Below are 72,089 nucleotides of genomic sequence, written 5' to 3'. Positions count from 1 at the left end.
ATTTTAAGTAGCTCACTATAAGGCAGGTTTTCCAGACCTCTTTTCATTCTTCTTTTTTTCTGAACCCTTTCCAGTTTTTTAACTTCCTTTTCAATGTGTGGACACCTCCCTACTCCTGCTTGATATTCCCCTGCTTATGCATCCAAAGACTGAGTTTGTCCTCTTAGATACAGCACTGCACTGGAAAGTCATGTTCAGTTGGTTATCTACCATTAGTTAGTGAGACCCAGTGGTGCTGGAACAATTTTTATAGTGGAGGTGCTGACGGTGGAAACCATGTGTAACCCTTCTGCCAGGCCAAGTTGATAGCAGCAAGGGCCGGGTTCAGTACACACGGGTTCCCTCTCATCAAAGTAAATACAAAACTGGCTCGAGCCCCCACCCAGTGACCTGGGAAAATCTTACACACCCCCTGGGCGCCTCAAAGAGGCAATACTTCCCCTCTCGCAAGCACAGAGTCTCGGTGTAGTAGAGAATCTTTAATAACATGAGGTAAACGACATCAGCGTTAAATTGGGGAAACACCACAACTAGTGTTCATTAACCAAACCATGAGCAAAGACCCACCCCAGAAAACTGGGCCACATCCTTTCCCTCAGGTTCTTGAGTCCCAGAACCCAAACGTCTCTTGAGTCCAGCAATCCTCAAATCACCCAAAATCCAAAAAGTCCAGCCCCAGAGTTCAAAAGTTCATCTGCAGAGTGTTACTCCCCAGTCTGGCTAAAATATGCCTGTGTGTGGGGGAAAGAGGTAAGGGGTACCTTACGTGTCCTGAAGCTGACTGCCCCACAGGGCTCTGCTCTGCTACGCTGTCTCACGACCGGCTCCGCTCTGCACAGCTCGCCGTCTCACGAACAGCTCTGCTCAGCTCGCCGTCTCACGAACAGCTCTGCACAGCTCGCCGTCTCACGAACAGCTCCGCTCTGCTCTGCACAGCTCGCCGTCTCACGAACAGCTCTGCTCAGCTCGCCGTCTCACGAACAGCTCTGCACAGCTCGCCGTCTCACGAACAGCTCCGCTCTGCTCTGCACAGCTCGCCGTCTCACGAACAGCTCTGCTCAGCTCGCCGTCTCACGAACAGCTCTGCTCAGCTCGCCGTCTCCCGAACACGCCGCTGTCTCACGAACGGCTCCACTCCACACCTCGCCGTCTCACGAACAGCACCACTGCACTCTAGATCTTCTGGCTCCCCACTACTTGACACAGTGCTCTTAGTGATTTCAGCTCTCAGTGATTTCAGCTCATAGTAGTGGGGGCCTTAGTGCTGGTGCACCATAAGGCCAAAGTGAATGCAGCACAGTACCTGCAGCAAGACTCTTAATAGACCCAAAATTAGCTCTGACATTCCACAGTGGAGAGAGACAGAGGTGCAATTGGTGCTTCAGGCCCTCACAAAGGGGGCCACACCACCAGGTACTAATACCTGTCTCAAGTCTCTCTCAATTCACAGAGTTTTGGAACCCATGTCCCTTGCCTAGCAAGTGCTACTCAGTTGATGGTGAGTCCCTCCATCATAACAAAAGGCCAAGTACAGTTCCAAGCACAGTTCCCATAATCAGGGTAATAACAATTTACTCTTCCCGCCCCAATAACAAAGACACTGGGGATCCCACAACAGCCAAAGTGACCATTTGGACAGTTATGGCCTCATTCTAGGCGGGGTGGGTGTGCCTATGCAAATTGAGATCAGCCCCTGAAGTTCTTTTCCACTACTTGCCACACCTCACCACCAGATGTCAGGGTGGAGCCCATCCTGACTCTGCTTACACATGTATTTGGGTTGTGATTACTACTTCAAGCCAGGGAGTGCAGCAGCATCCCCGCACCAATGGTGCTGGAACAATTTGTACAGTGGGGGTGCTGAGAGCCACTGAACCAAACCCTGTATATGATGGACACCACTTCAAGCCAGTTTCAGCACCTAAATGTATGAGCTTGTATTCAACTCTGTTAAAATATACGTTGTTCAAATGAGCCCACTGTACCAAGTGATCCATGTTGGTCTGTATAACTGTCTTGGCTCCATTGTTATTTACTACACCAATTTTTGTGCCATCAGCAAAGTTCACCAGGATTTTTTTTATTTTTTCATTCACATCATTGTTGAAGTTATTGAATAGCACTGAGCTGATAAGTTATAAATGATAGGTTAATCCGACCCTGACCATGGCGGCCCATCTAGAACTTTCCCATGACCCGCTGGTGCGCCGGGACCCACCCTTTAGGAAACACTGAGTTAACCAGTTTTTAATCCATTTATTATGGGCTTTACTGATTTTTCATAGTGCTAATTTTTTTTTAAATCAAAATGTCATGAAGGACCAAATCAAATATGATATGAAAGGGGCACTTTTCTCAGTCATTTCAGTGCCTTTATATCTTTGGTGGACACTTACACTCATGCAGAACTCCTTTCACGTCAAAGGGACTCCATGCTGGTGCAATAGACCAGGCATGTGGAGCTGATTGCAGGAACAGGATCTCAGTTCTTAGGCTTTGGTCCTGCTCTCATTGAAGTCAATGGCAAACACCCAGTTGCCCTAATGGTGCAGTACCAGGTTCTCAAACACAGTTCTTGAGCAAAAACTTCTTCATATTGTTATTATTGCCAGTACTAATAAGTGCTGGTATGTGTCACTTTGGTACCAATTGATCAAAAGCAATTTCCTCGGAGAGACCCACTGAAATGACTTGAAGTGACAGGATACATATGCTTGATACAATGATAGCACCCAAGGTGTGTGTTTTCCTGAGTGTACATGGTTCAGGACAGAAGAGGCTGAAGGCAGCATTAAAAGGATGAATAGAAACCAACAAAGCAAAGAAATGCAAAGTCGAGGCTGACATACTGGCTTTACCCCTCAGCACCTCCATTGCAGGCTGCCCGACCTGCGGTGGGCATTGCAGCACCCAGTTTACAGCGTATATCTTAGACCCTTGCAATTCCTGTACAAGACAAGGGTAGAGAAAGAAGGAACTCAATGAATTAAAGACGGCGTTCCAACTGCACAGGAAAGCTGACAAATTTTAGGGCCTGATTTAAAAAAGCCCACTGAAAACAGTGGAAAGACTCAGCCATTGATGCCAGTGGGCTTTAGGTTACACTTTAGCAGACACCATATTTGACCTGTTTATTTTTTAAGTTTCTTAAAAGCACGCAGTTCATCATCTCTGGGAACAAGTAGAATAGTTAACACATATTGTGACTTCTAAAATCAAAAGTCAATAGCAATCTGCCCTAAGCCTGCTCTTGTAACAATACTGCTACTAGATTCCACTGTCCCAAGCTGTGGTAATGTTTTGGGCCATGACTACATATGCGGGCTGGTCCTAAATTTCATGGGGCCTTGCATAAGTCAAAATGTGAGGCCCCAGGCAGAGTTTCATAACCTACACATCTGGGTTAAAATAGCAGTGAAGACACAGCAACTTGGCATTTAACTCAGGTTCACACCTCAAATTCAACCTCAGGTTACCATATAGTTTTAACTCGAACTGCTAACCTGTGCTAAAAGGTGAGTTGCCATCTCTTTTTCCTTTCTGATATAAAATTATTCAAGATAGTTAAGTCCCAGGCAGACTGCGCGGAGCTACAAAAGGATCTCTCAAAACTGTATGACTCGGCAACAAAATGGCAGCTGAAATTCAATGTTGATAAATGCAAAGTAATGCACATTGGAAAACATAATCCCAACTATACATATAAAATGATGGGGTCTAAATTAGCTGTTACCACTCAAGAAAGAGACTTGGGAGTCTTTGTGGATCATTCTCTGAAAACTTCCACTCAATGTACAACGGCAGACAAAAAAGCGAACTGAATGTTGGGAATAATTAAGAAATGGATAGATAATGAGACAGAAAATATCATATTGCCCCTATATAAATCCATGGTACACCCACACCTTGAATACTATGTGCAGATGTGGTTGCCCCATATCCAAAAAGATATTTTGGAATTGGAAAAAGTTGAGAAAAGGACAACACAAATGACTAGGGGTATGGAAGAGCTGCAATATTAGGAGAGATTAATAAGATTGGGACTTTTCAAGTTGGAAAAGTGACCACTAAAGAGGGGGGGGGATATAACGATCTATAAAATCATGACTGGTGTGGAGACAGTGAGTAAGGAAGTGTTATTTACTCCTTCTCATAACACAAGAACTAGGGGTCACCCAATGATATTAATAGGCAGCAGGTTTAAAACAAACAAAAGGAAGTATTTTTTCACACAATGCACTGTCAACCTGTGGAATTCTTTGTCAGAGGATGTTGTGAAGGCCAAGACTATAACAGGGTTCAAAAAAGAACTAGATAAGTTCACGGGGGATAGGTCCATCAATGGCTATTAGCCAGGATGGGCAGGGATGGTGTCCCTCGCCTCTGTTTGCCAGAAGCTGGGAGTGGGCAACAGTGGATTGATCACTTGATGATGACCTGTTCTGTTCATTCCCTCTGGGGCACCTGGCATTGGCCACTGTCAGAAGACACGATACTGGGCTAGATGGATCTTGGGTCTGACCAGATATGGCCGTTCTTATATTCTTCACTGTTATTTTTACCCAAGTTAGCTAACCTGAGTTAAGAACACACTGTTTTTGCAGTGTAAACATACCCACAGACTCCTAAGTGACTTTGGTGCTTTTGAAAATGGGACAGAGATGCTTTAGAACATCTTACCATTAAACTCTGGCTCAGCATCCCCTTCTCTAAAATGGGATTAATGCTTACCCATCTACCTAATTCACAGGGGTACTGGAAAGCATTGTCTAGCTATCATTGTTATTCAGAAAGGGCCTGTCATTAATATTAATAATCAGCTGCCTAAAGTCCAAGTCATTTACCTTTTCCCCAGCATGCTGTGTACATTCACAAGATTGCCAGGTTTTTTTCCATCTTCTTCAGGGGTTCTCAAACTGTGGGTTGGGACGCCAAAGTGGGTCATGACTCTGTTTTAATGAGGCTGACAGGGCTGGCATTAGACTTGCTGGGGCTCGGGACTCGGGTGGGCTCAGGCTTTGGTCCCCGCTCCTTGGGTTGGCTAGTAATTTTTGTTGTCAGAAAGGGGTCGCGGCACAATGAAGTTTGAGAACCACTTTAATCTAGCTCCTCAGCTTGTCCCGTTGCTACTTGAGGAGCTGTGCAGGAGAGGGACTATGTGTGGCCAGCTAAGGAGGTAAAAAAATGGGAGGAATTCAGCAACATGGCCAGGGGAGAGGTTAGCTCAGGGGGCTAAGACACTATATTCAGAAGATAGTATCAGAGGGGTGGCCGTGTTAGTCTGGATCTGTAAAAGCGGCAAAGAGTCCTGTGGCACCTTATAGACAACAGACGAATTGGAGCATGAGGTTTCGTGGGTGAATACCCACTTCGTCGGATGCATGTTGTGGAAATTTCCAGAGGCAGGTATAAACATGCAGGCAAGAATCATGCTAGGGATAACGAGGTTCGTTCAATCAGGGAGGATGAGGCCCTCTTCTAGCAGTTGAGGTGTGAAAGCCAAGGGAGGAGAAACTGCTTTTGTAGTTGGCTAGCCATTCACAGTCTTTGTTTAATCCTGAGCTGATGGTGTTGAATTTGCAAATGAACTGAAGCTCAGCAGTTTCTGTTTGAAGTCTGGTCCTGAAGTTTTTTTGCTGCAGGATGGCTACCTTTAAATCTGCTATTGTGTGTCCAGCGAGACTGAAGTGTTCTCCTACAGGTTTTTGTATATTGCCATTCCTAATATCTGATTTGTGTCCATTTATCCTTTTACGTAGGGACTGACCAGTTTGGCCGATGTACATAGCAGAGGGGCATTGCTGGCACATGATGGCATATATTACATTGGTGGACGTGCAGGTGAATGAACCGGTGATGGTGCGGCTGATCTGGGTAGGTCCTGTGATGGTGTCGCTGGTGTAGATATGTGGGCAGAGTTGGCATCAAGGTTTGTTGCATGGATTGGTTCCTGAGTTAGAGTTACTATGGTGCGGTGTGTAGTTGCTGATGAGAATATGCTTCAGGTTGGCAGGTTGTCTGTGGGCGAGGACTGGCCTGCCTCCCAAGGCCTGTGAAAGTGACGGATCGTTGTCCAGGATGGGTTGTAGATCACTGATGATGCGTTCGAGAGGTTTTAGCTGAGGACTGTATGTGATGGAGTTCTGTTGGTTTCTTTCTTGGGTTTGTCTCGCAGCAGGAGGCTTCTGGGTACATGTCTGGCTCGGTTGATCTGTTTCCTTATTTCCTCATGCGGGTATCGTAGTTTTGAGACTGCTTGGTGAAGGTCTTGTAGGTGTTGGTCTCTGTCTGAGGGGTTGGAGCAAATGAGGTTGTACCTCAATGCTTGGCTGTAGACAATGGATCATGGGGTGTGTCCGGGGTGGAAGCTGGAGGCATGAAGGTAGGCATAGCGGTTGGTGGGTTTTCGGTATTGGGTGGTGTTAATGTCACCATCACTTATTTGCACCGTCGTGTCTAGGAAGTGGACCTCCCGTGTAGATTGGTCCAGGCTGAGGTGGATGGTGGGGTGGAAGCTGTTGAAATCGTGGTGGAAGTCTTCCTGGGTTTCCTTCCCATGGGTCCAGATGATGAAGATGTCATCAATGTAGCTTAGGTAGAGAAGGGGCGTGAGTGGACGAGAGCTGAGGAAGCGTTGTTCCACATCAGTCATAAAAATGTTGGCATATTGTGGGGCCATGCAGGTGCCCATAGCAGTGCCACTGGTCTGGAGGTATATATTGTCACCAAATTTGAAATAATTGTGCGTGAGGATAAAGTCACAGAGCTCAGCAACCAGTTGTGCTGTGGCATCATCAGGGATACTGTTCCTGACAGCTTGTATTCCATCTGTGTGTGGGATGTTTGTGTAGAGAGCCTCTACATCCATGGTGGCTAGGATGGTGTTTTCTGGAAGATCACCAATACGTTGTAGTTTTCTCAGGAAATCAGTGGTGTCACGGAGATAGCTGGGAGTGCTGGTGGCATAAAGTCTGAGTAGAGAGTCCACATATCCGGACAGTCCTTCACTGAGAGTGCCAATGCCCAAGATGATGGGGCGTCCAGGATTTCCGGGTTTGTGGATGTTGGGTAGTAGATAGAATAACCCCGGTCGGGGCTCTAAGGGTATGTTGATTTGTTCCTGTGTTAGTGTAGGGAGTGTCCTGAGTAGATGATGCAGTTTCTTAGTGTATTCCTCAGTGGGATCTGAGGAAAATGGCCTGTAGAATTTGGTATTGGAGAGTTGTCTGGCAGCCTCCTTTTGGTAGTCAGACCTGTTCAAGATGACAACAGCACCTCCTTTATCAGCCTCTTTGATTGTAATCACAAAAAGAAAAGGAGTACTTGTGGCACCCTAGAGACTAACAAATTTATCTGAGCATAAGCTTTTGTGAGCTACAGCTCAAATGAAGTGAGCTGTAGCTCACAAAAGCTTATGCTCAGATAAATTTGTTAGTCTCTAGGGTGCCACAAGTACTCCTTTTCTTTTTGATTGTAATGTCAGGGTTGTTTCTGAGGCTGTGGATGGCATTGTGTTCTGCACGACTTAGGTTATGAGGCAAGCGATGTTGTTTTTCCACAATTCCTGCCTGTGAACGTTGGCAGAAGCATCCTATGTATAGGTCCAGACTGTCATTTTTCAACCCTCAGGAGGAGTCCATGTGGAGTTCTTCTTCTTGTGCTGTTGGTGGGAGGGTATCTGTGTATCAGTGCGCTGTTCAGTGTTATCTTGAAAGTATTCTTTGAGTCGGAGATGGCAAAAGTAGGCTTCCAGATCACCGCAGAACTGTATCATGTTTGTGAGGGTGATGGGTCAAACAGAGAGTCCCCGAGATAGGACAGACTCCTCTGCCGGGCTGTGTGTGTAGCTGGATAGATTGACGATATTGCTGGGTGAGTTATGAGTACCACTGTTGTGGCCCCATGTGGCAGGTAGGATTTTAGACAGCTTACAGTCCTTTTTCCTTTGTAGAGAGGTGAAGTGTGTAATGTAGATCTCCTGTCTTATTTTACATTCAGAAGAGAATTCAGTTCTTCCTTGGCTAAGGAGCCCTGCGGAGCAAGGGCTGCCTCCTGCCCTGCAGCACCTAACTCATGCAGGACTCAGAGAAGAGCTCTGCTCTGACAGGGCTGAGGTGTCTCAGATGGCAGCTGCTGCCCTCCTCTCCCCCAGGGGAGTGCGTCATGCAGCCCTTTCTGCCTCCCAGGCTCCCAGTTTAGGAGACACGTATTAACAACTGATTTCAGAATCGACTGCCACTGGAGCACAGGGCCACGGCGGCACCCACACTGCGCTAGGTGCTGCTCACTGCACAGAACGGCACTGTCCCCGGGCTGCAGGGGCTTCGTACAGAATTCTGAGCTTTACAGTGAGATAAGCGAGGAGGGCAAAAGAGACAGGAAGAAGGAGGTTGGGGGTGGGGGGGGAGAAACAGAGGAGAAGAGAAGAAAACAGGAAACCCAAATCCTTCCCATTTCTGCTTTTCCAAGTCCACGCACACCCGGAGTGGCTTTGTGCCTGCACCTGCAGGTGGGATTGATTCTCTCCTTATTGATTATTCAGAGGAGATTGCTCCAGGCAGGCTAGCAATGCCCAGCCACTGTCTCCTCTCCTCCCTCCCCCGCCCTTTCTTACAATCAGTGAGGAGCTGACATTTGCCAGGCTGCTCCTGGCGTCATGGTGAGAGCTTGTTAAGGGGAGCACTGACGCAGGGAGAATAAGAGCTGCAGCCTGCAATCTCCTGCTTTTAAGCAACTGCTCATGCGGCACTGCCTTTGGGGGTTGGATTCCCCCCCCACCATGTCCTTTGTCTTCTCTTTATTTAAAAAAAAAGAATCCAAAGCAGCATCCCCCTGGGCTGGAATTGTTCAGGGTAAGATGCTGAAAAGCCCAGGACAATGGGCTGGATGATGAAGGAGTTATCAGTGTTTCCCCTCCTTCGCTGCCCTGTCCAATGCTGTGTCCGCATTCTCTGAGTCTAGGCTTAATCTTGTAAACGTATTAAGTGCTGTTCTCAAGCATATGTTGTCTCAAGTAGCTGCTAAATCACTGAACTCTCTCTCTCTGGACATCCCCAATCAAATGCGTAGCCAACCTCTAGACAAAGGGACTGAAGATGAAAAATCCAGCCATGGCTAATGTGTTTGTGACTGAACACATTGCTTGACCTCTGTTTTCAAGATGCACTGGGCTGCTGTTACATAGATAAGGTGGCTGAACAGAAACGTATCAGGTAAACATTTTGACCTGACCAGGAAAAGCAGATAGTGATTGAGTGGAGGAGTTCCAGAAAACCATGGACAGTGGGTGGGGAGTGGAGACAAACAAAGTATAAAGGATGATTGTAAGGGACATGCTTTCCCAGCAGCTCAATCAAATACATTAATCAAGTTAAACAAAATACCTGAGTGGACTGAAGTGGGAATGTTTCCTGTTACCCCCCCCCCCCCGCCCCCGCTCACACAGTGCAGTGCCTGGTACTGAGAGTGGGAGTCTAATCCTGAAGATAACCCTTCTAATTGTTAATAAAAATAATGATACCTGGCATTTCTAAACCACTGCTGGTCCCACAGTGAACTTTTTGAACCTAACCTCTGTAATCTTTAAGTCTCTGAGGCTAGGGACACTCACACAGGATTGAATTTACGGACATGAGTAGTCTGACTTCAGTGGGACTCCCTGTGTGAGGAAAGTTAAGCCTGTGTGTGTTTGCAACCGTGGGGCTTTCACAGTCTGGGAGTTTGGATTCTCCTAAAGATTTGTAGGTAACATTTGTGGAAGGCCCCTATTCCAAATTCATATAAACAATGGACCATCTTTAGGATGGTGCAAACGATGGCTTTGATCCTGCCAGAGCTCTGCCTAAGCACAGGGGGGCACTCCACATGGAGCTCCCTGCAGGATTGGGGTCTTTGCCAAGTAAAGGAAAGCACAGGGGTGGAAGACAGTGTAGCAATATAATCTATTGTTATTGCTTTGTTTACAAATGGAATTACCTGCCCTTGTCTCCCACACAGGTATTGTAAGTCTCAAGTAATTCACAAGCATCATATACTCTACTTTCAGAGCATTAGCAACATTCAATTATTACTGTGGTAGACCTTCATGAGTGTTCTTCATACCACCTCATTTTGGGGGCAGAGGTCATAATGGATCTTCCAGGCCTCCGACAGTGAGATGAAGCTATATTCCCACTCTTCCCAAGCTCTCATTGCCTCATCTCATGGCCACTCTATCTGTCCAACAAAGAAAGATGGACTAGCCTTATCTACGCTAGCATTTTTGGGGAAGTCTCCCACTGTTTGTTGCATGATCATTGTTGCAGCTCCACCAGTGACAGCAATGATGGGAGTGCAAGCGTAGGTGGGCTGCCAATGTTTTAACTGTGGTGCCATCTAGCCCTGATCTGAGAAGATCTAGAAGACGTGGTGCCTATGCCCTGTCTATCCTAGCAATGCACTGGAGCTGTGCCAGTGATGGTAGGAGAATTCCCCCCAAAATTCTAGTGTCGATTCAGTTTATAGGATTCCCTTCCGTACATGTCATTGCTGCTCCTTTATCAGCAAGAGGATTTGCTGCAGAATGATATGGAATGCTCTCTTCTCCCTGAGCTCCTTTCTTCTTTCCACAACCCTCCTGTGAGGTCCCCGCTGATCTAAGACAGCCAATAGTAAAAAGCCAGGTCCAAGAAATGACCCTAGGCTGCAATATGAAAACAATTCATATCACTTTATGTTTCTTTGGTTCAGTGAGGGAAAGTCATGACCCCTTCCCCAGCTAAATGTCAAATGCTCTTAAATCCCTTTTTCCACTGAAACAGAGGAACAGTCTTCCAGTCAAGTGACTGCTTTCCCCCTCTCCACCTGTGTGTTGCAGGGACAGATTATTTTAAAGTTCAAATTTTATTCTGAGTCATTATTGTTCCAGAAGAGAGGCTACAGGGGTCTGATTTTCTGTTGTTTCTCAAATGATCATTTGGCTTAATTTTGCGATTATTGGGGCTGCTGGGTTGCTTTGCAAGCAGTATGAGTAGAGCCTTTTGCAGCTTGGCGTCCTTGGGATGTATATAAGAGAGATTCTCATAGGACTGGTGCTTTATAAACAAACAATCTAGGGGCTAGAGTCTGTCTGCTATAATACTTTAAATTCATCCGCCTACGCATAAGGCAAAAAATAAGCTCCTCTGAAGTGACCAAGGTACAGGAATTTGCCTGTATCTTTTCAGTGAAGGTCATCAGTTTCTTTTCAACTGTTAACAGATACAGTACTGTATGTACCTAGATTCTCAGGCAACCGATTTTTCATTGCCTGCAGATTAGGAATTATATTAGATAGTGAGAATGAGAGCTTAAAATATTCATAAAATCTGCCTGTATTATCTGTCTGACGTGAATCTGCCTTCTTATTGCAGTGAATCAGAGAAGTGAAATTACTTCCAGGGCCTGTAGATTTTAAAGTGGTGGCTTCACCTCTTCAGGAAGTGCCTTCCACCACAAAAGGGATGGCAAGAATGGGAAACAATGAGTGTAGAATCTAGTCTAACACTAACATTTAGTGCCCTGTTCTAAAGTCCATTGAAGTCAATGGAAGTCATTCTTTGATGTCAATGGGCATTGGACCAGGCCCTCTGAGACTTAAAAAAAAAAAAAAAAAAAAAAAGATTGGAATAACTACAGTATGACCCGTGTTTACTTGTAAGAGCCTGTTACATGAGTAAGCAGCTGCACACGATACAATCCCATTTTCTGAACTGCATTACTCAAGATGCCCTAAGAAGCAGACACGAGTCACATGGGACAGCATTTCATACTTGCATTCTTTTTTCAGAGCATTAAGTGTCAAAGCCTCATCGAGGGACATATAAACAGTGCAGTCACATGTGGCATCCTCCTTAACCGTGGAACCCAAAGCACTGAGACTGGGAGTAGTGATAAAGTATGAACTGTCTCATCTGGGTAGATTACAAGCCTTTTGGGGCAGGCACCATTTCCTCTTAAGTGTATGTACAGCACCCAGTACTTATGGGGCCATGATCTGGGTTGGGATCTGTAGGTTCTACCATAATGCAATGGATAAATAAATATATGATAATAATGGGACATTTCTTTTTTACATAGGACGAAGGTGATAGCGGTGAGCAGCTGGAACCTCAGTGGGGAGACACTGAGCAGTTGGAGCCTCTGGGTAGGGGATGAGAGAACTGAAGAAACAGGTACTCCTCTAGATCAGTGGTTCTCAACCAGGGGTATGCGTAGCCCTGGGGGTATATCAACTCAGCTAGATAACAGCCTAGTTTTACAACAGGCTACCTAAAAAGCACTAGCAACATCAGTCCAAACTAAAATGTCATACAGACAATGAGTTGTTTATACTGCTTTATATAGGCTATACACTGAAATGTTCGTACAATATTTATATTCCAGTCAATTTATTTTATAAATCTATGGTATAAAGGAGAAAGTAAGCAATTTGTCAGTACTAGTGTGCTGTGACACGTCTGTATTTTTATGTCTGATTTTGCAAGCAAGTAGTTTTTAAGTGAGGTGAAACTTTGGGGTACACAAGACAAATCAGGCTCCTGAAAGGGGCACGGTAATCTGGAAAGGTTGAGAGCCACTGCTCTAGATAACTTTTAAACTCCCTCTACAAATGTTAGCTGGCACTGCTAACTGGAAATCCTTTACTTATGTCTTAGGACTGCTCCTACTCTTCATTTTCCTTTATAAACAGAACTAGCCGACCTTCTGGTGCCCCAAACAAAACTAGATCCTGCTGCTTCCATAGGAGATGGATGGAAGATTTTTCAGTGAGTCCCTTTTACTTTTGTGCTCTTCTGTGTAACCCTCAGACCAGCCTCACTTATACCAACATAGCAATAGAACAGTGCACATATTCCATACCAAAAAATGAGAGAAAAGTATAGTCAGGTTGCAAAGTGCAGCACTCCAAAGTCAGGAAATGCCTATGTTAAGGCTGTCTGTCCAACCTCATTCCCGGTCATGTAATCTCCCTGTGGAAACTACTGCAAGGGCTTCTATGGAAGAGTAACATTGGGAAAGTATTTCATGTATTTGTAGCTGCCCTTTAATGTAACTTAGCACCTGCATAAAAAAGAAGGAGCCAGCACCATGTGACCAGACAGCTCTCGACAGACTACAGTTTGGGAACCATGGAACTTCTTGATCATTTTGTTCATAATTCTTACGCTATATCTTTCATTCTGGTTCACAGTATCTGTATAGTGAAAGAAAGAGAGAGAGAGAGTGTGGGACTGGGAGAGATGCACCCTTTCCTGTGCCTCAGGGCTCAACCCAGGTTGTTCAGCTGTTCTCTCATCTGACTGCTCTGTTTATCCTGCTTTCAGCACAGAGCTCTGGTTGGTGCTGAGACCAGGTCATATGGAAGCATCAGACCACAGAACTCCTATCCCGTCGCCTAGCTCCCTCTACTTGGATGGGCAAGAATGAACTCTGAGCCACCTCCCTTCCAGTCTGCTGGATGCTACTGTGGAGAGAGAAACATCTCTGCTGGTACTTCCTCAGGAGAACACCCTCTTGGTGCCTCCCTATGGGGGCAAATCGTCCCTACTTGATACACTCCTTTATGGGGAGTGAGGAACCCCTCTGGGAAGTGGGGAGAGGGATTTGAGAACTGGAGCTCTGGTCACATTCTCCCAGCAGCTGGTCTGTCTGTGATCCTGGCAATGGGATGTTCCTGGTGTGTCCATGCTGGGGGCTGGTATGAGGCTGATTCTGATAAGTGGCTGTGTGGAAGTTGGTGGTGGGTAGCTGTGTGGCTCCAATACACTGGCAGTACAGCTATGGTGCAGGCACTGGGGTGTCTTCACACGGGTGTTTACAGGTAAGCATGAGGGTACAGGGCAGAGAGAGAATATAATGGTGGTTGGGGGGTGACATGGGAAGAGAATAGATGGCCTTTGGAAATGGGGACAGAAATTATGTGGTGGAATTACCACTCCTCTAAGGTCGAAGGACTATTTATTCCAATTCAGCTTCTAGTTCCTCCCTGCCAGGGTGCTGGAACAATTTTTATAGTGGGGGTGCTGAGAGTTATTGAGCCAAACTGTAAACCATGTATATAAGGGAACTCACTTCAAGCCAAGGGGTGCAGCAGCACCCACTGCATCCCTAGTTCCAGCATGTATGTTCCCTGTACTTGTAATTCCTTTTTTATTCTTTTGTAGGGTAATGTGCACTCATTTCATAGCAGTATCAAAATAATTCAGTAGAATAGCACATTGATATCCTGTAGTGAGAGAGAGAAAAACACTCCCCAGGCAAAAGGTTCCTCCTAGAATACAACACTTTACCAGTTTGCAATTACTCCCATTTTTCTTAGCCTTCTGATTATCATGTGGGATTTGTGTAAACAACATCACACAGTCAGTGCAGGACCAATTCAAACTTCCAGCTTTGTCTGAAACCATAAAACCTCCTGTAGCTGTTGACATTGATGCAGCTGAACATGTCGGGTTTTAGAAAATCTGGTGTCAGACATAGCTCTGAAAGATTGACTTGTGCCATGGAAGAGGTCATGCTGCCTCCACCCCCCACGAGAAGTCACAGAGTTTCTCCTCTGTAGACTGCAGTTATCAGATTGTGTTTGTCCTTTGGGCCGTACCATTTAGATCCCTGCTTCGGATGTCCTTGGAAAAGGCGGTGATGGAAACTTGAGGAAAGAAAATATATCAAGAAAGCCCGGCGATGACCGTATCTCACCCCCACCGCTGCCAGTGCCACGGAGAAGCTGTGTCAGAGGCATATGACGAGTCTTTCTAAGGCAAACAAGAGGACCGTGAGGGGGCACGTGCCACCGGGTGTTACTGCTGTAGCAGTGCTTGTGAAGGGACGTTGCGATGGGAGCTGGATTTTCTGAGTCTAGCGGCAGCACGCTGATACACAAGAATGAAGGATGCTTCCTCCTCTCAGAAGGAAGAGACCCTCTCCACAATTTGAGGTGACACAGATACCCACAGAAAGCAGATCCCCTAATTTGGGCCATTGAGACCCCACCGTTCAGACAAATCCCCCTTACTGCTCATCTCCCTCTTTACACTCCCTCTTTTAGTAGCTCATGTCTTTCTTCCTTCCCAAGCTGTCTGACCAGAGATGGACCAGCGTAGGATCCTGGGGATGCTGAAAGCATCCTGGCCTGTCTGGTAAATGGTCTGTATTTTCACCTGGCCTGACTCAAGAGATCAGTGATCACTTGAAGGGACGCTATCTCATGAACCACCATTGATAGTACAGTACTAATTCTATACAACAGAATATTAAAGGATTGTTTTATGTTACACCTATTAGCTGCTTTCCCTGATACAAACCCACTTCCCCTTCCCCTGGCTGTGTAAATTACACCAGCCTAAACTAATTTACACAGAATTACTAATGATGAATAGAGCTGGTCAAAATATGGGACAATTTTGCGCCCTCTCATTTTGGGGTATGTGAGTCAAAATTTTGATGGAAAAGGTAGTCACCATTTTGGATTTATATATTTTTCCATCAGTTCCAATGATGAATAACTTACACTAGCGTTTAAATCCCCTTTGAATTTGGTCCACATTGAAAAATATAGCATTCGGGTAATTTCCTGTCACTGTTCCATTTAGATGTAACAAACCTTGTGACTGGAGGGGCCAGACTCTTGGTTGCAGTTCAGCTCCTTTCGTGCTGCTGAAGTGGTACAAAGAGACAGATCCGACCAGCTGAGAATTCCCCCAGCTCAGAGGAGCTCTAAGCTCTGCCTATGTTCATCTGGCATATGGGTCCCTAAAGGCCTGTAAACCAGCTGGCATATGTAAGAGCAGTACTTCTGCTGCTCTAAACTATACTGGGGATCAGGGCAGCACAGTTCCACCTTGATATTCAAGAGAGCCATTTTAATGCAGGGATTCGTCTATCCTTAAAGGGCTTTTCTCTCCCTTTTCTTGTGTTGCTCTGGAAACAATGGACTCCGGATTTTACTTAGGGTATGTCTACACTATGGAATTAGGTCGAATTTATAGAAGTCGGTTTTTTAGAAATCGGTTTTACATATTCAAGTGTGTGTGTCCCCATAGAAAATGCTCTAAGTGCATTAACTCGGCCGAGCGCTTCCACAGTACCGAGGCAAGCGTCGACTTCCGGAGCGTGGCACTGTGGGTAGCTATCCCACAGTTCCCGCAGTCTCCGCTGCCCATTGGAATTCTGGGTTGAGATCCCAATGCCTGATGGGGCTAAAACATTGTCGCGGGTGGTTCTGGGTACATATCGTCAGGCCCCCGTTCCCTCCCTCCCCCCATGAAAGAAAGGGCAGACAATCGTTTCGCGCCTTTTTTCCTGAGTTACCTGTGCAGACGCCATACCACGGTAAGCATGGAGCCCGCTCAGGTAACCGTCACCGTATGTCTCCTGGGTGCTGGCAGACGTGGTACTGCATTGCTACACAGTAGCAGCAACCCCTTGCCTTGTGGCAGCAGACGGTGCAATACGACGGGTAGCCGTCATCGTCATGTCCGCGGTGCTCCTGGCCACGTCAGCCAGGAGCACCTGGACAGACATGGGCGCAGGGACTAAATTTGGAGTGACTTGACCATGTCATTCTCTTTAGTCCTGCAGTCAGTCCTATTGAACCGTCTTATGGTGAGCAGGCAGGTGATACGGATTGCTAGCAGTCGTACTGTACCATCTTCTGCCGGGCAGGCAAGAGATGAGGATGGCTAGCAGTTGTATTGCATCATCTTCTGCCGAGCAGCCATGAGATGTGGATGGCATGCAGTCCTTCTGCACCGTCTGCTGCCAGCCAAAGTTGTAAAAGATAGATGGAGTGGATCAAAACAAGAAATAGACCAGATTTGTTTTGTACTCATTTGCTTCCCCTCCCCCCCCCCCCCCCCCCCATCTAGGGGACTCATTCCTCTAGGTCACACTGCAGTCACTCACAGAGAAGGTGCAGCGAGGTAAATCTAGCCATGTATCAATCAGAGGCCAGACTAACCTCCTTGTTCCAATAAGAACAATAACTTAGGTACACCATTTCTTATTGGAACCCTCCGTGAAGTCCTGCCTGAAATACTCCTTGATGTAAAGCCACCCCCTTTGTTGATTTTAGCTCCCTGAAGCCAACCCTATAAGCCGTGTCGTCAGTCTCCCCTCCCTCCATCAGAGCAACAGCAGACAATCATTCCGCGCCTTTTTTCTGTGCGGACGCCATACCAAGGCAAGCATGGAGGCCGCTCAGCTCACTTTGGCAATTAGGAGCACATTAAACACCACACACATTATCCAGCAGTATATGCAGCACCAGAACCTGGCAGAGCGATACCGGGCGAGGAGGCGACGTCAGCGCGGTTGCATGAGTGATCAGGACATGGACACAGATTTCTCTGAAAGCATGGGCCCTGCCAATGCATGCATCATGGTGCTAATGGGGCAGGTTCATGCTGTGGAACGCCGATTCTGGGCTCGGGAAACAAGCACAGACTGGTGGGACCGCATAGTGTTGCAGGTCTGGGACGATTCCCAGTGGCTGTGAAACTTTCGCATGCGTAAGGGCACTTTCATGGAACTTTGTAACTTGCTTTCCCCTGCCCTGAAGCGCATGAATACCAAGATGAGAGCAGCCCTCACAGTTGAGAAGCGAGTGGCGATAGCCCTGTGGAAGCTTGCAACGCCAGACAGCTACTGGTCAGTTGGGAATCAATTTGGAGTGGGCAAATCTACTGTGGGGGCTGCTGTGATGCAAGTAGCCCACGCAATCAAAGATCTGCTGATATCAAGGGTAGTGACCCTGGGAAATTTGCAGGTCATAGTGGATGGCTTTGCTGCAATGGGATTCCCTAACTGTGGTGGGGCCATAGACGGAACCCATATCCCTATCTTGGCACCGGAGCACCAAGCCGGCGAGTACATAAACCGCAAGGGGTACTTTTCAATAGTGCTGCAAGCTCTGGTGGATCACAAGGGACGTTTCACCAACATCAACGTGGGATGGCCAGGAAATATACATGACGCTCACACCTTCAGGAACTCTGGTCTGTTTCAAAAGCTGCAGGAAGGGACTTTATTCCCAGACCAGAAAATAACTGTTGGGGACGTTGAAATGCCTATATGTATCCTTGGGGACCCAGCCTACCCCTTACTGCCATGGCTCATGAAGCCGTACACAGGCAGCCTGGACAGTAGTCAAGAGCTGTTCAACTACAGGCTGAGCAAGTGCAGAATGGTGGTAGAATGTGCATTTGGACGTTTAAAGGTGCGCTGGCGCAGTTTACTGACTAGCTTAGACCTCAGCGAAACCAATATTCCCACTGTTATTACTGCTTGCTGTGTGCTCCACAATATCTGTGAGAGTAAGGGGGAGACGTTTATGGTGGGGTGGGAGGTTGAGGCAAATCGCCTGGCTGCTGGTTACACGCAGCCAGACACCAGGGTGGTTAGAAGAGCACAGGAGGGCGCGGCACGCATCAGAGAAGCTTTGAAAACCAGTTTCATGACTGGCCAGGCTACGGTGTGAAAGTTCTCTTTGTTTCTCCTTGATGAAACCCACCGGACCTTGGTTCACTCTACTTCCCTGTAAGCTAACCACCCTCCCCTCCTCCCTTCGATCATTGCTTGCAGAGGCAATAAAGTCATTGTTGCTTCACATTCATGCATTCTTTATTCATTCATCACACAAATAGGGGGATGAATACCAAGATAGCCCAGGAGGGGTGTTGGAGGAGGGAAGGAAAATGCCACACAGCAATTTAAAAGTTTACAACTTTAAAATTTATTGAATGCCAGCCTTCTTTTTTTTGGGCAATCCTCTGTGGTGGAGTGGCTGGTTGGCCGGTGGCCCCCCCACCGCGTTCTTGGGCGTCTGGGTGTGGAGGCTATGGAACTTGGGGAGGAGGGCGGTTGGTTACACAGGGGCTGTAGTGGCGGTCTGTGCTCCAGCTGCCTTTGCTGCAGCTCAACCATACACTGGAGCATACTGGTTTGGTCCTCCAGCAGCCTCAGCATTGAATCCTGCCTCCTCTCATCATGCTGCCGCCACATTTGAGCTTCAGCCCTGTCTTCAGCCCGCCACTTACTCTCTTCAGCCCGCCACTTACTCTCTTCAGCCTGCCACCTCTCCTCCCGGTCATTTTGTGCTTTCCTGCACTCTGACATTATTTGCCTCCACGCATTCGTCTGTGCTCTGTCAGTGTGGGAGGACAGCATGAGCTCAGAGAACATTTCATCACGAGTGCATTTTTTTTTCTTTCTAATCTTCACTAGCCTCTGGGAAGGAGAAGATCCTGTGATCATTGAAACATATGCAGCTGGTGGAGAAAAAAAAAGGGACAGCGGTATTTAAAAAGACACATTTTATAAAACAGTGGCTACACTCTTTCAGGGTAAACCTTGCTGTTAACATTACATACATAGCACATGTGCTTTCGTTACAAGGTCGCATTTTGCCTCCCCCCACCGCGTGGCTACCCCCTCAATCCTCCCCCCTCCCCGTGGCTAACAGCGGGGAACATTTCTGTTCAGCCGCAGGCAAACAGCCCAGCAGGAACGGGCTCCTCTGAGTGTCCCCTGAAGAAAAGCACCCTATTTCAACCAGGTGACCATGGATTATATCTCACTCTCCTGAGGGTAACACAGAGAGATAAAGAACGGATGTTGTTTGAACGCCAGCAAACATACACTGCAATGCTTTGTTGTACAATGATTCCCGAGTACGTGTTACTGGCCTGGAGTGGTAAAATGGCCTACCATGAAGGACGCAATAAGGCTGCCCTTTTGCAAAGGCTTTGGGAGTACATCCAGGAGAGCCGCGAATGCCAGGGCAAAGTAATCCTTTCACATGATTGCTTTTAAACCATGTATAGTATTTTAAAAGGTACACTCACGGAGGTCCCTTCTCCACCTGCCGGATCCAGGAGGCAGCCTTGGGTGGGTTCGGGGGGTACTGGCTCCAGGTCCAGGGTGAGAAACAGTTCCTGGCTGTCGGGAAAAGCGGTTTCTCTGCTTGCTTGCTGTGAGCTATCTACAACCTCCTCCTCATCATCATCTTCTTCTTCGTCCCCAAAACCTGCTTCCGTGTTGCCTCCATCTCCATTGAAGGAGTCAAACAATACGGCTGGGGTAGTGGTGGCTGAACCCCCTAAAATGGCATGCAGCTCATCATAGAAGTGGCATGTTTGGGGCTCTGACCCGGAGCAGCCATTCGCCTCTCTGGTTTTCTGGTAGGCTTGCCTCAGCTCCTTAAGTTTCACGCGGCACTGCTTCGGGTCCCTGTTATGGCCTCTGTCCTTCATGCCCTGGGAGATTTTGACAAAGGTTTTGGCATTTTGAAAACTGGAACGGAGTTCTGATAGCACGGATTCCTCTCCCTATACAGCGATCAGATCCCGTACCTCCCGTTCAGTCCATGCTGGAGCTCTTTTGCGATTCTGGGACTCCATCATGGTCACCTCTGCTGATGAGCTCTGCATGGTCACCTGCAGCTTGCCACGCTGGCCAAACAGGAAATGAGATTCAAAAGTTCGCAGTTCTTTTCCTGTCTACCTGGCCAGTGCATCTGAGTTGAGAGTGCTGTCCAGAGCGGTCACAATGGAGCACTCTGGGATAGCTCCCAGAGGCCAATACCGTCGAATTGTGTCCACAGTACCCCAAATTCGACCCGGCAAGGCCGATTTAAGCGCTAATCCATTTGTCAGGGGTGGAGTAAGGAAATCGATTTTAAGAGCCCTTTAAGTCGAAATAAAGGGCTTCATCGTGTGGATGGGTGCAGGTTTACATCGATTTAACCCTGCTAAATTCGACCTAAAGTCCTAGTGTAGACCAGGGCTTAGTGTGTGGAGTAGAGCTCTCAGAGGATCCCCTGAAATCCATCTTCTCCTCTTCCTTACCTAAAACATAAACCCTGATTCATGAAAAAAGACTTGCACCCATGCTTAACTTTCTGCACTGTGAGCAATCTGACTGATTTCAACAGGACTACTCACAGGCTACGTCTACACTGCAGCTGGAAGCATGCTTCCCAGATGCAGCTGGGGTGGACAGACATGTGCTAGTTCCACTCTCGAGCTAGCACACTAAAAATAGCAGCGTGCGGCAGCTCAAGCTAGCTGTCCAAGTACAAACCTGCCCAATCCTCTGGTACGTACCCGGGAGGCTAGTCCAAGCCACACCCACACCCCCATGGCCACTCTGCTATTTTTAGCGTGCTGGCTCAAGCAGAGCTAGCATGTGTCTGTCTACCCATGGTCCCAGATGCAGTGGGAACATACCCACAGTGTGTAAGGTCAAGCATGGATGAATGTCTTTGCAGGTTTGGAGCTGTATTTTTCTCCGGAAGGTATTTTTAGTATGACTACTGCAGGTTCTTGTTTGTCACCCTCCCTTCTTCCTTTTGTTCTAAGTTGCTCCGTCTCTGCATTTTTGTTATTATTGCTATTTAAAGTTTTATAAAGGCTGGTTTATGTTTTATCAGTATAATGTTCTTATATTTTAGAATGTTTTCATAATATTTTGCTTGTATAATACTTGAAGCCTGTTAGCACAGCAGTGGTGGGTTTAAAACCAAAAAGAGTTTTTAAAACTCTAAACAAGGGAAAAAATGTTTCCCTTTTTCCTCTTTGTAGCCCAAATACTTTTCATGCTAGTGTGTGCTTGTGCACCAGAGTGTAAAGAAAATTGGGGGTGGGGGGGAGAGCAAGAGAGAGAGAGAGAGAAAGAGATGGTAACATTGCAGGGAAATGACCTCAAAGTGGTACCCTGCTGTTCAGGTCTCAGCTGGCCCTTCTGATGTTGTTTAGTAGCTAATTAAAGTCAATTACTAATCCATTATTAGTTTGTGTGAAGCAGCTTGGGAGACAGAACTGCTTTTTCAATCTGTGAGCGAGATCCCCCTATAAAACACCAGGACTGTCATCATATGCACTTCTGAAAATCAGCCACACCACATGCGTGCACAAATTCAAAGAATAACAAAGGGCTGGGGTGGTTTGTAGAAATAAGTCAGCTTAAGGATATAATGAAAAGGAGTACTTGTGGCACCTTAGAGACTAACCAATTTATTTGAGCATAAGCTTTCGTGAGCTACAGCTCACTTCATCGGATGCATACTGTGGAAAGTATAGAAGATCTTTTTATACACACAAAGCATGAAAAAATGGGTGTTTACCACTACAAAAGGTTTTCTCTCCCCCCACCCCACTCTCCTGCTGGTAAGGAGAGTGGGGTGCGGGGAGAGAAAACCTTTTGTAGTGGTAAACACCCATTTTTTCATGCTTTGTGTGTATAAAAAGATCTTCTATACTTTCCACAGTATGCATCCGATGAAGTGAGCTGTAGCTCACGAAAGCTTATGCGCAAATAAATTGGTTAGTCTCTAAGGTGCCACAAGTACTCCTTTTCTTTTTGCGAATACAGACTAACACGGCTGTTACTCTCAAACCTAAGGATATAATAAAATTCATCTATCTGATGCCTAAGCATGAGCTAATCTTTCCTCCCACAGGCTGAGGCCAGCTACCTTTAGAATCTGTCCATGCTTCTATGAAACATCAAGTCTGTGCTTCTTTCCACGTGTGTGCATTCCTATACAGCATATGGGCCAAACTCTTCTCTCAAGTACAATACAGGAACTCTGTCGGAGAGTTTAACTGTATATATTCATCATAACATGAACTTTTATGATCTTAGTTACAAATTTGGATCAAGACTAAAGATCTGCTTGCTTTCACCGAGAAGACAAATGTGCGAAAATACTTCAGCCATGTCAATTTTCATTTGAAAGCACAACAAACATCACAGTAATAATTAGCAATGGTCGCAGAGGCATCCATTGTTTGTGCCAGTGAACATTTCTTTGTGCAAGTTCTATGGTATGTAAAGGAAAATAAAATTCTGTAGTGAGTCTGCTTAGAGGACAAAGGTTCAAAAGTTGATTCTTTCATCCTGCAATTTACACAGCTTCTGTGCCACCCCATTATAATGTCCATTGCCTCCCTTAGATAAAGGGCAGATTAAATCTATGCTTAGTTTCTGTAATTGATACTCCCACCGTCCTGATCCATAGTTTTTAAAATGTATCCTTCTGTATTCTATGAACAATGGGACATCTTCACAATAATTGTGTTCTTACAGAAGGTACAATGTAGACTTGGGCATTTCCCCTGGGTATTAGTAAGAAACTAATGACTGGAGAAGAGATTTGTAGATGTCTGCTCTTGCCTTATATGACAATTTAGTATATGTCTATATGTATCTATATCAAACTACTAACTTCATTTTTTGAGTGAGCACCGTTTTGGTTGTAAGAGTGTACTGCCTTCCCTTTTGTCTTTTTGCCTCCATTTTAGACTGGAATTCCAAGAGGTGTTGACACAGTTTGAACATTGCAGAGTGATCATTAGCAATGAATGATTTTGTCCTGGCACTACAGTGGATATGCTAAAGAGGGTGGACAAGCTGCAAGAAACCAGTTTTTCCAGTCTCGACTTCAGATAGGTGGCAATTAAGTAATGGATGACCTGATAGGGAAACAGGTCCGCTTGTAATGGCTCTCTGTCATCAACCAGAACAAGGTGGCAGGAGGAGGAATGGAGGGTCTTGAGACCCTGAAAGGACTGACCAAAACCCAAGGGGCTCTCCAAGTGGCAAGGACTCTGGAGGGAAGGTTTTTGTGTTAAGCTCTTTATTATTTTTGTGCGGATCTGTATTTCTCTTGTGCTCACTCTATGAGTAAAATGTGTGTATTTATAGAAAATCCTTCACAGACTCTCAGTCCCTGACGATGGAAATAGTAGACCAAAGGATCCACAGCTTTGGTTGAACTCTGAGAGCTTGTAGCAGCTACTGGAGAAGCTTGGGAGAACTGGCACTAGTCTCAGGACTGGGAGATTGCACCATGGATGTCCCCACCACCAGGAGGGGTGTCAAACACAGGGTTAGCACATGGAGTGTGTGCCTAGAGGTCCAGAGCCAGAGAGATACTGCCTAATCTCTGCCCAGCCCCAGCAAGCCAAGAGCATGTGGGACCAAGATTTATGGGTATCCAGTAGTGGGGAAACTCATCAGGATTGTAACACCTTCCCTGTTGTCTTTGCATTGAGAGAATTTCTGAGGATCTGACCCAATATTCCTTCTTACTTTTTCATCCTCTGAATCCTGCCTTATCATTAGTGAGAATGAGCAAGGTTGTTTTGCCTGATTTTGAACCCAATAAAACATTTTTGCTTTCACTTCTACCTAGAAGAGCACAAAATAGCTTTTTTGTTAAAATTCCTGTGTATTAAACACAACATTACACATTGTTAACATGTAACAAAAACAAAATAAACAAAAAAACCCAACTTCAGTGTAGTTTCATTGCAGCATTAAATGCTACTTGCGCATTGTTTTGTAGTAGATGTGACTAGTAAAGTTAATGTGAATATGTAGGTGGTGAAAAGTCAATGCTGGTGTCTTTAACAGAGACTGAGTGAAGCTGTAATTGTTGAGTTAATTTTGTAGTATGAGATCTATATATGAAGTCTACATTAATGAGAGTTAGGGTTCAGAGACACTAACTGAATCACATTTATATTTTACATTTTAAACTATAATTTCTACTATTGGGTCAGACTCTGCCAAGTTTACACAAGTTGAGGTAGAAGCTTCTCCACGAGTGGTCCCATCAATTTCAATGGAAAAGGAGTTCCAAGATCAATGGCTCCAGGACAGCGCACCATACAGACTATCCCTGGGCAGGGGCCCCCAAGACTTTCATACTCTGTGGCTCTGGAAACATCAAGGCTTTCAGGGTCAGGGGCTCCAGGTCAGCCCTTCAGGCTTACTGCCTCTGAACTAGGAACCCCAGTGCTTCCAGGGTCTCTGTGTGCCTGGCAGATTGCTGGAGTTGGGGCCCAGGGTTTTCAGGGTCCCTTGCTCTGGGGCAGCCTACCTGATGTGCTGAAGGGGAGCTGGGAACCTAGAACCCCTGGGAGTGCTGGCTCACAAGGCCCAAGACTCCTAGCTAAGCCAGGATTTCCAGGCTCCTGGCTCTTCTTCAGCCTGCCAGGCCAAATTTCACTTCAAAATTACCAGAACAAAACTCTGATTTTTTTCTAAACAGTTTTTTTCCAGACGCCTATTTCATGGAGAATTTCACATTGTTTTGGTTTTGTTCCAAAGCAGAACAATCTTATTCCTCCATTAAATGAAATTACAGTATCATTCTCTGCCCAGTGCTAATTTAATGTACACACAATGTTCAATTAGCATTATTAAGTACATTCAAGGGGTTTTTTTATATACATTGTAACTGCAATGTAAGTACAGTGTAGTTAACATACAGGATCTGGTGGAAAATTTGTGTATTAATAAGTATAACCTACAGTGTAATTAATGTTTGTGCATAAGGTTTAGAAATTTGAAGTAGCTTGTTGGATCTTTTAGAACCTTTGAAATAGTTCAAAAACTCCCCGGGTTTGCCCATCCCTAACAAGTATATAAAATACTAGAAGTTTTAGGGGGCATGTGGGTGATATGGCAAATCAATGCCCGTTACCTTTAGAGAGCCAGATTTACATCTGGCCAGGGTGACAACTTGGTTGTTTTTCTTAGGGTATGGTGTGATTGTAGCACAGACAGGAATAACCATGTTAGCTTTAATCTAGCAAGCATGAGTAATGATAGTAGTGAGGACATGGCCGCATGGGCTTCAGCGTGAGTTAGGTACAAGCCTACTGGGGATCCTGGATACATAGAATCATAGAAGTGTAGGACTGGAAGGGACCTCAGTAGGTCATCTAGTTCAATCCCCTGCACTCATGGCAGGACTAAGTAATAACTAGACCATTCCTGACAGGTGTTTGTCTAACCTGCTCTTAAAAACCTCTGTAGATTCCACAACCTCCCTCAGCAATTTATTTTAGTGCTTAACCATCCTGACAGTTAGAAATTTTTTCCAACCTAAACTGCCCTTGCTGCAATTTAAGCCCATTGCTTCTTGTCCTATCCTCAGACGTTAGAGAGAACAATTTTTCACCCTCCTCTTTGTAACAACCTTTTATGTACTTGAAACCTGTTATCATGTCCCCTCTCAGTCTTCTCTTCTCCAGACTAAACAAACCCAGTGTTTTCAATATTCCCTCATAGGTCATGTTTTCTAGACCTTTAATCATTTTTGTTACTTTCCTCTGGACTTTCATATTTGGGTTACTCACCCATACCGCTGCACATTCATTGCTACTGTTACCTAGATTACAGCTAATGTGGGTCTGCCTACACCCACTAAAATTACACCTTCATTTGTGGTATAGATGTACCCAGAGACTCTTCCTTGACGTTTATTTGTCCCCATCAGAATATCACTACACACACTTGTTCTTTGCACTGGAGAGTCTCAGGGGTGGTACAGAGAATTATTGATGATCAGAACTGTTCATACAATGTAGAGTTGTGGAGAAAATCCTGCACAATGCCCACTCATGCCTGAAAGTAGCAAGTACTGTCATTTCTTAACTTGATTAAGCACTAAAATGTACCAAAAGAGTTCCCCGAGGAAACAGATATTACAGGATAAGATGTCTGCAATGACCTGTAGTCAGTTATGAGTCAGTAGAGTTGAGATCAAGGGTAAGTCCTATACCAGGAATCATTCTAACCTTTGAAGCCAGAATATCCTCCTAGAATGGTGATTCCCCAAGGAACTCTTCTACAATAGTTAGATTTACTGTTACAAGAACAAACAAGTGCAGCAAAGTCTACAAAGGGCTGCTGTAACCTAGTGACTGTATCAAAACCTTCTGGAAAATGTAAAGATGTCTTGAGCTGTTTATTTTTTTCCAGCTAGGTCAATGGTCATACCCTGGCCATCATGGGATGATTCCTCTCTCTACAGGAAAGATAGTTTACTTTGAGATAGTAGCTGTCATACTCAACACATCAACTTACTTTCAAAAAAGTTGGCCCAATTCTGCAAACGCTACCACACATAGGGCTTATAGCCATGATGAGATTCTCTCTGTGCAACATGCTTGTAGGGTGTCTGAAGATGTTCTTGCAAGCTCCAGGAACCACAGGGCTCTCTGGCCACCTGCAGTCATCACATGCTGTCCCGTCTTTACGTGCAGTAAGAGGCTCCAAAGCATATTGACAGTCGAGGCATCTGATGCAGCACCTGCTCCTATAGTGCAACTATCTGGGTTTCACAATTCAGTGTTGGGCATTTCCTCTATCGCTTAAAGGGATTGTTCTGAATGGCTCCTTCCCCTTCTGTGTGTCCACAGCCAGGATCCCCCACACATAGGGGATGAGGCCATGAGATTTTTGTTGAGTCAGAACCTGGATAATATTTTATGAGGTTTCCTCTTTTGCAATGCTTGGCATGGGAGAAGATGACTAAGCCCATGCAACCTAGAGACAATGTGGATCAGGCATTGGACTAGGAGATCAGAGACCTGGGTTCTATTCCAGACTCTACCACTGCCCTGTGGGGATGACTTTTGTGAGTCATTTCCCCTCTCTGTGCCTTTGCCTGATATGCGGTAGCTCAAACAGAAATTACAGACCTGATGCACAAGCTACTGGGTGAATTTATATGGCCTGTGTTATATAGGAGGTCAGATGAATTGATAATGGTCCCTTCTGGACTTAAAAATCTAGGACTACAGGGCCAGATTCTTAGCTGGTGTAAAACAGGGGCATTCCACTGATTGCAACAGAGCTAAGATGATTTACCTCAGCAGAGGATTAGGCCCACAGGCTTTTTTTTTTCTTTTTTTTTAAGTAACAATTCAACTCAGCCTCAGTCTTAAATAAAATCCAAGTTCCCTGCTAAAGGCCTTGTGTAGTAGGGCTTCCCAGGCTGGGAAGGACCAAGCTTTGCTCACAAATAGCATGGGCTTTTCCTGTTTCTGTAACTTGGCTTGGAGCTGGCCTTTGGGCGTCACCTTTGCCTATCCACATTCAGATGTCACTTGCGTTCTGAAATAAGGGTCTTTTAGTAAAATCCTATGGGGTGGATCTTTGAACTCCATCTGGACTGCAGCACAATAATAGGGCTGAAGAGAGTTCATCTGTACCTGATTACAAATTACTTTATACTTTAAGAGCAAGATTGTAGCATTTGCCACAAACCTGAAGCAGTGGGTGATGCAGAGTTGGGAGGTAGAAACCATACATCAGGTAGGCAAACAGTCCCTGACACTGCTCCGTGCACATGGCAAGCACCAGTATTCAGGCTGATGCAGAATGTCTCCTTTGGCAGGCCAGCCATACTCCACAGGCTGGGGCAGAGGGACTGTAGGGCCAAGGCCCCATCTCCTGCCCACCTTCTTCCAGCAACATTGGTACCTGAGAGGAGCTGGGGTGAGCTGTCCCAGCACACAGGGAGTGCAGGATTACTATTACTGCTACCGTTGAGCAGCCATGTAAGCTTGGGGCCGCTTCTTACTGTCCCCTCCACTGCCAGTCAAGGCCCGCTCACAGTCTGGCCCTAAAAACAATGGTTATTTATGTAACAGTGTTAAGAAAATACATACATCACATTATCTGTGTAACAAAGGGCCTGATTCTGCACTCTTGCTACTGGCCAAACTCCCCCCTGATTTCACTGGGTAATTTCCCTGAGCAAGAGTCCGGGTCAGGCCCGGCCCAGAGCTACTGCTAACTACAAAATTATTTTATTATGCAACACCAGTGGAACAGTTTATTGGAAGCCTAAAACTGTCTTGTTAAATATGATCTCATTATTTGGATTTCAGTTATGCTTTGCTGAAAACCAGAATTTGCTGCAAGAATTCCAGTATCACTTAGATTTTCTGAAAGAAAATGGCTGAGTGATGATCAGAAATCCATGAATTACAGGCTTGACAGCTTTTGACTTAAAACACTTACAAAAATTATCAGTAGGATCTCTTTTAACAGCACTCTGATCCTCTAGAGGACTGTACTGCTAGTCCTACAGTCTCATTACAACAAGAACTGAAAAGAACATACAGTGTTCTCAGGGAATCATCTGGTTAGGTTACGTCTGTGCTTCCAGAGTACTGCGAAGCTTTAGGAAGAGGCTGTTTTGGACTGATAAATACTAGGAAAAGGATTCCAATTACAGCCTGTCTGCTTCATTTTTATTTTTATAAAGGCATACACAAAACCTGTGACCAGGCTGCAAGGAGTTCTCCTTTTTAAAAAAAAATCTGGCATTCATGTCTAGCTTTTCTCCAGGTCTATTTTAACCCAAGGCCTCAGCAGCAGCTCCTTCAGGAGCTAAGACTTGGCTGATGAGAGTGAAGTCAGTTCTGGCCCTCAGCAGGTGCCTGCGTAATTTTCTCCTGCCAGTTACGTCAGTAAGGCCCTGCAAAGGCAGGGCTCTTGAATCATTCAGGCTACATTAGCAATGCGGGTTTTTAAAAACCTTTATCTTGCCGTTCATTGCAATGAGCACCAAAAAGAAAAAGGTGCTTGCCGATAAAACCGAATACTGTAATACACTGAAAAATAGGACAATGGTATTACTGAAACATGGAACATTTTTGAATAGACCTGATTTGGGAGGCAAAATGGAAATTGAAACAAAGAAGAAAACCCCAGTCTAGAAGGACTGTCACATCTCTCACAGTGCTTGTTATTTGTTTGAAAAGGAAGGATGCATTTTTCTAGTTCTAGGGGGCAGAAAGACAAGACAGAAAAATTTATTTTGGTTTATTATTTAGCAGCCAAATAGTTTACAGCAATGGATTTTGCAAGACTGATTCATGGGAAGTCCCAGAGCTCATCATTTACAGATGGTGCAAGAGCTTTGTGGGGCACAGACATGGAAACTTTGTCCATGTTTTTAGGGTTATGCTTGTTTTATTTAGATAAAAAGAGAAACGGGGACAGGATTTGAACTGGGAAGGCAGAGTGGCCTACAGCATGGGAGTGGAATTCAGGAGGCCTGGGCTCTATTCCCAGCTCTGCTACTGCTGCATGAGCCTGGGCAAGTCACTGTGCCTCAGTTTCCCCATAAGTAAAATGGGGATAGTGATACTGAAATCCTTTGCAAAGTGCTTTGAGATCTACTGGTGAAAAGCACTTATAAGACCTATGTATTATTTTATTGTAAATGTCCTGATCTGTTCCAGCAAACTATAAAGTAATTTAATTGTTCCATTTTCTTTCATTGTTGGTCACTTTCCCCATGCACAGCCATCTGTCTCCCAGTCAAAAGCCCCCATCACAGGCAGGATGAAGCTAGGACTCCACTCAGGCACATCTGTGGTGGTTTCTAATGTGGAATTTTCCCATTTAATTCCTGTGGTTGCCAAGCCCTGTGCATGAGACGTGGATGTGGCGTGCCCAAGACTCCATTATGTGTCAAGACACCAGACAATCCACTGGGAAGGGCTGCAGTGGGGCCCAGCACAGATTTATTTAGAGCCATTTCTACAGAGCTCATCAACATCTTATCTGGATGCCAGATCCAGCTGAGCTCCAAGTTTAAGACCGGGAGAACGTTGCAATGGGCAGGGCAAGAAAGAGTCAAGGTCCTAAGGAGGCGGGGCTAGTGGGGTAGGGGAAAGGTGAGAGCAGACACACCCACAAGTGACCAGTGCTCTCAACCTGATCCTACTTCTCTATTACCAAAATTGTTACTCACCCACCAACTCCAAGCGGCACACCCTTCCAATCAGAATTCCTCTCCCTGCTGTCCCAGCTCTACTTCTCTCACAAGCCTCAGACTGCCCACCCCACTTCCCCAAATCCTCCCCCCCGGCACCCTCGTGAGAAGAGGGTAATGGATTGGGAGGCACTTCACTGCCAAAGTCTCCTGCGCTCCCTCGTGACAAAGCTCCTGCCAGCTGTCAAAGCACCCTCAACTTGAGCCACTCTCAGCAGCCACACTCTGCTCTCCCAGCCCTCTCACTCCCATGCAAACACTCCCTGTGAACCCAACAAATTCTACAAAGCTTCCCATCCAGGATGTTTCAGATACTTGTTTTGTAAGGTGTGTGTGGGGGGGGGAAGGAATAACACAATCAGAACACTAGGTGGAGAGAGTTGCCATGTACCCAGCTGTAGTTCCATGTAAAGTCCAATTTGATTTAATAGACTTATACTGTTTGATTCTGTGCCACTGCTGGCCATCTGATTCTGAGCCTGGTAATAAACCTGATTGTAGCTAGAAACAATTGACTGCACTGGATTTTCTCAGTGCATCAAGTAACTATAGACACTCCCTGCCAATTAGGGCAAGGGCACACCAGACTAGAGATTTTAAGTGATGTTTGGCCAATAGTGGTTGGAAGACATAGGTTATTCTGCAGGAATGCCTTCAACGAGAGCTCAATGCAACATCTTGAGTGCTCGTGTTTTGCACAATGGATACCATAATCGCTAGGGAACGGCGTTTCAAAAATAACCCATCACATTCTCTAGTTCTCATTGAAACAGATGTAAAAGTTAATATCTGTGAACCCCACGCTCAGAGCTGCCTCCTGAATGATGTCACTCCCACTGAAAGTCTTTAGGAGCAGGGGATCTGAACACCTTGCAGAACTGAACCCCATATTAGGAAGATTGATTCCATATATACCTTACATTATGGTGCTGAGGATACATTATCTGAATGAGAGTTCTCCTTTTGGGTTATTAAAGAAAGACTGTTGGTGAGGCTGTACAGTGTTATGACCTTTCTATTGTATTTCAGCTTTGCTGCTTTATGCAAGTGACAGCCAGGCTGTGGTATGTGTCAGAACTGCAGGGAAAGAAAACAGTGTGGGAGGGGATTGGAGGGGATGGGAAGAAGTGAAACAAAGCAGAAGAAAAGAAACTTCATGCTAGAAAGGTTAAGAAATATTTGCTGTCTCCATTATACCCTACATCTTAGCCTCTCTGCACACTACAAATATATTCACAAACCGAACAGTCACACACCAGACCCAAATGCTATTCTCAGGGCTGGATGTTTACTAGAGCTACTCGTTCAGACTTAAGAGCAATGGAGTAAGTAAACAGCTTGATTGGCAACCATGAAGCTAGGTCTGTACAAACAGCTGCACAACAGACCCATAATTTCAAAACCCATTGCATAAAACTGAGCCACAAATGGGAATTTTAAAAAATTATTTTCTTCTCCATTTCGCCTTTGTGTCCCACACCTCTCCCCTGCCCTTCCTGCCCAACAAGAGCACCGACACCTTCTCCCCACTCCACAGAGTAGCCAGGACTTCAAACTGCAGATGTTGGTGCCACTCCACTCATTATCCAGCAGAGTGTATTACAAAACTGGAATAACCTCGCAATTATGCTCAGCCTTTGCTAAACCAGTGAGTGAGAGTTGCACAGATTAGCAGTTCAGTACCCAATGAGCTCTACTGAGTGAGTTCCAGAAGTCATACAGCCTTATTTGTCTTTATAAGAGTGATGCCTATAGATAATCCGCTCCTCTTCTGTGTGCTAAAATGTCCACAGGGAGAATAAATAAGGTGAACTCACGGGGAACTCAGATTGCATTCTGTACTGGATACGCACAGAAAATGCCACACCAGAACAGACCTACATAGTCTCGTATCCATCCTCTAACAATAGCCAGTTCCAGGAAAATCAGAAGAAGGCACAAAACCCATCATGATGTGATATCAGAGGTGCGTAATACACATGCTTTTGGGACGCATTATGCTACCTAGACTGCCATTCTATAACAGATTACAGGTGTAACAGTCCAGGTGATTTACCACAGTCAAAAAGCATGTGACACATGCCTTTCCCTTCACTGACAGGCACGTGGCAAAATGCCTCAATGCGCCGCACCCAAGTACTTTTCCTGTTTCACTGTATAATCTAGTGTTTTGATCCATTCTAATTATTCAGTGTTGAAAACCTAGGGCACTAAATTGCTTTTGTGGCAACATCTGTGCAAGCCTCTTACAGCCCTAAGTACACAATACTGTGAAGCCTTTAATATTATGCTGCAACAGGCAGCTTCCTCATTACATACAGTCAGCCCATATTTTGATGTGACATTTTTGGTAAAAACTGTCAGGAATAATTCACTGTGGAACACTCTTTCCAATGTATTTGTTGTGTGTGTGGTCTTTTAGCACATACATAAATGTATTCCCTGTTAGGAAGATAATCAGGTAAGAGACAAGCTCTTCTTACATCCTTCAAAACCAGTACAAGGCTCCTGGAATTAATAATTAGCACTTAAACCTAGCCCCAGATACAGTAGGCTTAATACTGAGCAGGTGTTTCTTGTTAGTGAAAGGACTAGCACTGAGGGAATAATGGATTGTTTGGTTTGGGAAACTGAGAAATCAGAAGAAAAAAGAATCTGTTCAGTTCAAACTGAAATTGAGGTTTGGTTTGTTTTTTCTCACCAAAAGAAGTTTTGAGTCAAAGAAAACATTTTGCTTGATTCAAAATTATGTGGTTTTTGTTTCATTTCAGGTTGCTTTTTGGAGGTTTTTCCACTTCCCCCCCCCCCCTAATTAACACATTTCAAATAAAGCTGTTTTAAAATTAAAAGTAAAAATGTTTCATTTTGAAATTGTCAAAATAAATTTTTTTGCTTCAGATTGTTGACATTTTTATTTTTAAATATCAAAACAAATTTCCATTTTCTCCAGTTTTTTTCAGCTGAAACTATTTGCTGAATTTGACCAAAATTTGCAAATAGTTTCAGTGTCCTGAAAAATGCATTTCTTAGTGAATTTACTATTCACTAAAAAACTTTTACTCCACCCTAGAAAGTACCTCATCTGGTAGCAGTTTGTCAACCCCTATGATGCAGAGGTCTCCACCAAAATTTTCAGCCCAAGGAAAGCACTTCCCCATTCCCCATGACATGTCTGTAACGAATGCTTATAACGAATGTTTGGTTACAAATTGATTTTGTCTTTGAGCCTGTGTCACTGGAATTTATTTATTTTCTCTGCCATTGTGTTAGAAGTTATCATCAAGATTGGCTATCTAGTCTATCTGTCTGGGTATTTACACTGCACTCATCACAGCTATCAGAGAATCTACTATTTAGATCTGGATGGGAACTTTCCCAAAATTCAGGCTGAAGTTGAGACCTGATGTTCTAGTTTGGCCCCATCTCTAAATTATAAAATAAAATAAATAATAAATTAACAACATGGGATTTGTGTATCAGTAGCACCCACAGCCACACATATTGTCCATACCATTGGCAGGGTCAGAGCTGGCTCCATGGCAGGGTAAGGTTCTGCAGGGTTGGGACTAGCTCCTGGTTCTGAGAGCCAGCCAATGTCTCCATGCCGCTGTCTACCCAGCAGCCACGGGAGAGCTGCATGCATTACCATATAGAGACAAACACCATGGAGAGTGCCACCTCAGAAGGCTGGACTGACCGCTTACCTCATGGCCCCTGATTAGTCCAGGGACCCTATTTAAGCCCAGGAGGAGTTTCAGAAGCGCCTGTGCAATGAGGAGGACCCCTCACCATCCAGAGCGACAGATGCATCTTGGCTCACTCTTGGGCCCCCAACCCCAGCTTCCACCCTGGAACTCTAACTCCAGGCCCAACCCTTGGCTTCAGTATTTAGACTCTGGCTTTGCCCCGTGACTTTGGTATTGGGACTCTGAGTCCACCTTTTGACACCTGGTTTTTGTACTTGGGCTCTGACTCCAGCTTTAGCACTTGAACTCTGTCTCTGGCTTTGCCCTTTGAATTCTGACTCTGTTGCTGGGGTCCTGAACTCAGGCTGCCACTCTCAGGCTCCAGCCCAGTTTCTGACATCCAGCCTAGGCCCCTGGACTCTGGCACCGGCCCTGACCACCAGGCCTGACCACCCAAGCCCTGGCTGTGACAGGGCAGCAGTGAGGAGGAGCAGTGCTGGCAGCCCCACTGCCCATTCAGGTTTGACACAATGGCCTCTCCATCATGGGGGAGGAGGGGTCTGGGGCCAAAACTGAGTGAGTGGCATTGCGACCTGGTGCACGGTGGGGTGGGGTGGGGTGTTTGCAGCATTGTTCAGGTTTGGTCCCATGACCCCCCTGTCATGACCTGAGCATAGGGTTACCACCTGGCCAGTATTTGACTGCCCTTTCCAGTTTTTGTATGGATTTGCCAGTTGCCAGAAAAATAATTTAATCTCAATTTTTTTGGGTGTGGGTCTAAAGATTTGCATTATTGTCACAATACACTGGGATATCTAATGTTAAAAGTTTCTGTGTCTGGGTAAGGATGCTGCAGTGTTCCCACTTCTGCAATTTAAACGATAACAGATCAAAACTGTTGAAAATACAGCAGCTGTCTGCCCAGCACCACACAGTCACACTGTGTGTGTTTCTGAGAGAGGATCTGAGTCACTATAAGTGACTGTTGAAGGGAAGGGTGTTGCCAAGTTGTCTTGTGGTTGGAGTTGCGGCAGGCTTGCCTTGTAGAGGGGGTTGTCGGGTTTTTTAGTAACCTGGTAGTAACCCTGCCTGAGCACTATGTGCCAGTTCACAAGGCCACTCACTCAATTTTGTTCGACCCCCACATCATGACAGAGAGGCCATACCTGAATGGACAGCGGGTTGGCCAGCACTGCTGCTCCTCACCACTGCCACAGGGCTGGCTCCTGCAGCAGGCTGGCTCCTGCTCCTGTCCGGCCTCACCCCACTTCCAGCAGCCCATGTCCCCTCTGCTTTGCCTGCAGGACTCACGCAGCAACAGCCTCAAGACCTGCAAGAAGTATGGGGAGCTAGGGTGAGTGATTGCATGGGTCAGCTGAAGGGCGACAGGGAGCCCAAGGTGGGAGGGGCGGACATGAGGAAGTTTTGCCTAGGGCCTCATCATGGGTTTTGGTGGGTGACTCCATTTTGTTTCCTTGCTCCAGGCGGGAGTTTTGTCGGTGAAGAAGCTTTAGGCTGGAATCCCTGCTTACCACATGAAAAATTTCTGGGGGCACCCCCCGTTGTACATTTTAGTAAGTAATGTAGTTGGTACACATGTTCATTAGCTAATTCCCACAGCCCTTGTGTAGCTGTGGGGTTTTTTGGAGGGTGGGGGAAGAGGGAGGAGAACAATTTTCATCCCTGGGTCTGGCATCTGTATCTTGAAGAACTTTCATGCTGTTACTGACATTTGGTTAAGTAAAGCTTTTCTCTTATTGCCTCACTCATCTGTCCCTTATTTCTGATATAAATACTAGTAGTGCCTTTTCTGTGTTGTTTGACCTTTGATTCCACATAATGAACTTTGCAAAGAGCCAGACCTGGCTGGTTAGCCAGGGTCATGATCTGGGTTACTGCACTTTTGGGGAAAGTTTTGCCCCCAAAACCAGACAATTGCAGGAAAACACAGAATGTTTGTGTTTTGACACGTTTCTCAGTCACCCAGTACGTTTTGTATGGGCTGTCATTAGATGTGCTGTTCCGTGTGCTGTACACAGGGCTGCTCTGCAGCCTTTCCAGTGGCCCTTTTTAATAAGTCTTAATTCAATTTTCAGCTTTGCTCTTTGATGCCGACTCCTAAGCTGCTCCATATTTGAGTCTGCTGATGGCAGCAGCCTGCTAACTAGCAAACTGGTCTGAGAGGACAGGATCAGCTGCAGTACCTACAGTTTCCTGGATCTGCCCTCTGATCATGCAGTGCGTGCATCTCCTGGTTTGATGGAGACTAGAACATTAACTCATCTCTCAAGAGAGGTTTCCACCACTGAAATCAAGGGAGGCAAGTTACACGTGTATTACGAATGTATGTATTTGTGCATACGATTTTCAAATTTTGTGTCTGTCACATGAGACCTGATCATCTGTCTTGCCTAGAGTGGATGACTAACAAGCTTGATTCCTCTACAAGATTAAAAAACCCTATCTCATGCTGAAACATCCTGCCACCTGCCCTAATCAGCGCAGGACTTTTGAATAATAAATAAGAACAGAACATTCCTCAGAATTCCTGCTGAACTATTTCTATTCAGGTCCTAGATATTGCAGATCCAGAAGATTAGTGTTGAACATACCTTCCAGATGCTCGACATCTAGCACACAGTGGGCTTGATCCAAACCACATTGAAGTCAATGGGAAACTTTCAATTGACTTCAGTGGAGAGTGGATCAAGTCCATTAGGAGCAGTCCCAGTACTCAGATGGGCCAGTCCTAACAGAAAGAGGCCATACGGACTAAGGAAGTTTAAATCCAGATGCTTATTATCTATTCACTGCACCTGAACATCATTTGTACACAAGAACAAAACAAATGCAAGAAGCCCCTGGGAACTCAAACCAATGTTGATGGACACTAGTTCTATGACCAGTGGGCATCAGACCACACCAGCCCTCACTGCTGATGAGCTCCAGATCAAGACTGGATCACCGAGAATTCTGCAAACCTTGTGTTGGCCCACGTTGTCTCTCACTGCCCCCCTGCCCAAGGTTATTCAACACACCACAAGGCAGGTGTGGACCGGAGCATTCATATTGTCATTCCAACTCAGTGTGGAAGTGGCACCCCAGGAAATAACAAATCCTTCAAACTACTCCATTTTACACATGAAACCAGAGCCAGCACTAAAGCCAATGTGGGCTTTCTACTCATTTATAGAGGCAGAAGACGGCAGTTTCACAAAGGAGCTGTTTGAGATGCTATCAGCAATAGCGGTGATATCCCTAAGATTCCTCTTTCCAGCCATGTTGACAAGGCCTCGGATGTAAAACGCCCAAACACATTTCCTCTTTCTCCATGTTAGGACTCTTTCGTGTTATCTCTGGTCCATCCCACACAGCCAGCCACATCTTCAGCCTGCTCTTCACACTAAATGTCATCACAGAGAATATAACACGGTATGGCCCTATCTTAGACAACCTCCTCATTCTGTCAGCAGTCTGAGCTTTTCCCCCATTCAGGCAACAGGAAGGCTCATGGACCTCAATATGCTTCAGGAAAGCAAAAGCCTCCCAACAGGCTGAGGAGTTGCATCGCTAATAAGTCATTTTGTCCACATGCACTAGTTACTACCACTGACACCCTAGATCTCAGATAGCCCCCTCCTCGCTGTTGCCCACACAAATCCCAGTGGTCCTTCCTTGAAGAGAGAAGGAAACTTGAGTGCCAATGACAAAAAACTTGGGTTGAAGCATACAGATTAAAACAGGAAGAATTTCTACAGGCCTCTGGTGAGGCTGTAGGATACTTCAATCATGGCAGAATCCAGCGCCACTTGATACGAGAAGATTTAAGCCTTCTTCACTGGAAGAGGCCACCCATATACAGGAAAGGGGCTCCAGATAATCTCTTCAAGGCTGGAGGCAGAAAAGGGCATGATACATCCTGCTCCCACCTACCATTTCCCTCCCTAACCAGGCCCAGCTACTCTCTGACCCAGGCCACCTACAGCTGCTATACAGAACCCAGTCCTGCAGACCATGGAGTCACAAGAAGGGATGACATTCCAGTGAAGATGACTCTCCACTTCTGCATGGATCCTGGAGCATGTTCTGGCTCTTGATCCTATGGTACTTACTCAGGCAATTGAGAGTCAATGGCAGCTTTGCCAAATTAAGGTGTGAAGTAGGGCCAAACCTCTCATAACCTTTTTGTTTTTGTTTGGTTTTTTAAAGACCCTGTTTTGTGTTTGCAAGGGTACCTGACCGTAACATTTACAACAAGGGGGCAAGAGAAATGAAATGTGAAAAGAGAAATCTCTGCCAAACTTCTGCAGATTGTAGAGTAATATCACTGCTGACAGGGAGGGAAAAAATCTATCAAGAAGCCATGGTAAGTTCTTTTTCATGCCAGCCACTTTCCCCAGACAACTTATTTCATATTGGCTTATTCAAAATTATGCAAATTACTCACTTGTTTGTTCACTTAGATATATGGCATTTATTCTCTTTATTCGCAGTTCTCCAGAGATTCCAACCTTGCCACTAGCCTATTCCATTCTTTGTGTCTGACGAATGATGTCTCATCAGGGGACAGTTTAAACTTAAAAAGAAAAGGAGTACTTGTGGCACCTTAGAGACTAACCAATTTATTTGAGCATAAGCTTTCGTGAGCTACACTTTCCACAGTATGCATCCGATGAAGTGAGCTGTAGCTCACGAAAGCTTATGCTCAAATAAATTGGTTAGTCTCTAAGGTGCCACAAGTACTCCTTTTCTTTTTGTGAATACAGACTAACACGGCTGTTACTCTGAAACCAGTTTAAACTTACAGAGCCAGAATTTGAACTACAATGCTATTTCCCCACCCTTCTACCCATGTGTTCAAAGACTGGTCTGTGCAATTGTTCTTCCTCCCCACCTCCACCTTCCCAAATAAGATGGGAAGGCGGGGACTGGATGGCACAGGAGAGTGGCCACTGGCTATACAGTCTTTCACCTATATGCTATTAACTTAACTTCACTTCAGCTAAGATTGAGTGAAATTCATTACAATCTGATAGCTATTTATCAGCCTATAAAAAACAAGTTAATGTTCTCAATAGAGTTTCTTAGGATACCAATGTGTGCACACGACAAAACCACCTGAAATAGCATTAATTTACATCCTCTTTGGAAGTCTCAGAGGACTAAGGGGTGTCTACCCTAAGAAAAAAGGGTGTTTCTACAACTTAATAGCTAATATAATATGCTATAGTATACAGATATAACTGTACTGGAAAAGTGTAAATAGGGCAAGTTGTAGTTTTCACCTGGATTTAGCGGGTTGCCTACAGTTCATCTGAACTAGCTAAATTGAGGTAGAACTAGTACATCCTTTGCCCATCTTATCACACATCTTTCTTCTAGCATAGGCCTACCCTAAATGGTCATGGAGAGTCGGTTACACTCTCCTCCCTAGGGGCCATCTCTCTTGCCCAGGGAGGAGTACAAATGGAAGAATAATGTAGGAAAACTTGCACTGTCACTTGACTTGTTCTGTGGATAAACAGAGGATTCCAAAGATGGGGTTCCAAAAAGAATTAGATAAGTTCATGGAGGATAGGTCCAGCAATGGCTATTAGCCAGGATGGGCAGGGAGGGTGTCCCTAGCTTGTTTGCCAGAAGCTGGGAATGGGCGACTGGAAATAGATCATTAGATCATTACCTGTTCTGTTCATTCCCTCTGGGGCACTTGGCACTGGCCACTGTCGGTAGACAGGATACTGGGCTAGATGGACCTTTGGTCTGACCCAGTATGGCCATTTTTATGATGGCACCTTTCATCCTCATTAAATGTGCTTCAATAAATCTTTTTCTTTTCTTTTTTTTGGGAGGGGGGGAGAGGGGAAGGAGTATGCCAGCACTCAGAAACAAACCAGTGTGTTCAATGGAAGGAAACAGATAACAGATTTCATTTATTTTCAGACATCAGAAGAATTATTATAAAATTTAGAACACTATGAAAAATATCTTGAAGGAATCCTGCTAGCCAATGTTATAAAGGCAACCATGGCACTAACATACAGTGTTATTATTTATTATTATGTTTACTGTGTGGTCAGTGTGTTTGGCATTGGTACAAACAAGAAAAGACAGATCTGGGCCCAGGAAGCTTACAGTTGGACACCTAAGTCTGTACAGAGCCCCAGTCTCTGCTTGGATGCAGGGGGTCTGCCTGAATGGATCCAGGTGCAGAATCAGGGCCTATACTATATAATTAAGGCCTGGGTTTTACAAAAGCTATTATTTGGTTTTTAACCAATTTTCACCCAAATTTTGGAACATTCAAGTACAAAAAAGAAGCCCCGAACTCCCCAGACCTGGCTCCTTGCTCTTGAAGGAGCGATGGCAGCTCGGGAACCTGGGTGGCCCAGGAAACTGAGCTGCCACTTCTCCTTCCGGAGCAGGTCCAGAAGCGGAAGAAGTGGAGGAGGCAGCATGAAGAGATGGCACCCTTGTCTCCTCCACCTCTTCCAGGTCTGCTCCAGAGGGAGTGATGGCGGCTCCGTAACCTGGGCTGGCCAAATTACAGAGCCACGATCTCTCCTTCCGGAGAAGCGAGCTGTGTCTGGACTCCCCTGGCATTAAACCGCTTTTACTTTCCGTCCTCTTTTTTTTCCTCTATTTGTTGCTTTTCTCCCTGTCCTCCCCTCCTTGAATATTAGCCCTGATACTTACCCAGAAAAACAAAATTAATTTTGGGCACTGATTTTCACCCTTAATTTTTGTAACGATCAGCGATAAATTCCAGGGAAACTTTAAACAAACCAAAAAAAAAAAGAGGGCCTCACATATAATACAATTCTGATACAAAGCACACTGGGTGCCAGCATCTTTCAATATTACCTACTTCCGCTATCCGCTTAGGGTCTGAGCCCCCTCCGATAAAATTCTGTGACAAAACTCCCATTGACTTCAACGGTGTAGGATTGAGCCCCCAGTTATTAATGCTCAATAATTTCTTCTTATACACACAAAGATTCAACACTAGAAACTTCAACAGATCCAGTGCAAATAATGTATTGTAATAAATGCTAATACCCTACTTAAATTTCCAGTGTCCCTGTTTGAATTCAGGAAATTAGCATACAGCTGCTTACTGCCACAAAAAAGGGTTGCTTCTGAACATGAAACATGAACATCCCTCTGTAATATGGAAATGACCGCAACATCTCCATAAGAGTGTTTTCAGTGAGAAATTCAAGGTGTGAAAATCTGTAAGGAGAATATTTTTATCCAAATGTCTGGGGAAACCTGAAATTGTAATTTTTGTATGTTTAAACACACACACACACACACACACACGTTTGTACTGAACATTTTCCTGGAGCATCTCGCACCTGAAAGGCAATATTTTTGCATCTACTTTGCAGTTCCAGCTACCCAACTTTTTAGAGTGCTGAAAACAGCAGTTTTGTGTGTCCAGCCCCTAATACCGTGATCCACTGTCAGATTTTTTTTAAAGAGAGTCACTATTGCTAATCAACAATCTCACTGTTTAGGTCTCCTGCCCAAATCCCATTATGTCACCATTGCCTAGCTTTACTGAAACTTTGAATTCTTTTGAAGCATGCATTTATTGGTTTGAGCTATAGAAAGAATCACAGAAGGAAAATAGTTGGATTTTCTTAAAAATCGCCCAACTACACAGGCTTTTGGGTAGGAACTCTCACATCTCCCGTATTATGAATTCTCCTCTCTCAAGGCGGTGTGGCCTCACCATAGACATAATATATCCCTGGTGTAATCACATTGGCTTTTAAAGGAGTTACATCAAGAATTAATTTGAACTAATAAACACTGTGCTAGATTGCTGACCACGTTTTTTTCTTAAACTACAGCAGACATTCACCAGAAGACCATCCATTGCCAGATGTTCCAGCGTGGGTGTAATAAAGAACTTTAACATTAGCATGAGTATAGAAGAGTGACTAGAAAAAATTAACACAGTCAAGAAAGTCTTCTCTGGAATATACTTGCAACTATTACAGAATAAGATCAGAACCAAAGGCTCTCTACAAGCTTCTGCAAAAAGTTTGCTTAGAAACAAGGGAAACAACAAACTAAAGAGCTCTGGTGGGCTACACTCACTCTGGGAGCGCCCCCTTGGGTCCCTGTGTGATGTCACTGGTATCTTCTGCTCGAGCACTTCCTGCAGGCCACTTCCCTTTGGTTCCAGGTCTTCTGTGGCTCAGTCCTCCAGCCAAGTTGTGTGAAGTTCAAAGCCCTTCTGAAGTAACTACAAGCCCCTAGTCCCTCTTGGGCTCCACCAAAGTTCATTGGCCTCTTCTCCTGGTGCCTGCAGAGCTCTTCTCACCTTAATACCTCTCCAGCAGGCTTCCCCTACTGCCGCCCTTCTCCAGGGATTCTGACAGCTCTCCTTAGGTATCTTCCTGCTGCAAAACTTCTCTTATAACTACTAGCTCTTCTGCCACTGCTGGGCTTCTCTTCTATTCCCTTATCCGCATAGGTCCTATCTCAGAGCTCCCGCACAGGATTGTACTCTGCTTTCTATGGGCACATCTACACTGCAATTAAAAACCTGCTGCTGGCCCATGCCAGTTGACTCCGGCTCATGGGGCTCGGCCTAAGGGTCTGTTTAATTGTAGGGTGACATTCAGGCTCATGCTGCAGCCTAGGTCTAGAACCCTGCAAGGTGGGAGTCCCAGAGTTTGAGCTGCAACCTGAGTATCTACACCTCAGTTAAACAGCCCTTTAGCCCGAGCCCAAGTCTGCCAGCAATGGGTGTCTACTTTCAGTATAGACACACTCTATGAGACTCTCAGCCTGCCTTCCTCAGGCTCTTCCCAGAGGAGAAGTCCGCTCATTCCTCCCTCTAGTGAGTTCCTAGCTCTGTGTAAGTAGTTCTGTCCCTGCTTTACCACCACAGCAGGGGTCAGTTTCTAATACACCCAGCTGGGATCACTAATTAGTCCATCTGTAGGCAGCTCCATGGGCAGCACCTTCTGCCTGAAGCCCCGCCTCTTCCACCCCCCCCCAGATCCCAGAGCCCCCCAACCGCGGCCACCAGCCCCCGCCCCAGGCTAGCCCACCCACAACCTCAGAATGCAGGGAGGGAGGGCAGCACTGGTGCTGCCCCAGCCCCTGGAGCTGGGCAGAAGAGCGGAAGCAGGGGCCTGGGGGTGGCACCACGCCTGGTTGTTTGGGGAGGCACAGCCTCCCCCAGCCTATGCTACCTACCGCCCATGGGCAGCTCCTCAGTGAGACTTGAGGGATAGCTGCTAAGTCATGGGCAAGGTTGAGCCCAGCTTGCATCAAAGGGCCAGCCAGCCCATGACAGGAGCCTTGTGCTGAATTCTGTTTTATGCAGCATTCATGGCCCCTTGACCTGTTCATGACTTGTACTATATAGTCCTGACTAAATCTTGGGTGTTCTGGGGGGCTCCAGGAGAGCAAGTGCTGCTCTGGAGGAGGAGCTCTGGGGCCCCCGCTGGCGCTGGGGGGGGACTCCAGGACACCTGCTGGTACTGGGAGGGGGTCTCTGGGGCACCCACTGGTGCTGGGGGAGGAGCTCCAGGGCACCTATTGGTGCTCAGTGGGGAGGGGCGTGCAGCCCGGCACCGCTGCAGCCACTGCTGGTGGGGAGCAGCCCAAGACCACCGCCGGCGCTGCTGGTGGTGGGAGGTGGCCCCGCCAGCCTGGGACTGCCACCGCTGCTGGGGTGGTGGTGGGGGTGGTGTGGCTGGCCCCAGGGTTGCCCGAGCTGCTCGGGCAGCCCTGGGGTCAGTAGCACCTGCCGGCTGCAGAAGTCATGGAGTTCCCAGAAAGTCACTGAATCTGTGACCTCCGTGACAGACTCACAGCCTTATTTATAGCATTACTTTATTAGTTCATTTGTTCATTCTCCTCACATTTAAAGGAGGGTACTCCCTTGAGTTTTGTATCAGGCTAGTGGTCATTTATGACCTATGTGCCTTTTTCACTGATAAGTGATAAATATATGTTTGTAAATCTCTCTTACCTAATGCTAGTGAATATTAATCTTCCTAGCCCTAAAATAAAGCCAAGAGATTGAAATTAGGGAGAAAGACCCTTTTTATCAAAATACATTGACCAGTTTAATAAAGATTACAGAGGGGTCGAAGCTACAAATGTTCAGATCAGGGTCCAAATTTCCCCCAAGTTTTGTGAGAGGGCAGGGTTTGGATTCAGGGGCTGATTCAGTTTCCTCAATGATGATAATAATAATTACAGTGGCTTGCTTCATCCATCCTGTTCCACACCTGGGTACAGACCTTCCTTCTCTCCCCTGGCCCTCCAACTTCCCATGCAGGAGAGGAAGACCAGCTGCCTCCAGGGCACTGTCTGCCTCTTCCCATCACCAAGGGCTCTCTGTGAGCTTGGTGTCCACACAGGTGGAAAAAGCTGAGATTGGGTGGGCTAGGGCAGTGGCTCTCAACCTTTCCAGACTACTGTACCCCTTTCAGGAGTCTGATTCGACTTGCGTACCCCCAAGTTTCTCCTCACTTAAAAACTACTCGCTTACCAAATCAGACACAAAAATAAAGAAGTGTCACAGCCCACTAGTACTGACAAATTGCTTACTTTCTCATTTTTAACCATATAATTATAAAATAATTCAATTGGAATATAAATATCCTACTTACATTTGAGTGTATAGTATATAGAGCAATATAAACAAGTCATTGTCTGTATGAAATTTTAGTGTGTACTGACGTCACTAGTGCTTTTTATGTAGCTTGTTGTAAAACTAGGCCAATATCTAGCTGAGTTGAGGTACCCCCTGGAAGACCTCTGTGTACCCCCGGGAAACACGTACCCCTGGTTGAGAACCACTGGGCTAGTGGTAGGAATAGGCAGGCCAAGAGCAGGGACGTGGTGACACAAATTTTCTCTCCTCCAGCCTTGTGAAGAGAAACTAATGCAATGTGAAGCTGTATTGTCTTTTCCATGGAGTCCCACACAGGGGATTCTGGGGCAGCTCCAGCCAGTCCCAGTAGCATGGCTCCACTGAAGCTGCACTGCCACAGAACCACGGGGGTTCCCAGGGGAGATGGGAAGCAAAGTGACTGCGTAGGTAAGGCCTCTGTGAGGGTGGAGACCTGATTTATGACCAGTAAAAGCAATTGATCTTGTATTGAAGCACCAGATTCACCAGGCCATATCCTGATGTCCTAACCCAGCTTCTTTTACTCCATCCTTACTCAGACAATATGGATCAGATTCTCCTCTTACTCATATCAATGTAATGCCTTTGTTTCATGGCTCACACTAAATCTCCTTTGCCCATTCTGGCTGCAAACAGGACTTTTAGATGCCCTAAACAGCCTGCTCGGAATCACTCTGGCAGGACATAGTTGGCATAGCTTAAAGTCACTTTTACCACCTTCTCATATCTGCCATGTTTCAGATCCAGAGCAACTAAGGTTTGAGTCCATTGACTTTAGAGAAGTGACTCCTGATTGACAATGGTGTAAGTGAGAGGAGAATCAGGGCCTAATCTCACTAAATTAATTACTCATACTTAATCCTCCCTCAGTGGGGGGGGGATGGATTAGATGACCTCTTGAGGACCTTTCCAGCCCTACATTTCTGTGACTCTAGAAATTTAACATGAACATAGTGTGACAGGGTCAGGACAGGTGGCTATAGGAGAGTAATAGAAGGCAGATATATTAGCCCCAGGCTAAGTAGGTCCCTTTTCCCTGGGTAAGGTAACAGGGAAGGTTCCAGAACAATCAGGAACCTTCTGGAGACAATTAAGACAGACAGACTGATTAGAACACCTGCAGCCAATCAAGAAGCTGCTAGAATCAATTAAGGAGGGTTAATCAGGGCACCTGGGTTTTAAAAAGGAGCTCACTTCAGTTTGTGGTGTTCGTGTGAGGAGCTGGGAGCAAGAGGCACTAGGAGCTGAGAGTGAGAACACAGACTGTTGGAGGACGGAGGTGTACAAGCATTATCAGACACCAGGAGGAAGGTCCTATGGTGAAGATAAAGAAGGTGTTGGGAGGAGGCCATGGGGAAGTAGCCCAGGGAGTTGTCGCTGTCGCACAGCTGTTCCAGGAGGCACTCTAGACAGCTGCATTCCACAGGGCCCTGGGCTGGAACCCGGAGTAGAGGGCGGGCCCGGGTTCCCCCCAAATCCTCCCAACTCCTGCTCAGACACAGGAGTCGACGATCTGGACTGTGGGTTCAGAAAAACGGCCAAGCTGAGGGCTGCCGTGAAGCTTCAAGGTGAGCAAATCCGCCAATAAGCGCAAGACCCACCAAGGTAGAGCAGGAACTTTGTCACAATAGGTATGATCTAATCAAAAACTTGGCAATTATCTATGGCTTTTGCATTCCATAAGCCACTACTGCAGATGGTGTGTGGACTTCATGCTCTCTCTCTCCCCATGAAGAAGGGAAATGATGTGTTTTGGACATGTTCTAGAACAAATTAACAGAAATTTACAACCATGTACATTCTCATTACACACAAATAACTCTTATAACACACAGAACTGAAATCTAGCCAGAAAGAAGGCGGAATGCACATCTAAAGTCTACCAGATGAAAAAACGCAATATTTGCCCCCTATTTCCAGTTCTTCCACTCAGTTCTGCCCTTTTGCCCAGAAGCAGAGAGAGACGATGTCTGAAACAAGTATACTAAGCAGAGACTTAAGGGTGCACCCAGAGCCAATTTATAGCAACACGTGAAGGATACATTACACCTAATTCAAAATGCCTCTTCTGCCTGCCCTGAGGAACCTCTTCTACTATCCATTAACAGGTCAAATATCATGCTCATTCAGAATCAACATCCTACAGGCTCCCCGTGCAACTGCTCTTTTACACCCGAGCCTCAAGTGGATCAGTGTTTCTCCAGCCATTAGCACTGACAAGGCCCAGATGAGTATCAAGAAATGGCCTCACAGCAGAGAGATAGCATATACAACATTTTCAGTAAGACACAATAAGCAAATGCAGCATTTAAACTGCTCCCTTTAAAACACTAAACGGTCCATTCCTCTACCGACAGCTTGTTCTCTTGCTTACAGTTCCATCAGCACGTACAGTATATTGTTCATTTTACAGCAATCATAAAAAAGTACTAACAAACCTTTTATAATATAATATCAATATAGCTTGTGAGCCACTTCCTGACATGAGCAGTTCCACTGAAGCCTAGGGTTACTCATATGAGCAAGGGCTGCAGGATTAGACCTTTAGGGTGGGGTTATACCTGGAAAATTGCATAGGAGAGTTCCGTGTTTATTTACCAATTCGTGGTTTCCATAGCAAAGGTGTTTAGTTTCCAAGTAAAAATAATAAAAGATACGTTCTTAAATAGCTGGTTTCAGAGTAACAGCCGTGTTAGTCTGTATTCGCAAAAAGAAAAGGAGGACTTGTGGCACCTTAGAGACTAACCAATTTATTTGAGCATGAGCTTTCGTGAGCTACAGCTCACTTCACCGCATGCATCCGATGAAGTGAGCTGTAGCTCACGAAAGCGTATGCTCAAATAAATTGGTTAGTCTCTAAGGTGCCACAAGTCCTCCTATTCTTTTTTCTTAAATAGCTATCAACCCTGCAAAGTCAGCTTGGGCCCCTTATTCCTCATGGCCAGTAATAAAAGTTCTGTTGAGCAAATTTAGCCCTCAGTGACACCTGGGTAAACCCATTAGAATTCTGTGGGTTTGCACAGATGTAATGGAAGGCATAACTGGAAGATACTACACTTGCATGGATGTAACTGAGAGTTTAATTTGGTCTGTAGATCTTTTATTGGTGGTTATCATGTAGGAAATGGAAAGATCTCAGTTTGCCTGTCAGAGCCGAGCACACAGGGCTAGCAGCAAAAGAAAATCTTCTCTCCCCCAACTTTTTATACTTGCAAACTAAATACATTCAGAAATCAGTCAGACACAATGAATATAGAATATCATGATGCCATTCTCACAAATAAAACTACACGTCCAACTGTCATCTTTCACTGCTCGTCTGTGCTTCAAAATATTTTAATTTTCTTTTGCAATTTCCATAATAGTACTCTGGCTTTGAGGGTTTGAAATGTGTTGAAAGTTCTGCAAATAAGGAGGACTGATGGACTGTATTAATAGGACTTTAACCTCTCTCCAGGGCTGGTTCTTATTTTTCTCAAACCCTGTCATCCAATCCCACTTGAAACATAGCTCAGGAGAGATTATGTGACTATGGACGTCATCACAGCTAACAGTTGCGCATTCTGCTTTGTGTTTTTCCCTCTTTTCTCCCTCCCCAGACCCTAAGTTATCCTAAGAGGCAGTTGCTGACTGGCAAAGTGAAATGTTACCTTTATCACTTCTCTACAGCACCACCAGTATTACAGGTTGTCAGTCTAAAAAAAGCAGCATTGTTAAACTGTGCAGAGAGGGAATTTCTATGGAATCATAGACTCACCAGATCAGAGAATCTAGAGATGCGAAGGACCTATTAGGTGTTGACAAAAAAGTGCTCTGCAGTTAATTTTAGACAACTCCTGCAGAGCTATGCGCACACACATACACACACACACTTGCAGCACAGCCAAAAACACATGCAGCAAACCCCTTAACAAAAACAGGACAATGCAGGGGAAACAAGAGATTGCTCACTGCTCAGACATCACTAGTGACGCAAATCTCTAAGTGGGTCAGATGGAAAGTGATGTTAATGAGTTTATATGGAAACAACTTAAAAACAGCGATGAAGGTGAAGAAAAGAAAAAGAGAGGAATTTGTGTGTGTGTGGGGGGGGTGTTAATGAATTAAGGACTAAACACCTGTCTTTCACTTTCCTATAGAGAAAATTTTGTTTCCTAAGTAGATGAGATATTAAACAAATGGGGAGGAACAAGGGAAAAGTTCGATTAGGGATTGTAGTTGTGTGGCCACTTACTGCCTCATAAGTGCCCCCTTGTGGATAAAAGTTGCCATATGGCACCCAGCCTCTGTGATCAGTCTGTCTCTTCAGGGGCCCTTTAAAAACTCACAGTTCACCAAAAAAAGAAAAGGGGTACTTGTGGCACCTTAGAGTAACAAATTTATTTGAGCATAAGCTTTCATGAGCTACAGCTCACTTCATCGGATGCATTCAGTGGAAAATACAGTGGGGAGATTTTATATATAGAGAGAACATGAAACAATGGGTGTTACCATACACACTGTAACAAGAGTGATCAGATAAGGTGAGCTATTACCAGCAGGAGAGCGGGGGGAGGGGGGGACCTTTTGTAGTGATAATCAAGGTGGGCCATTTCAGTTATTCAAGCTATCCCCAGAAGGGATCCTGTTTATTTATTCCTCAGGTGTCCATGGGCCCTCCAGGCCCCAACCCTAGTTCAGTACCAAGTCTTTGAAAACAAAACACAAACGTATACATTCTTTGCCCCAGTTTCAGGTTTCAGCTGTGCACAGCCCACTCCTCTCTGAGGGGCTGGTGTCGGTCTCTGCCAGGCCTCACTGCCTGGAGAGGTTTCAGAGTAACAGCCGTGTTAGTCTGTATTCGCAAAAAGAAAAGGAGTACTTGTGGCACCTTAGAGACTAACCAATTTATTTGAGCATAAGCTTTCGTGAGCTACAGCTCACTTCATCGGATGCATACTATGGAAAGTGTAGAAGATCTTTTTATACACACAAAGCATGAAAAAATACCTCCCCCCACCCCACTCTCCTGCTGGTAATAGCTTATCTAAAGTGATCACTCTCCTTACAATGTGTATGATAATCAAATTGGGCCATTTCCAGCACAAATCCAGGTTTTCTCCCCCCTCCCCCCCCCCCCAACCCACTCTCCTGTTGGTAATAGCTTATCTTATGTGATCACTCTCCTTACAATGTGTATGATAATCAAGGTGGGCCATTTCCAGCACAAATCCAGGGTCTAACAAGAACGTCTGGGGCGGGGGGGAGTAGGAAAAAACAAGGGGAAATAGGTTACCTTGCATAATGACTTAGCCACTCCCAGTCTCTATTCAAGCCTAAGTTAATTGTATCCAATTTGCAAATGAATTCCACTTCAGCAGTCTCTCGCTGGAGTCTGGATTTGAAGTTTTTTTGTTGTAATATCGCAACTTTCATGTCTGTAATCGCGTGACCAGAGAGATTGAAGTGTTCTACGACTGGTTTATGAATGTTATAATTCTTGACATCTGATTTGTGTCCATTTATTCTTTTATGTAGAGACTGTCCAGTTTGACCAATGTACATGGCAGCGGGGCATGAAGGTGATGGCTAGTGGCGTTCTGTTATTTTCTTTGTTAGGCCTGTCCTGTAGTAGGTGACTTCTGGGAACTCTTCTGGCTCTATCAATCTGTTTCTTCACTTCCGCAGGTGGGTATTGTAGTTGTAAGAATGCTTGATAGAGATCTTGTAGGTGTTTGTCTCTGTCTGAGGGGTTGGAACAAATGCGGTTGTATTGCAGAGCTTGGCTGTAGACGATGGATCGTGTGGTGTGGTCAGGGTGAAAGCTGGAGGCATGTAGGTAGGAATAGCGGTCAGTAGGTTTCCGGTATCGGGTGGTGTTTATGTGACCATTGTTTATTAGCACTGTAGTGTCCAGTAAGTGGATCTCTTGTGTGGACTGGACCAGGCTGAGGTTGATGGTGGGATGGAAATTGTTGAAATCATGGTAGAATTCCTCAAGGGCTTCTTTACCATGGGTCCAGATGATGAAGATGTCATCAATATAGCGCAAGTAGAGTAGGGGCATTAGGGGACGAGAGCTGAGGAAGCGTTGTTCTAAGTCAGCCATAAAAATTTTCCATACTGTGGGGCCATACGCGTACCCATAGCAGTGCCGCTGATTTGAAGGTATACATTGTCCCCAAATGTGAAATAGTTATGGGTAAGGACAAAGTCACAAAGTTCAGCCACCAGGTTAGCCGTGACATTATCGGGGATAGTGTTCTTGATGGCTTGTAGTCCATCTTTGTGTGGAATGTTGGTGTAGAGGGCTTCTACATCCATAGTGGCCAGGATCCTGCCGTCAAGAACACTAACCTGGATTTGTGCTGGAAATGGCCCAACTTGATTATCATACATATTGTAAGGAGAGTGATCACTTTAGATAAGCTATTACCAGCAGGAGAGTGGGATTGGGGGAGGTATTTTTTCATGCTTTGTGTGTATAAAAAGATCTTCTACACTTTCCACAGTATGCATCCGATGAAGTGAGCTGTAGCTCACGAAAGTTTATGCTCAAATAAATTGGTTAGTCTCTAAGGTGCCACAAATACTCCTTTTGTTTTTGCCTGGAGAGCTTTCACCTCTGTCTGGTAGTCTCAATCACTCTCTCAATGCCCTTAGCCCTTCCTGCTGCCTTTTAACCTAGCAGTGCGTGATTCCCCTCAGATGGGGCTCATCATGTAGTCAGGGCTGACTTAAACACAGGCTCTCCTGCCCAAGGGCATGATGCCCTGTTACAGGGATATTTTAAAAAAATCATGACCAAAAAGACACTATGCTAAATTTGATTCTTGTGGAAAACTCATTTTTGCGGGCCCTTGACTATCCCGTAACATACCAGCATTTTACAACTGTTTCTTTACTGCTATTCCGTTGCTATGTTTTACTATTTGAGGACAAAAAGAACAGGAGTACTTGTGGCACCTTAGAGACTAACAAATTTATTTGAGCATAAGCTTTCGTGAGCTACATCCGATGAAGTGGGCTGTAGCTCACGAAAGCTTATGCTCAAATAAATGGGTTAGTCTCTAAGGTGCCACAAGTACTCCTTTTCTTTTTGAGGATACAGACTAACACGGCTGCTACTCTGAAACCTATTTGAGGACAGTCTCAGAAGCAAGAGTTTGATATGGAGACTGCCTGCCATACTTCGGGAACCTGTAAGAGGAACTAACAGCTTCAGATGGCTTACATTCTTTGCAAAATTAAACAAATTAGAGGTACTGTAATTAGCTCTGCTTTTCTATCTCCTTTCAAAGAAAGAACACACTGTCTCATGCCGTCTTTTCATAAAAAGATACAGCTACACTGCATAATGTCTCTCCTGGCATAAACGTTTGCTTTCCATTTTAAATATTCCCTAGGGGAGACAACATTCTGTCCTGTGGAAAAAAATCCCATGGAAGGAGAAAAGAAAAATCAAATATTATAGTTAGCCTTGAACTCATGGAACACAAAAAGCATCAATTTATCTGGCTGGGGGAGGGGGAGAAATCCCTTTGAGAGAACATAGGAAATGCACAGGATGGAGCTGCATAGGCATCTGGTGGCCCTGGTGTGGTTCCACTGCCTGGTGGAAGGGGGTGGGAGAAGGAGGTTTTGGGGGACACGTACTTATCCTGCCAATGCACTGGAGCCACTTGCTCTTCAGTCCTATTGACAGCGTGACAGCAAGTGACAGCTGCCCCTTCAGCTCCAGAAGCTACCAGACTAGTTTCAGGAAGACTAGAGCACGCTGTACAGAAAACTGTGTAGGACAGTGTTTCCTCAAGTGGACAGTGCACCCCCAAAGAACTAGCCAGAAGGGCATGGACAGACCTGTTCGTTGTTGTCCAGAGTTTCAGCTTTTTGTTTTGTTTTGTGTGGTCTGATTCTGATTCATAGCACTTTACACCCCTCTGGCAGGGTAAAGAGGCTTTAAAGAGTGAGTGAATTATTTTTACACCCACTTTAATGTCCCTTTATGCAGCCACAATGATGTAAAGTAACTTCAAGTGTAAACAAGAATCAGGGCCTAAGGCCTTGTCTACCTGGGGGAAATTGACTGGCATAACTATTCCAGAATAAGTATTCCACTATCGCTATGCCAGTATAATTTTGCTATTCTGGCATAACTTTCCCTAGTGGATACTCTATGCCGGCATAAAGTCACATTTTTCAGAGCAGTGTGTCCCCATGAGGAGTTATTCCAGAATAGCTATAATAGAACAGTTATGCCAGAGTAGCTGTGCCTGGCAATTTTCCTATGCAGACAAGCCCTAAATCTCTAGCTGTTATCATTGTGGAGAAAATCTTTAAAGGTTTGAACCTAAATAGAGACCTCAGTCTGAATTTTCAGAGAGCCTGAAACAAGAGCTGTGAGGCACGAGCTTTCTCATTCATTTTCATACTTGCTAACAAAGATGCCACTAAGGATACTCTAAATGGTACTGTGGTTTATTATTCCACTGCTCATCAAAGCATGTAAGAAAGAAGAGCAACTATTAAATTGTTTCCCCTCTTCTGAGTGGCAGCAGATTTCAGTGTCTTATAAGTCAGTTTCCTGTAGAAGGAGAAATCAGTGCTTCTTAGTGTACTTTATTAATGTGCATTATAAATACCAGTCCTCGAACAGAGGTGATCACAAACAGCATGCAGGCAAACCACTCTTTTAGAAATCTCAGCCCAAACACCAACGTCCAGTTCCCAGGAAGCACATCTGCCCCAAGAATTGACTCTAGGTAGAGAGTTTAAGGAAGAAAGCAAACTCACTTTTTGTTTGCAACCGCTCCCTCAGAAGAAGCTGCATCACAAAACTAACAAGGCAGCATTTCTTCAAAGACTGTAAACTGCTCAAATGCTAAGAAAAAGAAGTTGTAAGATGATATGTATCAGCCTCACCTGCTGACTCTTGCCATAATAGCATTATGAAGATCAACACAAGCATTTCTCAAAACTGGGGGGGAGAGCATGAAGGACTAGCTAGGGAGGGAGGCATGCATGTTGTATAAATTAAAATGTGTAGGCCTTTAACGTCACATGACAGGATTGCTGGGACGGCCTGATTGGTTTCATTTTCCTGATGGCGTGTTTAGTTTTCAAAAGTCTGAGCAATATTGGGGAGGGTGAACACTGACATGCTCAACATTTGCTTATATAGATTTTTACCCTGGGTTTCCTACCTCTTGGTTACAACATGAGTCTCCTACATCTGCTTTACCTTCGCCTCTTCCCACTTTTCCCATTGATAAGTAGCGCCCACCCTTGTATGTCTCCTGAAATTTTCTCACTTACAATCCACTGTGCAGTTTACCAATGCATGAGATGATGCTGTGTACCACATAACCAAGTGCTGGAGTTTCACTGTTTTGCTCTGTCTTCATTTCTGCAGGATATAGCACCAAAAAGGTACAGGGATTTGAAGGAGGTGGAGCTCTTTATATTATGCTATTGTATCATGCAATTTCACTATCCCATAAAAATGTTGGAAGATCACTAATTGCACGTGGACTTGAACAGCAAGACTGACTGGAAAAGAGATCCAATTCCAAAGAATCCTCTGAAACAGAATGTTAGGGGGCTTATTCCTTCACCCGTTTGCTTCCCTGGTCCTTCTCGCATGAACAGAGAGCAACAATACCCGAAGTCCAAAGGTGCAAATACTTCAATGTTTATTGGGGTGAACTTCCAGCAAGCATGATTCCAGTTTCCTTCCTTAGTGTCCCCCTTCCCAGCTCTGACACCACAGAGCCTGACCTGTGTCCCTGTTCCCATTCCCCCCCCTTAGCAAAACATGATTCCAATTTCCCCACCCCCATTTCCTGTTCCCATTCCCTCCCTACTTCCTGATTGACTGCAGACTATATAGTAAAACTTGAGTTCTGCTTAGCTATACCTTAACCAATCATTTTCCTGAAATTTAACTAACCAATCCTAACATATTGTAACATGATTATTTAACCAATTATATCCCACCACCTTAATTAGTTTACACCAGCAAAATTAATTATCCAGCAGACAGAAACAATCACAGAACCAGACAGAGATTATACAGACAAACAATAGGGAAATGGGGACTACAATGATAGAACAACACAGAAATGAGGATTTCAAATCCCAGCTATTAAGTGAGTTCTGGCCAGACAGGATGCTATCAAACTAAGTTTCCTTTTACATTTTCTAGGCACTTCCCTTTCTCTGGAGGTGATAGGCACTATCAGGACAGGACTGTATTCCTAACAGCCCAATAGCACCTTCTTTCAATGTGACTAGTTTGGAATGTGAGGATGTGACCGGTCGCTTCCCAGCTTATGGCTGCCTCTGCTGCTTAGCCAAAGGCCTTAGCCTAAGAACGGGGCCTCAGACTGTCACAGTAAGAGAAGGCCTTTACACCAGCAGACAGTGATTTTGATTCTTCTTTTATACCTCTATAACTAGCTAAATGATAAGAATACACCTAAATTCTTAGAGTATAGGCCTTTACAGACAGGCTTGAATATCTATATCCTAACACAGAATATGATGGAAGCAGTTACTAGACTGAACAATAGAAAGCTGCGTTAAATTTAAAAAGTTATTTGTAAGCAGGTGCTCTTGTTTTGCATCACTAGCGTTGGCAGTGGTTGTCCCAGTAAGAATCTCATTGTGTCCTATGCGCTACCCTGCCAAAGGCTATTATTAACTCTGAAGTGACACACAGAAGAGGTCTGATCACTTGCAGAGGTTACCAAGTAGAAATGATTCTCCACTTTGGATTAGTTCAACATTCCTAAAAAGAAAACCTATTTCAAGAGCCAGGAAAAATGAGAGGACAAATTCTGAATTGAATTATACTGGTGTAAGTCCAGAGTGACACCACTGATTTCAGTGGAGTTACTCCAGGTTCACACCAGTGTAACAGATCAAAATCCGACCCTATTCTAGTTATTTTATTTTATGGAAAACCCTCCGCCCCCACGCCAGCCACTTTGTGTTAAAAACTTAATTAACATGATTTTTGCAAGTAAAACTGTACTATAGTCACATAAATGCATAGGTCTTAAATTTGAAATCTGTTTTCCTTTGAATTAGCTGTGCGTTTAAAGGCCTTTTCTGGTTTGACATACTATTATGGGGGATAAATTATTTTATTTCTAAGAGGCTTTGTATAATAAGGAGCTAAGCTCAAGATAGTTTAAACTAATATTTGCTTATGGTAAAGGGTAATGCCACTGAGTAAGGTTAAAAAAGGGGTGTTTATAAACCTTAAAAATTGTTTCTGCTCTTGCAGATTATACCTGTGAGAGTATAATAGGTTTTCACTGTATCTCGAGGGCTTTAGCTCTTCACAGGAAGCAGTACATACCTCACATTCAACATAAAGCACATGCTGTACATGCCCACAAGAGAGTTCAGACTGGAATCTCTCACAATTGGATTAAGACTCAAGCTGTAAACAACTAACAAATAGAAGCTCTCATTATACCCACAGGTTTCAAAGTAGCAGCCGTGTTAGTCTGTATCCTCAAAAAGAAAAGGAGCCCTTGTGGCACCTTAGAGACTAACCAATTTATTTGAGCATAAGCTTTCGTGAGCTACAGCTCACTTCATCGGATGCATTCAGTGGAAGGAAAACAACAAGCAGGTATTCTGAACACTTCTAGCCTGACTGAATGTGTTTAATGAAGTGACTAAACATTTCAAAATATTCTGCTCTGTCCTCAATTTCAAAATATTCTGCTCTGTCCTCAATGGGGTCTTGCGTGACACGTTGGATGTAGTCAGAGATTCTGTTTTGGTGATCCAAAGCCTTAGTCAGGTATGCAGAGGGGATCTTTTCTGGATGTTATTACCTGCAATCTCAGTCCCCTTCCCTTCTGTCCTTTCACTAGCCAAGATCCCTCCCTCCTGCAGAAAAACCCAAGGGAGGGCAAGATCTCCTTGTGAAGCTCCTCCCCTGTTGTCCCAGCACTATCACACAGTGGCAGGTCCTTTAAACGGAGATGCATCTCAGCCACACCTGTGACACTGCCAATTCTCTTCCAGTGGACATGCAGGAAAATTGGGTTTACCCTCTTACAAAATAGGCTGAAGGACCTATTCCACTGAAGATAATTCTGCCTCTGTCAGAGATACTTTACAGAGAGTCAACTCCTCACTGTGAACCACCACTTCCACTATGGGTTATTGTGGTGGGTTTTTTGTTTGTTTTGTTTTTTAAAGGAGAGCTGCCTGCATGGAGCTGGCCAGGGACAGAGGCACTGGGCCTCCACACAAGTGCTCCAGCATTCAACAGCGATCTCAAGATCAACAGATTCTCCTCAGATCTTGAAACATCTGTGTATTAGGTAGCTGTGGGGGGAGAGGTAAACAACACCCATCACAATGGAACAAACTGAAGGAAACTCCACACATGACAACTCAGTTTCCTGGCTGCCATACTGGGTTTTCCTAGAGAGGATATAATATGGACCTTGATTCTTCTCACCTCCGCTGATTGATTTTTTTGTTTTGTTTTTTTTCTAAATTTGTACAGCTCTGTAAAAATAATCGTGTGTGTGTCTTTCAATCCCCAAAGTAGAAGGTTTGTAGGGTTTGTATATTGCGAGAACAAGTCAACTTGTTCTCTCAATATACAAGTAAGCTTTGGATAATCAACCCACTTTTAGCTAAATTTATATCTTATGGTATAATTGCTGTATTCTATGTTTCTACTTAATTTTGGTTCAAAAATACTGGAATGGTTTGTTCAGTCATCATATTTAATCAGTCCTGCCTTAGTAAATTAATTTCCATATTAAAGAATAGATGGATAATAAATCAAACTCAGTATGCCTTTATATTACACCACCATAAATTATTTCTGTCTATTTAAGCGGACCTACATTACTGATCTGTATCCTGAGCAATCTCAGTTTGCATTTCTGAGTAGAATTTATTTCTACAAAAGGAAATAAAGTCTTTCCTTTACGATATCAGAATGTTCAGACCTCAGCCTATTCTCCTCAGGCAATCCTGTATTACAAACCCACTTCCTGGAAGCACACAGACTAAAACAAACATTAATATGACCTAGCATGATGGAGATTAAATCCACCAGTTTGTCCTCATGATTCAGTTTAAACTCTCTGAAAGCAGTAGTATAGTCAAAGGTAAACGTGGGTAAGCAGAGTTTATGCACTTCTTATTTGTGGAATATGGAATTTAATTTAGGTTAGTTTACCAATTCTTTTTTCAACCCTACTCCACTGTCTGAAAGGTGTTTGTGGGGTGCTGTGCCGCTTATAATTGCCAGTGAAGACAGTGATAATTCACTTCCACTAATACAGAAGAAAAATACTTAAACCTTCCTCTTATGGAAGGAGTGAGGAGTAAAGGTCAGTAACAGATCAAGTTCTAATGAAACTTTAGTCTTCGATGAACCTGAGAAGCAGGTGAGCTTTTCACATGATTCAGATCTTAAAATGCTGCCCTCAATAGACCAACATTTTCCTCTTGAGTGGCAGGAAGATATAGTAAACATTGAATAGTGTTCTTTAAAAGTGACTCAGAGGGCCAGTCACCACAGTGTAAGTCACAGGATGGAGAGCCAGGAGACCTGGGTTCTCCTCCTGATTCCTATTTACTGTGTGTGGCTTTGGGCAAGTCTCTTCGCCTCTCTGTGTCTCCGTTTTCCCATCTGTAAAATGGGATTATGATACTAACCCACCTTTGGTTATAGTTTTGAGATCTGTGGTTAAAAGCTATTAGGTAGGAGCTAAATATTGTCATCCTTTAGGGTCAAAATAAAGCCATGTTGAATGGGGCAAAGGACGATGAGGAAGCATGAGGGGAAACACAAAAATTCAGTGTTGGACCTTCCTGTGGGCTTTTCACATTTAGGGCAAACTCCTGCAGTGGAGCTAGCAAAAAGAGGATGTTTCTGCAATGCCAGCAGAAGGATGAAAAAGGAATCCATTCTTGTTACAACTGTGCTAGAAGTGAGCAGAAGAGGAATATGAGAGGACAGCCCTTAGGATGAACCCTGAGGAAACTTGCTTCAGTGAGTTTCTTGTCGTGATGTCCAGAAAGGAGAGACAAGAGCAAAGTAAATGTGGCTGCAGCTAGAGCTAAAAACAGATGATGGTACCATAACTTCTGGGCAGCAACTGAGCAGTGAGAAAATAGCAGAGATCATAGTAATCCTCAGCCAATTTATAGAGCCTTATATGTTCAACGTATTGTATAGACATTAATTTATTAATCCTCGCAGCACCCCTGCAGTTGCATGATTCAGTACCATTATCCTATGTTAGACTGTAAACAAGCAGAAGAGATTTCCCCAGGGTCACACAGCACATCAGTGGCAGAACCAGGATTAGATCTCATTCCTCCAAACCACATGCCCTTTCTAAAACTGCTGAAATATAGAAAGCTGGCTAAGTATGGATGAAAGAAGTGGGCACATTAAATCACCAGCACGCCACACAACCCTAGCGTCACAGAAGACCAAGAAATTAGCACTAAGAGAGTCCTCTGTTGAGTCTGTTCCTGTCCTGGCAACCCCTCCTCACCCCACGCTCAGCGGGAGGACCGAATAATAATGAAGTTACCCCTATTCCCTGCCCCTCAATCCTTTTGTGTGGAAAAAATCTGGTCACTCTTCACTGAGGTTAAGAGGAACATGAAATGTGACAAGATCATGTTATCTCCACTTCACCGACATATTAAAAGCAAAGCAAGCTCATATTATACACTGGAGCCCATTTCAGAGAAACAGACTCTGATACTTATTTGGCAAGATGACAGCATGCAGAGTTTGCATCAATTGGCCCAGAGACTGAATGGTGTCTTTGTATGGCATTATTTATCTGCCAGTGATTAGTCTGCTGAAATATTAATAATCGAAGATGTTCAGTACTTCCCCTATTCTGATTGTACATTTACAATAGTAAACTGATACAACAAATGTGATTCCCCATTTCAAAAGCACTGGCAGTTGTCAGTGATAAGCAAGGCAGACTGCTTGGATTCCTGAAGCACTTTTCTGTTTATAATAGCTTGCAGTACCTTGAAATTTAACACATCACTGGTGAAAGCTTCTGGAGACAGGCAAGAAGACAGAATTCAAGGAATGTGTATTCCATTTGTTATCTCAGGTTGTAGCAAGCAACCCTGTGATCCAAAACGGAATTACGTCTGCTTGTACATAGCTAGCCACCCAATTTCCAATGGATATAGCAAGAATCCAAAAAGAGATCTGACAGACAGTGCTTCCTATGGTTGAAAACACTGAGGTACTGTCAAGGAGGGGTTTGCTGGAAAAACCTTCAGTGATGTGAGTCCTGACTTCATCACCTATATTGTTTATGTGCCATCTTATCATTTATTTTAATCACTATGCACTTTGAAGCTATGGTAGCATAAAGAATGGATGAGGTGATGTCTCGTATTAGTATGGTCTGGTATGAATGCCTTTGGTATTTATATCTTCAAGTCTCTCTCCTGCTTCCTTTGCCTCTCCTGCTCGCTGATTAGTAAAATGCATTGAAGAATGTTTAACCCCGTGCTGTTCCTAACACTCTCATGTTAGACATTATTAAGGGCAATCCATTGAACTCTTCCAGTGGGCTAGATTTGAAAGGGAAGGATATGAGTGTGATGCACTTTGGCTCTATCTTGGCTTGGATTTAAAGGTATGAGGTTAGGTCATATGAACTGGCTTCAATCACCTTCTAAAACTCTGGGAAAGTTCAGAAAATAGAAATCCAGCTCAAGTAAAGCTAATTGAAAGAAGCATAAACCAGAGCATGTAAAATGTAACAGTGATATTAAGAGGGATAACATGGAACTATAAGACCAAATAGCTGAAGATATAAAAACAAATAAAAAACGTAAGCATATCAGAAGAACAGAATAATAGAATCATAGGACTGGAAGGGACCTTGAGAGATCATCTAGTCCAGTGCTTCTCAAGCTATCTGATGTGGGAGACCAGCAATTTTTTTCCCCATGTGCGCGCAGACCGGCAGCCGATGGCTCGCGGACCGGCACCGCGAGTAGCACTGATCTAGTCCAGTCCGCTACCCGCATTGCAGGACTATGTATTGCACAAAGCTTGCAAGAGAAGTAGTGGATCTGTAAGGCTACTACAGAGTTAAGGGACCAATTAAGAAGGATAAAGGCAAATCTAAATGATTTCTTTGCATCATCGCAGAGGATGCTGGAGATAAACTTGCACCAGACCTACAATTTTCAGGTAATAAAGACAAATCATTAGTAGAAATTGAGGTGTCAGTGAAGAGGTCCTGGAACAAACAGAGTAACAACTAGTCACTAGGACAAGATGGTACACAACCATTAGTTGCAAAGGAATTTAAGAATGAAGTGGCTGAGCTGCTATCAAAAATATACAATTTCTCATGAAGATGTGCTAATATAGCAGAGAACTGGAAGGCAGCATATGTCACTATCTTTAAAAAAAGAAAGTGCTGGCTGGATACTGGGAATTAGACAGACGAGTGCATATTATTTCAATACCTAGAAAATTGGGTGAAATGATAATTAATAATAAAATTATAAACCAATTAGATTAATATGATATAATACAGTGAAACTAGCACTGCTTCTGTAAAGGAAAATCATGCCTCTCTATTCCATTAGAACCCTTTGAGCTTGTCAACAAAACAGTGGATAAAAGGAAAATTGGATGACATATGTAACACTTCTGCCCATCAGAGTTGGCAGCAACAAAAGCCAGGTTCCGTATCTAGGGGTTCCATTCCAATAACACAATGCAAAACCGGCTCGAGCCCCCACCCAGTGACCTGGGACAAATATACACCACCCACGCTGGGGGCCTCCAAGAGGCAATACTTCCCCTCTCGCAAGCACAGAGTCTGAGTGTAGCAGAAGCCTTTTAATAACAGAGAGAAACAATGTGGCATTATGTTGGGGAAACACCACCAATGGGATTCATAACACAACCCATGAGCCAAAAGCCACCCCAAGCAAATTGGGCCGTGTCCTTTCCCTTTGGTTCTTGAATCCAGCAACCCAAAAGTCACCCAAAGTCCCAAAAGTCCAACAACACAAAAGTCTCTGTCCCTGGTCAGTGCAGCCCAAGAGTTTGAAAGTTTATCTGCAGAGTTTTACCTCCCAACCTGGGTGGAAATGGGGGGGTTAAGAGGCACCTTACGTGGTGCGAAGCTGACTGCCCAACCTCTCCATGGGGCTCTGCTCTGCTCTGCACTGCTCCGCTCCACCAGCTGCCCCACGAATTGCTCTGCTCTGCCAGCCGCTCCGCTCCGCTCACCGTCCCGCGAGCTGCTCCCGCCGTCCTGCAAACTGCTCCGCTCCACCAGCTGTCCCACGAACTGCTCCGCAATATATCTTCAGGCCCCCCACTACTTAACACAACACTCAGTGATTTCAGCTCTTGGTAATTTTAGCTCTTTAGTGATTTCAGCTTGTAGTAGGGGAGCCTCAGTGCTGGTACACCATTGGCCCAAAGTGAATTCAGCTCAGTAGCCTGTAACTAGACTCATAGTGGAGTCAAAACTAGCTCTGATATTCCACCATGGAGAGAGGAGAAGGTGCAATTGGCATGTAAGGTCTTCACCAGGGGCTCATACCAGCAGGTATTAATACCTGTCCCCAGCCTCTCTCAATTCACTGGGTTTTGGAACCCATGACCCTTGCCTAGCGAGTGCTGCTTAGTTGATGGTGAGTCCCTCCATCATAACAAAAGGCCAAGTACAAAAGGCCTAACTAATGGGATTAGGAAGAAACACTACTGACCTCTGTTAGAGACAGGGTAGTACTGGACTAGATGGACTGCTGTTCTGATCATTTCTGGCTGCTGATGTGTTTCTGTGTTCCTTTCTTTACCCTTCCCACACATACTTCCTCAAGTTTTTAGTTTTAGGAACATTAACTTTTCCATTCAGAGTGATGCCAGGGCACGTCAGTGGGGATGCTAGTTTGGACTCCCTAAAAAATTCTGTTTTACAATTAGCTAAATGGATTCCATGAAACTTGCCTGATGTGCTAGAATTCACGCAGATTTTTCATAGATTATAAGGCCAGAAGAGACCATGGCGACCACATAGTCTGACCTCCTGCTTAACACAGGCCATAGGACTTCCCTGAATTAATTCTTGTTTGAACTAGAGCATATTTTCCAAGTGAACATACAATCTTGATTTAAAAATTCTCAGTGATGGAGAATCCACCAAAACTCTTGGTAATTTGTTCTAGTGGTTAATTACCCTCACTGTTAAAATTTTGCATCTTATTTCTAGTCTGAATTTGTCTAGCTTCAACTTCCAGCTATTGCATCTTTTTATACCTTTGTCTGCTAGATTGAAGAGCCCTCTATTAGCAAATTTCTGTTCTTCATAGAGGTACTTATAGCCTGTGATCGAGTCACACTTTAACGTTCTCTTTGTTAAGATAAACAATATTACACCATTCACTGTAAATTCACCAGTGTTCCAAGTCTCATTGAAAATCAATATTAATGGTCCAGAGAGCTCCTCAGCCAGTTCTTTTAAAACCCTTGGATGCAAGTTGTCTGGACCTGCTGATTTAATGTTTAGCTTTAGCTTTAACATCCTACCCACAAATTGCAGTTATCTGGTGATCAAGTTCTAGGCTAACTAGACTAAAAAAGCTGAGGACTACTGTAGGTTTGTAGAACTGATTAATGAAATTGTTTTTAATTGTTCAATTTATTAATATAATTTCATAAGCAAAGTTTTATGAATGAAACTACATGCATTCATAAAACCGGTTACCCCGATAACTGGCTAATTGAGTTTCACTTTCAATCCAATTGCGGCTTAAATTGCTGAAACTTACACTGTTTCAACATTGTAACTTCTGCTCATTGTTTGCCATTCCTTACACTTGTCCATGTTGTAACTCAAACTCCATTTTAACTTGTGCCAAACTCCATTTTAAAATGCTCACTCCATTTTGTAAAAGCTTGCTGCAACCTTCATTTTTGCAAAACCCTGCTGTAATCTTATTAGTTTAGTTTAGGTGTGTGAATGAGGTATGGATGGATGATGGAATCAACCTCCAGCCCCAGCCTGTCCTAATGAAATAAAGTGTAAACGCCCAACGGCTGAAGATGCAGACAACAGCCCTGACAAAGTAAGAGGAGTCCACCCGCAAAAGAAAAGAACAAAAGTACAATTGAAGAAACATCAAAGCCAGGTCCTAGGCTGAAAGTCATGTCTGCAATTGACGGGTGATCAATCACACCGGACCCAGTGACACAACAAGACCTATAGACTCTGGATTCAAACTAAAGCCTACAAAAAGGATGGGTGAGATGGAAGACTTTGGAGGGTAACATTCTGCTGCCAACATGGAAGGGCATCGGTGCATGCCCAACAGAGACCCAGCTCTTCCTTGTGCCCGGCTTTCCTGGCCAGTTAGCCGCCACAAGCTACGAACTCAAGCCACGAACTCAAGCTACATTCAGGACTGGTAACTATACAGCAGCTGCAGAACCTGTGTGTGTGTACGAACGAAGGTGTGAATGAATGTGAAACTGAATGAAATGTTATAGCTATAATTGACTGCCTACTACGATTCTTTTTGTATTCACAATTAATGTGACATTTTGTCTTATCCCCTTTAATAAGAGCCTGCTGGTTTTTATTTTATTGGTATAACAGGTTGATCCCAATGCAACAAAACTATAAGCTTGATTCTGCAGCCACTGACTTCAAGCTTGGGTCCAAAGTGATCCCACACCAAAATTCTGTCAAAGCAGCTTCTTGAATTCCTGGAATGGAAAGAATTGTTTAAAACAGGAGTTGAGGCTTGGGGTGCTGTCCCTGCAGTCACGAGGCTCAGATTAGAATTTCAAATGTTAAACATGAAAAATCATTATATGAATTGGTAAGAGGACCTCCACTCTTGGTGTTGTACTCTTCTGCTGCCATTCCTTCCTCATCTTGTAATGTGTGTTTGTGTTACAGACTTCTGTCCCCTAAAATTGATTATTTCTCTCTATAGCCTTTCTATTTCTCATCCTTTAGTGACGCACATAGATTCAAATGTTGTTGCTCTTACTTCTCTTTTTTTATCCCCCTTATTTTTTATGACGCACAAAGTCAGAGTTGTCATTATTCTATATTTGCATGGATTGAGCTGTCTTTATCATCTATTAGCTTCCAAATTATCAGAGCCTGTTGGTAGCTGGCTATATCCTTCCTTGTTATTTATACTGTCTCTGACATCCATTTCTGATGCGTACTGCTCTTGCACTTCAGGTTTAGGAGCCAAATGTCTGCACAATTTAGACTGTTTGCAATGTTAAAAAACATTATTTTTGTAAATTTAAGCATATCTTTTCAATATGTATTTTCATTCACATCAATACTTTCTTGGACTCCCCCTTCTGCTTCAACAAGCTGTTTAGGTTTCCTTTCTTCCTTGCATATATTTTTGGCTCTGTAAAAAAAGTTACGTGTGGAATTAAAGACACAGTCTCGTCTTTAATTCATTTTCTTCTTCACCTTTCAGGCCTAATGTCACAGACATATTTTGGTTCTTGAATCTTTTACATTAGAACACTAACTTGTGTGATCTCTTTCCACTTAAAAACCCTGATCATTATTTCCCTGGTATGATAGTATAAAATTGTACTAAAGAATTGAAAAATATGGACTATCCTGCAGGGGAAGCCCTGCGTTTTCAGGGAGCTACGCAGAGATGATCTAATAGGGTTTTTTACACATCCCTAATTTATACAACTCTGTGGACTTGTCCACATTAGAAAAACGTATTCTGTTTGAACCAGTGTTCCAGTCCTAAAAAGAAAGAAGTGCCAGAATGCCCTCCTGGTACTATCACTCATGATAATACTGGAAGTACCAAAAAGATGTTTAAAAGTGCCAGAACAGTATTTTGGAGCAATCTGAACATGACTTGAGTCCTGGTTTGAATGCAGTTATGCACTTGGGGGATCAGTCAATCTGTGGGTGTTCCTGCAGTTAGTAACTAGTGAGGTTCAATTGCAAAGACAAAACCATTAATTGATAACTCAGCAAAAAGAGCAACTGATCGGGAACATCAAGTTAAAAATGCATCTGATGCTGTAGCGAGTAAATGGCTTCACAAATGTGCTGACACTGGACGGTTTGATCAGTGAGATACTGGCAGCATTAATTGCCATCAACGTTAGTCATATTTTAGAGACTATTGAGGAAAAGGAAAGTTAAAATATGCCCGTAGATGTAAATATTGTCCTTCTTGCTCAGATACAGTTTATCATTTCCCTCAACATTCTTGAAGCAGAGTTGCTTGAGAGAGGAAGTGTCAACCTTGGACTACAGTGCCTCACATAACTTGTCTGGGGCCAACTAACTGGAAACACTGCAAGAGAGCCCCCAAGGTCGGTGTCAAAATGAGGATGATTTCAACAAAACTCCTTGCAAAAGCGAAACAAGCGGTGAGCGAGGTTTTCAGTGCTCTGCCTTGTCAAGCTACACCATCCCGAGCAGAATGTACCTACCTACCATAGATACTTATATGGCCCTCCTCACTAGAGCATCTGAGGACCTCATAATCTGAAATGTATTTATCCTCACAACACCCCTGTATGGGAGGGCATCTTACTGAGGGGCACTGAGGCACAGAGACTAAGGCATGGAGTTTTAAAAGTACTTAGGCATTGCCATACTCAGCGTCCCAATGCCCCACTCATTTAGGAGCTCAAATCTCATTTTCAAAAGGGATTTAAACACTTATGTTTGAAAATGAGATTTAGGCTCCTAAATCAATGAGGCATTCCAATGCTGAGCACAGCAATGCCTAAACACCTGGGCCTCAGTGACAGCCATAGAGCAAGGAACTGAAGCTGGGTCTTCTCATTCCAAGACTAGCATCTAACCACTGGACCACCCTTCCTCTCATACTGTCACATATTGTTCAGCAATATTATAGACAATAGCTATTTCTTTCCCTTATGAAATCTGTACACATGCAGTTAAAAAACAGATTTAGAGCTTGCAGTGGAGTGGCCTCCAGTTTAATTTGCTTTTAAATGAGGAAACACAACTAGAGTGAATTTAGTTAGCCACTTCTTGCCATATTTACCTGATGAGATACTTCAGGGGGAAAATCCTCCAGTGAGGACAAAAGGGACAGGTCAGAGGTCAGGGATGGTTTGCAGAAGCAGTGCAAACTCATGTTTACAACCTGATCCTGGTGTTCCTCTGCACATGGTCACTTCCTTCTGTTGCTATAATAGAGCAGACTTCAGGTTGCTGTAGCATATGCTTGGCTGTATCAGCCACAAGGGCCTGAAAATGTAGGTGAAGATCGGTGTGGCATGAGCAGAATCCTGGAGGCACACCCTTTCTATGGACAAACTCCTTTTCTCTTGCTATGCTAGCAGCAGGGAGGGTGTATGGCCCATGTTAGCTCTGTCCCACTGGAGGATCACTGTTACACTGAGGATGATCCTCTTTGGGCCAGTTACACTGGCTTTACAACTGGACTATACCAGTGGTGTGGCACAAAGCGGCCCCAAATGTGGATTAGGTACCAGCAACAGAGGAGCTACTGACAGGAAAAAAGGGCATATCCAATGCCCGTATGGAGACCTGAATGTGACCTAATATTCTTTGGCAATATCCACATATTGCTAGGGATATTTGTTATCCTGCTCGTGGTTACAGCTCCTCTGATGCTTCCCCCCCCTCCGCCCAGTCACTTACCTGAAATTGTAATAATAAGTAGACCTTAAAGCATTTTACAAAGTGCTTATCCCCATTTTGCATATGGGGAAACTGAGGCTCAGAGTGGGAAAGTGAGTTGGCCAGGGTCACCAGCAGTGGAGTTACTAATTGAGTGCTGAGCTGCTTAGTCCTAGTCTCGTGCTCTGTCTAGCTGGCCACACTGCCTGCATTGGAATGCATCAGTAGTGGAGCACCACTTGAACAGATGAGCTTTGCTTTTTATTTATCAAGAGCTGACCTAAGGCACTAATAGATAGAAAATGCCACTGATCTTTTGCAAAGCAGCCAGGATCAGAAAGTATTGCTTCTGTAAAGCATTAGATACCATGTGATTCATAAACAGAGCGCTAATGTGCATGATGCGTATTTGCATAATATTATATGTATTTGCATGCAGAGAGGAGAGAAGTGGAGCTTAGAGAAGGAACAAGAACGCTCTCTTTTATATTCTTTCCTGCTACAAGAGAAAAGTGGGACGATGAGGCCACCCTGCCGAGAGGGTATTTTTAGTTAGTCTCACTGATAAAAAACGAACAGCCTGCAGAGCACCTGTCCTGAGGTTGGTTTCAGAGTAGCAGCCGTGTTAGTCTGTATCCGCAAAAAGAAAAGGAGTACTTGTGGCACCTTAGAGACTAACAAATTCATTTGAGCATAAGCTTTCGTGAGCTACAGCTCACTTCATCGGATGCATTCAGTGGAGTGAAGTCCTGAGACTGTGCTTGTTGTTTTAGTTTGCTTTTCTGCTCTGTTTTAAAAGGGCTAGTAACTGTTTTGTAAGGAGGTTTTCCACAGATTCAGGTGGGAGCAGGACAAGGCCCATATACATTATACTAGGAGAGAGAGAGCAAGAAAGAGCATATTCACAGTAGAGTGCATTCACAATGAATAATTTAGTCAAATCCCCTGCTTGTCACTTCGCAGAACAGACACAGAGGTTATTCTCACCAGTTAGAGGCAGTCTTTCCTCACCTCTCACAGCATTCCAAGTGCAGTCCATAAGAACGGCCATATTAAGCATGAATGAAATTCAAACAAAAAGTGCAAATAAACTTGAGTGCAGAGATATATCAGGTTTCTATATCAATAACTAGAGGATGTAAAGTGACTCCGGCCACTTTTCAGACATCTTTCAGAGTAACAGCCGTGTTAGTCTGTATTCGCAAAAAGAAAAGAGTACTTGTGGCACCTTAGAGACTAGCCAATTTATTTGAGCATAAGCTTTCGTGAGCTACAGCTCACTTCATTGGATGCATCCTGTGGAAAATACAGAAGATGTTTTTATATACACAAACCATGAAAAAACGGGTGTTTATCACTACAAAAGGTTTTCTCTCCCCCCACCCCACTCTCCTGCTGGTAATAGCTTATCTAAAGTGATCACTCACCATTTTTTCATGGTTTGTGTGTATAAAAACATCTTCTGTATTTTCCACAGTATGCATCCGATGAAGTGAGCTGCAGCTCACGAAAGCTTATGCTCAAATAAATTGGTTAGTCTCTAAGGTGCCACAAGTCCTCCTTTTCTTTTTTCAGACATCCTTACACTGTTGATTCTGCAGTGAGAGGAGCAACATTAACCAACCAAAGAACACCACACCTATATTGAGCAGTCATAAGGACAGACTGGGGGCAAAAACCGAAGTTTCAGCTATAAAACCTTCAGCAAACCCTGACAGATGACACACTGGATTTTTCCCCCCTGTATTTCCTCACCAGTAATGGAAATTGATTAATTGATTGACGTTGCCCTTCTCTTTGAAGCAACCCTTTATATGTCATCTGGAATTTTGCCCAGTACTGTTCCCTCCCATCTCTAATTCCCATTCCTCCACCTCAAGAAGCCAGAGACAAGGAAATATTATGGGGCTGTCACTTTTAATAATAGCTGAGGAGCTAATGGATTTCAATATCACACCAAGCAAGCACTACAGGACCTGATGTCAGTCTCTAGCCCACTACAGCAATTAAATACATTGTCATCTGTAAGCGTTTCTGATAGCTAGGCTTGTCACTAACCATCCTCCCCATGCAATTCAAGACACAAAAGAGTAAAGTCCCTGCATTTAGCAGGGAGGGGAAAAGGTAATATATGTATGGAAGAATTGTAAAACGAGCCAAGCACAAGAGAAACACTGTGTATCCACCACCCAACCCATATCTACCAACAGCTGAAAACAATATTGAAAGACACGGCCTCCATAAAAAGGAATAACACATAGGATCCTCTTCACTGCTGGTATTTTTGCCCAGGCACAGTGCAGTCTAACTACTGGTGTACCACAGGTGCTGCTGACAGAACCTGTAAATATGCAGGAAAGGGGCAGGAACTGTGCAAACAGGCATGGTCACAAGCATGACCTGCCGTAGGACCTGTTCTTCCCTGGAGTGCACAACACAGGGACAAACAAGGGACAAATCAAAGTCGCTGGATCCTGCTCTAAAATGCACTACAAAGCACAAGGGGCCAGAAGCATCCACTGGTAAGGAGATGGTAAAAGAATCAAAGGAGAAGACGGATGTTACAGGACCCCAACACAGGCAACGTGACGGGAAGATACTGGAGCAGCCAAGGTGCACTGTAACCAAAATGAATGAACAACTCCCTTCCAGCAGCTTAGTGTGGCAACATACGAGAGAGCACTTATTTCTAACAATGCTCATTCTGTGTCTGCACAGCAGACAGCAGAGTTCTTCTCACAGGTGTCTTGGACTTCTACACTAGTTTACATGGCCCCTCAGCTGACATCCGTCATGCTGTGTGTGCATGTCTGACCCATGAAATTGCTCCCATGCGAATACCTATCCACTTTCCCTGCAGCAGCTAGTGTTCTGTTGGTGCTAAATTAGTTTGGTTGTACGACTGTTCCCTATATTCCTGGGTAAACAATCCCATGCTTAAGCACATCAGTCAGCAATGAGCATTTGTCATGCTGTCTGTCAGCTTACAATCTTCACCACATCAGTTCCTGCACGGTGACATTTTACATTTCCGTTTTGCTAATTGCTTCCCATGGGGCCCTCTTCACATCCCCTCTCCCACTTTTCCTTGCCCAAATATGGCCACGGTTCATCTCTGTAGTCTCCACAAATGACAGGAAGAATAAGTGCATGTCTCATTCTGAGGGTTTGTGGGTTTTTTTAAATGGCATTTCCCTGGAGGGTGCCTGTTTTGTGCTTCTTGGGCGGATAGAGTCCTGGCCTTTTAAAACAGAGATATTGTTTCTACACCAGGGGAGAGTAAAAAGAAAACCTACCAGTGAATGGAAACATAATTTTAAAAGCCCTCTCTACAGACGGACCGTAGTGGCTACAGGCATAAAGTTAGCTAGGGAGTCCTTTTGCAACATCATAAGCTGTGCTCCAGTTGCACTAGTGGTGCCTGAACTGGGCAGTATCCACAGTGGTCTTTTATTTAGTGCACTGGCCTCTAATCTCTTGCCTCAGCATCAGTCACAATGCTAAAGGCACAGTTTCAAAAACTTTCACAACTATGTTACAGATCTCATGATATTTTGTGCTTTTCTTAAAGCTCCCACTTCTGGAATCATGTGATTACATGAGAATCTCAGCTTTCATTTAAAAAAAAAAAAAGTTTCTAGCCATAGCCCCCATTGTTTCAGAGACAAGCCTGAAAACACTAAACAAATACCAAGTGTTCCCTAAAGGCTAGGAAACCAGAAGACAAATAAAAAGAACCACAAATTTATTGGATGAAATCCAGACCCATTCAAATAAGTGTCAACATTATTTACTTTGATGGAACCAAGATTTCATCCATTATTATATTTTTTAATCTAATGATTTTTAAATCAATCTCATAATTTTGGAAGGCTTCAGATTAACAATGGACTTCTTGGGAATGGGAACCCTTTTTTTTTATGAGTTTATCACTGTAGATGAAATGGTACATCAATTCTGCACTTTTAACTGAGAATACAAAAACAGCTCAATTCCACCATAGCTTATCAGAAGTAAAAGTCACAGTTTCCACATAAACTGAGCATAATGTGCAGATTAAACTTGTAAGTTAATTAAAGAGGGCAAGGTTTAAACCACTGATTGGGCTGTTTTTAGACAAGTAATACTTAAAAACAGAGTGCCAGCTTGATGACCCAATAAAAGAAAAATGGAGAAAAAAGCATGTGGATGAGGTATCAATTATCAAATCTAGTTACAGCCTGAATAAATTGTCTGAGGTTAAGAAAGTGTTCTGGTTTCAAATGTGATACAAAAAATGAGTCAAGTCATTACAGTGGCACCGCTTGTTATCTACACAGATCAGAACTTGATACAGAATCCAGGGTATTTCCAGCTTAGTCAACGCCAACACCTGAACATCAGAATATTGATGATTTTGCCCCTGTCTAATCATTTAACACACAGACACACAATAAATGCCCTATTTCTGGAGA

The 72,089-nt window shown here is 44.4% G+C and overlaps 2 long non-coding RNA genes across 3 annotated transcripts; both read left to right on the top strand.

Moving 5' to 3' along the window:
- Nucleotides 1-12,674: 12,674 nt before the first annotated feature.
- Nucleotides 12,675-15,321, top strand: LOC122464073. The gene is made up of 3 exons (XR_006287932.1): nt 12,675-12,785; nt 13,344-13,509; nt 14,628-15,321. It is a non-coding gene; the product is annotated as an uncharacterized LOC122464073 (long non-coding RNA).
- A 20,029-nt stretch (nt 15,322-35,350) lies between these two features.
- LOC119566720 lies at nt 35,351-44,861 on the top strand. Of its 2 annotated transcripts, none has more exons than XR_005225986.2 (4): nt 35,351-35,647; nt 35,778-35,867; nt 36,390-38,659; nt 42,150-44,861. It is a non-coding gene; the product is annotated as an uncharacterized LOC119566720 (long non-coding RNA). The 2 variants fall into 2 exon arrangements; XR_006287927.1 differs by lacking the exon at nt 42,150-44,861 and having other exon boundaries at nt 36,390-38,397; nt 38,503-38,932.
- The last annotated feature ends 27,228 nt before the right edge of the window (nt 44,862-72,089 follow it).

Source organism: Chelonia mydas, chromosome 1, assembly GCF_015237465.2.
Source record: "Chelonia mydas isolate rCheMyd1 chromosome 1, rCheMyd1.pri.v2, whole genome shotgun sequence".
Taxonomy (NCBI): Eukaryota; Metazoa; Chordata; order Testudines; family Cheloniidae; genus Chelonia; species Chelonia mydas.
This window is presented reverse-complemented; position numbering and strand designations above follow the sequence as displayed.